This window comes from Ovis canadensis, chromosome 26, assembly GCF_042477335.2.
Source record: "Ovis canadensis isolate MfBH-ARS-UI-01 breed Bighorn chromosome 26, ARS-UI_OviCan_v2, whole genome shotgun sequence".
Taxonomy (NCBI): domain Eukaryota; kingdom Metazoa; phylum Chordata; class Mammalia; order Artiodactyla; family Bovidae; genus Ovis; species Ovis canadensis.
Genome location: NC_091270.1, coordinates 51,986,255 through 52,057,865, shown reverse-complemented (window position 1 = coordinate 52,057,865; position 71,611 = coordinate 51,986,255). Strand labels below are relative to the sequence as shown.

The 71,611-nt window shown below is 44.2% G+C and overlaps 2 protein-coding genes and 1 long non-coding RNA gene across 7 annotated transcripts in view; 1 reads left to right on the top strand and 2 right to left on the bottom strand.

The window, feature by feature from the left end:
* The window catches only part of GINS4 (GINS complex subunit 4), a 13,454-nt gene extending 11,680 nt beyond the window's left edge, over window positions 1–1,774 (bottom strand). The window contains exons 1-2 of the mRNA XM_069573366.1: window positions 1,490–1,774; window positions 393–507 (exon numbers count right to left, since the gene is read on the bottom strand). Coding sequence (XP_069429467.1) covers window positions 393–488 — 96 coding nt within the window. The 5' untranslated portion in view covers window positions 489–507; window positions 1,490–1,774. The remainder of the gene's footprint in view (window positions 1–392; window positions 508–1,489) is intronic.
* Window positions 1,775–17,787: 16,013 nt separating this feature from the next.
* GOLGA7 (golgin A7) lies at window positions 17,788–34,797 on the bottom strand. Of its 5 annotated transcripts, none has more exons than XM_069572918.1 (6): window positions 34,526–34,797; window positions 34,063–34,195; window positions 28,901–29,053; window positions 22,822–22,923; window positions 21,573–21,635; window positions 17,788–19,168 (listed from the first exon to the last, which is right to left on the bottom strand). In XM_069572918.1, the coding sequence occupies exons 2-5, from the start codon at window positions 34,171–34,173 to the stop codon at window positions 21,588–21,590; spliced, it is 414 nt and encodes a 137-aa protein (XP_069429019.1). In that variant the 5' UTR covers window positions 34,174–34,195; window positions 34,526–34,797; the 3' UTR covers window positions 17,788–19,168; window positions 21,573–21,587. The 5 variants fall into 5 exon arrangements, with proteins under 5 accessions (XP_069429019.1, XP_069429018.1, XP_069429020.1 ...); XM_069572917.1 differs by having other exon boundaries at window positions 34,412–34,559; XM_069572919.1 differs by having other exon boundaries at window positions 34,463–34,534.
* A 23,191-nt stretch (window positions 34,798–57,988) lies between these two features.
* Window positions 57,989–63,228, top strand: LOC138431142 (uncharacterized). Its single transcript, XR_011253552.1, has 2 exons — window positions 57,989–58,367; window positions 62,417–63,228. It is a non-coding gene; the product is annotated as an uncharacterized lncRNA (long non-coding RNA).
* Window positions 63,229–71,611: the final 8,383 nt, after the last annotated feature.

The following is a 71,611-nucleotide window of genomic DNA, read 5'->3' as shown; positions in this document are numbered from 1 at the left end:
TGGTTGGCAAAAGAAACTGGAGGAAAAGGAAGGATGAGACCAGTTTTCTCCTAAAGGTGTTTCAGCATTTTCTAGAACTTTTAAGTCTCTATCAAGCACTTCTGTAGTCTCCACAAATACCAAGTAGATCCTTGCTTTGTGAACCGTTCTTGTAACTGTCCCCAAAGCCAACCTTTACTGGACCCACCTGAGGAATCTGTGCTCGACATTATGAAGTTTCTATCTGGCTGTGCCTATACTTCCTGCTTCTGTGGAGATGGTAAGTCGCAGTCTCTTCTCTTCTAAGAAGCCTTGAATTCCATCCCCTCATTTCTTGAATCCTGACATTTGCAGCGTTGGACTAGCTTAAGAGGCTGTGCTTGCAGGAGGGGGATTCCGTGTGGGCTGCTTACCTGCTCCAGCCGGTCAATGAGCTCTGCAGGGGTCAGGACCACCTCCTCACTGTCCCCATCAGAGTCCTGTCCCAAGAGGTCTGCTTCCTCTGCCATCTTCTCTGAAACCAGGAACCTAGTAAATAAAAGAACCCATACTATGCTGTGTGTTTGTATTTATTTGCAAGAACACGCAACTATTGTACCTGGGAAAAAGAAAGGTTTACATGGGTTGTAGACCCTCTTTGGCAGTGGCCAGAGAGTTCACTGGCTTTGGTTTTGTAATGGGTTGCCTCTTCCTTCAAATCTTAGGTCAGGGATCAATTTCTCAAAGCGGTCAGTCCTTACAAGGGTTTCCACGTGCTGGCTGAATGGAGCACCAATCACATGTGTTTGCCTTCCAGAAGGAGGTCCTTTCTGCAGCGGCTGCGCTGGCTTCGGCTCTAATATTAACCGTGGCACCTCTCAAGGCTGGGGATACAATGACCTGGCCAGTCAGTGACCCAGAGGCTTAGGAAGATGGGTGATGGAGACGAGGTCGCATCCTTGGAGCCTCAGTCAATTCAGTCAGTTCAGTCGCTCAGTCGTGTCCGACTCTTTGAGACCCCATGGACTGCAGCATGCCAGGCCTCCCTGTCCATCACCAATTCCCGGAGTTTACCCAAACTCATGTCCATTGAGTTGGTGATGCCATCCAGCCATCTTATCCTCTGTCTCCCCTTCTTCTCCCGCCTTCAATCTTTCCCAGCATCTTCCAGTGAACACTCAGGACTGCTTTTCTTTAGGATGGACTGGTTGGATCTCTTTGCAGTTCAAGGGACTCTCAAGAGTCTTCTCCAACACACTTTAAAAGCATCAATTCTTCAGCGCTCAGCTTTCTTGGAGCCTCAGGGATTCCGAAAGCACATTCCTCCCCGCTCCCCTCCTGGCGTCGCGGGCATAGGGTCACCGCCTACCCCGAGACGCACGCACGCGCGCACACACACACACACACACACACACACAGACACGCGGCGAGAGCCCTTCCAGTGGGCCCACGCGCACGCGCGCGCACACACACACACACACACACAGACACGCGGCGAGAGCCCTTCCAGTGGGCCCACGCGGACGCTCACCCGGGTCGGGGCAGGCTGCGAGGCCCTCTGAATCGGCGGGCAGCGACGGCCGGACGCTCGCGGGAAGCAGCCGGAAGAGCAACCGGCCGCGGAACGCTCGGCGCGAGCCGCTTCCCAAACAGACCAGAGCGTTCACTTCGCAGCTCCCGCGCTCCTCTCGGACACTTCCTGTCTAGGCACAACGTCACCTCGCACTAGAGACGCTGTCCAATCACGGCCAGGAGGCCCCACCCACCGGGGGGCGGGGGCCTGCGTGCCCGCGGCCCGCTCTCCCCGCCCCTTCCCGAGTGGAGGCGGCGGGGGGCGGGTCCGGCTGAGCCCCGACCACCCCTGCCAGGGTCCGGCGTGTGGCCCCGGCTCGCACAGTCCATGGGCCGTCGGCAGGGGGCGCCCGGCCCCCGCGGCTGAGGACTCGGGCGGCGTGAGCCTTCGCGCCAGAGTGTCCGCGTGTCCTCTGGTTGGTGATTCAGTGGTTTTCAGTTGTAGAAGGTTGTGTTTTCCCCAGAGAGCTGCTCTGATATCCATCTCATCCTGAAGTCTTTTTACAGCAACATGACTGCTGACATGTCTCCATCCAGAGATGGAGTTTGGAATCTCTCCTCCTTTTAAAAAAAAGGTTATTATTTTGTTGAAGTATAGTTGACTTACAATGTTGTGTTACTTTCTGCTGTACAGCAAAGTGATTAGTTATGCCTATGCATACATTCTTTCCCATATTCTTTTCTATTACCGTTTATCACAGGATATTAAATAGGGTTCCCTGTGCTATACAGTAGGACCTTGCTGTTTATCCATCCTATGTATAACAGTTTGCATCTGCTAACTCCAAAGTCCCACTCCATAACTCCCACACCCCTCCTTTCCCTTGGCAAATCTGTTCTCTATGTGTGTGAGTCTCATTTTAGACTGCACATATAAGTGATATCACATGGTGTTTCTTTCTGTGTCTGACTTGCTTAGTGTGATCATCTCTAGGTTCATTCGTGTCGCTGCAAATGGCGTTATTTCATTCTTTTTCATGGCTGAGTCGTATTCCACTGTATCTATGTACCACATCTTCTTTATCCAATCATCTGTCAATGGACATTTAGGTTGCTCCATGTCTTGGCTCTTGCAAATAGTGCTTCTATGAATGTAAGGGTGTGTGGTATCTTTTTCAACATCATTTTGCCCAGATATATGCCCAGGAGTGGATGTGATCTCTCTTCTTCAGGCTGGGAAGAACTTTGTACCTGCTGGACCGAGAGAACAGGGCCGAAGTGATGCTGCCTGGCTTCTGGAGGTGAGTCATGACCGTTGGTGCAGCTTCTACCAGCTTTCTTGAGCTGTGTCCCCTGGGAAGGGACAGGGACAGGTAGGATGTCTGGCTTTCCCGTGGCTGCCGTGAAAGGTCCACATGCAAAGATCACATAGCTCCTGACGTGTGTGAGGAGCCCCAGCTGTTCTGTCCTCCGGAACTCCAAATTGGGTGAGCCTTCAGACGGTTGTTCTAGCTCTAGGCTTTGAGTGACCCCAGCTGACCCTGAGAGAGCAGGGACCAGACATCACTGCAGGACTCTGCTCAGCTTGCAGATTTGTGAGCAAAATAGGGATGTTTTAAGGCTCTAAGTTTTGGGGGGTTTTTTCTTTATTTTTTTATTTCTTTCTGGTTGCACTGGGTCTTCATTCCTGCACATGGGCTTTCTCTAGTTGCAATGTGCAGGCTTCTCACTGCAATGACTTCTCCTGTTGTGGAGAACGGGCTCTAGGTACGTGGACTCAGTGGTTATGGCTCCTGTGCTCTGGAGCACAGGCTCAGTAGTTGTAGCACACGGGCTTAGCATGTGGGATCTTCCCAGACCAGGGATTGAACCTGCCATCTCCCCTGCATTGGCAGGCAAACTCATTCATTGTGCCTGCAGCGAAGTCCCCTTGGGTGGTTTTTAATCAGCCTCAGGTGACTGGAACAATAGTCTCTGAGCATAATCCTACTCTTCCATAATTCTCATTCCTACATAGCTTTTCAACAGTAATTTTTTAAAAAATTGGCCAAGCAGTGCAGATTTCAGGATCTCAGCTCCCTTACCAGGGATCAAACTCTCAACCTCTCCAGTGAAATAGTGGAATTCCAGGGACCACCAGGGAATTCCCTTCAATGGTCTTTTAAAATATTCCTTAACTATTATGGGTTGGGGTACAAGCATGCCAATAACTTTTCCGTGCAAGTACCAATTGCTTACTCAGAGACTTCTCATCTCTGGTGCCAGCCGCCTCCCCAGTCCCACGGCACCTCCTCTGGGGAGCTGGTATCCAGCTCCTGCTTCCTTACTTCTTAGAGCCATGACCTGGGACACATCACTTCTTTGGGCTTCGATCAGTTGCATTGCCTAAGGGAGAACAAGAAGGCAGAGGGAAAGATACAAAATCGGGGCCCCCTTTTGCATCTATGATCTTTGATTCCAACTGATATTCATCAGATAAAAGAACTTTAGAGTAAAATGAGTTCCCAGAGAAAGATTTCTTCTATTGATGGGTAAAGAAGGAGCATTTAAGGAGCCATCCAAAGAGAATCTGAAGGAGCAGCACAGACTTATGGTGGGACAGTTGGCCTGTGACGTTCAGGAAGATGGGAGAAAAAGACACGTCTTAAGTTACACTATGTAGAAGGAAAAGTCAGGAACATCTGGTGCATGCATCCCCAGTGTCAAGGAGCTTTAAAAAATAATTATTTAAAAAATAATTACATAACTGTGCAGATGGAACGTCTTTCATGAAAATGATCACGTGAAAAAGGGAGTCACATAAGTCACCGTAGCAGGAGGGTGGAGTTCGGTGGTGAAACATGGAACTGGAGGACAGAATTTATAGGCAAGTTCTGATGATTCCAAAAGCAAGATGAGGGACTTCCCTGGTGGTCTAGTGGTTAAGAATCCGCCTTCCAGCGCAAGGGATGCTAGTTGGATCCCTGGTCAGGGAACTAAGATCCCACATGTGGGGTTTGGGGTTGCAGCTAAGCCTGTGTGTGGCATCTGCTGAGCCTATGCTCTAGAACCCCTTCACTACAACTGAAGGGAAGCTCTTGATCCTCAACAAAAGATCTTGTGTGTTACAGCTGGTCCCGATGCAGCCAAAAAGGAAGAAAGAGAGGAAGGAAGGAAGAAAAAGATGAAGATGCCAACGTGAATTCAGACTGGTAAAACATGAAGCTACCAACATAGCAAAAGCAGAAAGAAGGTACTGCCCAAAGGTGAAGAGTATATAGAAAATAGGACCCTAGACAGATGAAGAAAGTCAGTGCAATTTCTAGATACTGCTCAGTGAAGGAATTCATTGCAGTTAAAGCATGGCAAATGGAAACAGCCAAAATAAATATAAGAAATAGCCATACATTAACACACATTAATAAGAATGGACCTAATTTTTTCAATCACTAGGGATAAAAGACAAAATATACATGTTTATACAGTACTGTGATCTTTTCTGGAGAAAGACACTTTCTAAATACAAGGCGATACCACCAGTATTGTTCAGATATCATCACTGCCCTTGCTCATTTGGTCAACAGCTGTTTCTCAATGTTTCCTTCCTCTGAATTTTTGTTTTCAGTACTGTAAGAAGCAAAGCATGAAGGCTTGGGGAGTGTATTCCTTAAGTAGAGTATAACCCCTGATCGTATGAATGAATGAAAACTTGGACCAAGATTAGGAAATGAAGATTAGGAAAAGATTAGGAAACTTGCATTTTCAAGTGCAGCATCATTTTAGCCTCACAAAGAAAGCTGTTGGCTGGTGAATTCCTAACTATTTTTCTGGCCAATGGTAAAACCCCACACCCACTTGTGTGACTGAGATGCTGGAAAACTCAGGAGGCCAGAGCCCTGAAAAATGTAAAATCTGGGCAGTGCTTGATATTTCTATTTCTTTTTTTACTCTCAGACTTTAGCTCCTTGTCCCTTATCCAAACCCCGCCTTTAAGCACATTAAGTTAACCCATACAGGGACTTCCCCGGTGGTCCGGGGGCTAAGATTCTGTGGTCCCAATGCAGGAGGCCCTGGGATTTGATTCCTTGGTCGGGGAACTAGAACCCACACGCCACAAGGAAGACCTGGCACAGCCAAATAAATAAATAGAAATAAATATTAAAAAATTAACCCCTATATGTTTCCAATAAAAATATAAATTTTTCTAATCTCTTCTAAGTTTTGAGATCATGGTTTCAAGAATGATGTGGCTTGGTAATATTGTTTAACTAAACCAAAAAAAAAAAAGGTGAGCACAAATGTTTAAAGCTCTGTTCTCCTACCTGCTCCCTTGGAGGAGCCTGGTGAGGTCTTTCTTTCTTTAGTTTGGTCTTAAAGTGTCTCTAGTTTCCGGCACAGACACACCCTCCAGCTCTGTGTCTTGTTGCCTCATATTTGATGCGAGGATGAGCTTCCCTGGAGGCTCAGAAAGTAAAGAATCCTCCTGCTAAGACGTGGGTTTGATCCCTGGGTCAGGAAGATCCCCTGGAGAAGGAAATGGCAACCGTCTCCGTTATTCTTGCTTGGAGAATCCCACCGAGAGAGGGGCCAGGTAGGCTACCGTCCATGGTATCGCAAAGAGAGTCAAATATGACTGCGCGACTTTCACTTCTTTGATGCAGGATGCCTTTTCCCTCCTAAGTCCAGGACAAACCTCCGGAATACCAGAAAGAGTCAGTTTGCTGTGGAGGGGTAGCCATCCCAGGAAGAGAAAGCTGACTCAGGAAATACAGCGTCTGGCTTTGACTTCAGCTCTAAGGAAGGCTTCCCCACCCAGGCAGAGCTGTGGGTGCCGTCGCCCCATTTTGCCTCAACCTGGTCAGGGAAGAAGCAGAGGCAGAGGCCCACCAAGGCTGGCGGAGAGGAAGACGATGCTCTTGTGTCCCACTGCTGCTGGTTCACGTCCTTGGAGCTTTCCTTGGAGGGGAGTGGACAGGACGCCTCCTGGCCAGCTCCTCATGGCCCTCGGGCTGACCACTGCTCTCAGAAGCACGAGGCCACTGTTGGAGCTAGAGGGAATTCCCTGGGAGGGGATCAGGTGCTCTGTGATTTGAGTCTCACTCTGAAATCAGCTCTGTTGATTTTCCTGTCATTCAGGTCTCTCCCCTTACACGCCCTTCACTCCATTCACGTGCAACTACTCAGGGACCTGTGGGATTTTTGTCTCTTCCTTGCCCCTGCTGTGCTCTCTTTCTAGGCTTCTCTCTTTCCCTTTAACCACCTGAAAAGAGAGCTTCAGAACTCAGCTGAAGGACCTCTACATCTGAAAAATCATCCTTGCCATTTAGGTCACTGGTACACCTGACAGGGCTTCCCTGGTGGCGCAGATGGTAAAGAACCTGCCTGCAATGCAGGAGACCTGGGATTGATCCCTGGGTTGGGAAGATCCTCTGGAGAAGGGCATGGCAACCCACTCCAGTATTCTTGCCTGGTGTCTCCCATGGACAGAGGCTCCTGGTGGGCTGCATTTCACGGGGTCTCGAGAGTTGGACACGACCGAGTGACCAACCGGCACACACATGTCTGACACTATTCTGATAAAGCATTTATCACACTATATGGCAGTGCAGGGGCTTCCCTGGTAGCTCACTCGGCAAAGAATCCATGTGCAGTGTGGGAGACCTGGGTTCGACCCCTGGGTTGGGAAGATCCCCTGGAGGAGGGCATGGCAACCCACTCTAGTATTCTTGCCTGGAGAATCCCCATGGACAGAGGAGCCTGGCAGGCTATAGTCCATGGGGTCCCAAAGTGTTGGACACAGCCAAGTGACTAAACACAGCACATTCGGCAATGCAGGCATGTCCATTTCTCCTGTTAAGTTGTGAATTCCCTGAGGGTATCTCCAAATCTGGTACAGCACCCATCATTTCTGCACGCCTTCATTTCTTCATTCCACAAACATTTCCAAGCATCCAGTGATACTTGAGGTCCTACTGCCAGGCCCTGTGTAGGTGCTGAAGACAGATCAGTGAAGAGGAAACACAGACGCTGTGATGGGAGACAGAAGATAAACCAGTATCCACTGATGTCAGCTGGTGATAAAATAAAGCTGGTACCACACAGGGAACATTAAGAGTAAGGACAGTGTATCTGGTTGGGGTAGACACCTTCCTCCATTCAGGCCGCTGTAACCATGCGTTGTGCTAAGTCGCTTCAGTCGTGTCCGCCTCTTTGCGACCCAATGGACTGTAGCCCTCCAGGCTCCTCTTTCCATGGGTTTCTCCAGGTAAGAATACTGGAGTGGGTTGCCCTGCCCTCTTCCATTAAATACCATAAATTAAGTGTTTTATAAAGCACTGACATTTATTTCTCATGGTCTGGAGGCTGGGGTGTCCACGGTCATGGTGCTGAGAGAGTCAGTGTCTGATGAGGGCTTGCTTCCAAATGGCTGTCTTTTCCACTGTGACCTTATAATGTGGGAGGAAGGGGGAGCTTTCTGGGTTGCTTTTGTAAGGGTACTAATCTCATTCACGAGTGCTCCACCCTCATGACTTAATTGCTTCCCAGAGGTCCCACCTCCCAACACCATCCCCTTGGGTGGGGGTTAGAGTCTCAACATGCGACTTTTGAAAAGACACAAACATTCAGCCTACAGCACACTCCCTGAGGAGCTGACATGTGAGCAGTGCTTGCAGGAAGCATGAGTCAGCTTCAAGGAGATGGGTGTGCGGCACTGTGAGCAGAGCCAAAGGCTGTGCAGTTACTTGCTCACTGCAGAATACACAATGACCATGACTTTTCCTTTTAAAAAAGCATTAAACGTATCTTCTGAAAAACTATGTCCGAATAGCATTTATCAGACCAAGTAAGATGATTTTCTTAATGATTTTCTGGATAAGACTCAAGCAAAGAGAAATGTGACCTTCCCATCAAGAAATAGGTGTGCCTTTGTGTCATGAACCTCCGATGAAAAGCTTCTGTGTCTAAGTGCTGGGCAGGCCCTCTTGTTGATTAGGTCCACATAATTTACTCTAGGGAAATGTGTCTAGGTCTAAATGAAAACCAGGCCAAGCTCAGTATTTCTACATGCTTATGTCTTAGGGCAATGCTCTTTAAAAAAATATATATATATAGCTATAGGAAAAGTTTTGACCACAGTCATAGGAAAAAGCTAAAGGGCAGCCTTGCTCAAGAATGTACCCTGGACTGGTACATGAAAATATGCTTAACATCACTAATTATTAGAGAAATGCTAATCAACAGTACAATGAAGTACCAACGCACACAGGTCAGAATGATCATCATTAAAACATCTACAAATAACAAATGCTGGAGAGAGTGTGGAGAAAAGGGAACCCTCCTCCACTGTTGGTGGGAATGTAAATTGGTGCAGCCACTGTGGAAAACAGTAGGGAAGGTCCTCAACATCTAACAATAGAGTTGCCATACGATCCAGCAATTCTACTCCTAGGCATATATGTAGAACAAACTATTTCAAAAAGATGCATGCACCCCTATGTTCATAGCAGCACTGCTCGCAAGAGTACTCACAAATGTCCATTGACAGATGACTGCATAAGATGTGGTGTGTGTGTGTATATATATATACTCACACATACACAATAGAATACTACTCAGCCATAAAAAATTATGAACTAATGCCATTTGCAACAACATGGATACAACTAGAGATTATTGTACTAAGCGAAGTCAGACAGAGAAAGTCAAATATGCAATATCACTTACATGTGGAATCTGAAATATGATATAATGAGCTTATTTACAAAACAGAAACAGACTCAGAGACATAGAGGAGATTTATGGTGGGACGGATTGGGAGTTTGGGCCTAGCAGATGTAAACTATTATATAGAAAATGGATAAACAACAAGGTCCTCCTGTACAGCACAGGGAACTATGTTCAATATCCTGTGATAAACCATAATGGGAAAGAATTTGAAAAAGAGTGTGTGTTTATATGAATATACACAGATGTATATGTATAACTGAATCACTTTGCCATACAGCAGAAATTAACATCTTATATATCAACTATATTTCAATGAAATAAATTTAGAAAAGAATGTACCCTGTATCAAAATTTCATTCATTGTTCATTTTAATGCCATCTTCCAGGGAATTCCCTGGTGGTCCAGTGGTTAGGACTCTGTGTTTTCACTGCCTAGAGGGTGGGTTCAATCCCTGGCTGGGGAACTAAGGTATTACAAGCCCACAGTGTGACCAAGAAAAGTAAAAAGTCACCTTCCTTTGATTAGTGGATTGTAGGCATAAAACCATTTTGAAAACTTCACCTTATGAATGAAATGGGTCATTCCACTTCAGACTAAAATTTATTTAAAATATATATATATATATATTTGCATAGAGACAACTCTTAGAATACAGTCAAGTTCATCTATATATAGGTATGGTTTCCTTGAACTGACAATATACAATAAGATTTATTTTAAAATTTTCTCCAGTTCCAAACTTTCTAACTAGAGTTATAGAGATGGAATTGTATTGTAATTGTTACCATTTTGTTTTCATTCCTACATGGAGCATCTATAAATTATACATCTCTTGAGGTGTCAGTACTTGAAATAATAAGGAATAAGAGGCTCGAGTTAGTAGAAAACTGTGAAATTTAAAAATTTGTGACATATTAAACACTTTTGGCATTTTGTCTAAATTTCTTCATGTAACACTTCTTACAAGTTTCTCACTGGTGAAACTAAATATTTTTATTGAGTTCAATACTCACCCTCTATCAGACAGCTAAAGAATAGCATGATTAATTATGTCCCATGTCACTGGGTATATTAATATTAAATTAGTTAGAAAAGATAATGTAATAATTCCACCTTTGGAATATCCAAAAGGGATGCAAAAAATTAGATTTTCCAGTTTAAGCTGTGTTCAGTCAGATATAAAAATTTTTTCAGCTGAAAATACTGAAATTTTGGTCATGAAGTTCTAATTGCTGGTATCTTGGGAAACGAACCAGAAACCTTGGGTTGGTTGGTCTGTCAGAGGTGATCTTGCCGTAAGGAGCTGTCAACCTGTGTGCTGCTAACTCAGCGAGAATCAATAAAACCTGGATGTGACCCAAGGAGCTCTGTGAAGGCTGAAATTACTTTGTACTTTTCCCTGTTGGTGGTGAAGTGAGATCATACGTTTCCCAGTCACCCTCTTTGTTTCGTCTTAGACGTGTTTACTTTAAGAGAGAAATTCAGGTTGACCCTGAACTTTACCCTTAGCTAGAGTCTGCTTCTAGGTTGGAAGTTCAGTTCATTTTTTTTTTTTTTTCAGATGCTCACTCACATATCTGTAAGTGGGAAAAAGCTATTTGTATTTTTCCACTTTTTTTGGGGGTGGTGGTGGTGGTGGTGGATTATAATTAGAACTAGCAGGACTTAGAGGCTAGTGTCTCTTGATAATGAAACTGAAGAGACCAACTGGCCGGAATGCATGGAGGAAATCGCAAATAGAAACCTGTGATTGTGAAATCCGGAGGGGGGGGGGGAAGTGGGAGAGGTAGTGTGTAAAATTATCAAAGCCCATTCTGATCCTGAAGATGTTAGCTGGTGTGCAGAATATTTAGGTTACAGTAGTTTATGTTGGAAAATATGTGTAGCTTTTTATTTTACTTTTTTATTATTTAATTTTCATTTTATATTGGAATATCATTGATTTACAATGTTGTGTTAGTTTCAAGTGTACAACAAAGTGATTAAGTACTTCATATATAAATATATATATATATATGCATTCTTTTTTAGATTCTTTTCCCACATTGGTTATTACAGAGTATTGAGTATTACCCTTTCTTTTTAAAGCATAGTTGATTTACGACATATAATTGTTTTTGTCACAAACACTTTTTAGGCATTTGATGAAGTATGGAAAACAAGGCATTTAATATCAGGAGTTCAGTCTCAGGCCCTGTGTTCCTCTTTCTGACTCCACCCTTCTCCCCTCCAAAGGTAACAGCCTGGCATTCCACACTCCAGGTATGTTTACATATTTTACCAAATATGTTTGTACCAAAGAAAATATGATAACAACAAAAACTCTGTGTGTTTGTGTACCAAGATAACTCACAGAATGCAGTCATAAAGCAACTTTATTTTTGTCCCTTGACATTTCATTTGTTGGATACAGATCTTCCCTGTCACTGGATGAAAACTGAGGAAGGTCCATGATTGCTCGTCACTCTTCGATTGAAAAAAAAAGAAAATCCCATGATCTCTTTAAGTCACAAAGCATAGTCCCAATTCATTCATTAAGATGTCTTGTTAACATCAGAAGCCCCCTGGAGAGGGGTCCCATACTGGGGCTTTGAATCGGCCTCCGCAGCCGAGCAAGCACTCAGCCCTGGCGGTGGACAGATTGGGTGTGAAGTCCACGTGGTTGAGCCACATGCTGCCCACCCCACTCCCCTCTGTCCCAGAACCATTTCACGTGGTCCCACAGAGCAAGCACCAAGGGGCTGGGATGAACTGGCCGACAGTAAAGTGCTCTCCCCTTTCTCGGTAAGAAGCTCTGCAGGGGATACTCTCCGAAAGGCACTCACAAGGCGTGGGTGACCAGCTGGCCATGCCCCGAATCAGTGCGCATGCTCAGATCAGGCTCTGAGCATCCCTCCCTCAGGCTGAACCTCCCGGAAGCCCGGGGACCAGGGAACCAAAGTGATGCTGTGCACAGGTCCAGGTTTCCAGAATGTAGAGAGGACACCGAAGGAGAAAGGATCCGAGGGGCGAAGACACTGTCCCGCCCACTGCACATGAGCCGACGGCCAGCTCTCCATTCTGCGCCGTCTTCCACGAGCCCCCCTTTGCTCCAAATCCACACACCTCGACTCTACAGCTCTGCATGTCACGCTAGCTATAAGGCACGACTTCACTTCTCCTAGAATCAGCATGTCAGGTTCCATTAAACACAAACAGAAAACCAAACAACTCTCACAGGGACTTTACCAGGCTAGTGGGTTCTTCAGTTTCTAATAAGCTGGTCTGTTAAGTGAACTGACTAGGTTAGTTTTACCCTGTGAGCTTTAATGCTGCCCTCCCTGCCCCGCCCCGCCCCCACCCCGGTTTCAGAGGCATTTTCACCTTCTGCCTCTGTCACACGTGGGTAATATGTAGCTGCATTTTATCCAGACACTACAGTTTCCTTAATAAACAGAAATATTGTGTTCACTTCAAAATCTATGTAGAATTTGGGGACAGAAAATGTACACAAGCAACTTTTCCTTTTCTTCAGAATTTTGTTTCTATCAGGGATCTGATTATTTTTAATGCATATCCCTTGCTGGCAGGAGTTGGTAAAGTGGCTATTGTCAATATGATTGCTGTTGGGAATTCTGGTTACTTATAGATGATTGTTCCTATCCTCAAGCAGTGCTTCCAAATCATTAGATATTAAGCAAAGATTTTTCTCTGCAATATTAAAAATGCCCAAACATGCTATCAGGCTTTTCCTTTCCTGACTGTCTAACTGAAGCACTCCTTGTTTTTAAATTAAACAAGAACATCTACAATAATGTTCCTTTTCCATAATCTTTCGAATATCTGAGAAAATATGAATTAGACTAAATAAAATATTTGTACATTATATGAGGTGCACAAAGATGTGCAAAAATTGTGCACACTAATCCTTTAATTGGAAAGAAAAGGTCATAAATCATCTAAGTTTCTGACTCCTTGCATATCACAGAATCTGAGCTCCTATAGTTATGTTGCTTGGCATTTATTTGATTGTTCCCAGAAGACTAATTGCCAAAACATTTTGAATAAAAATTATGATGTTCATTTCCTGGCAATAACTTGGTCTGTGAAAATATGAAGTAACATAATATATACATGAACAGAAACATTAAGAACAACAGGTCTGGCAACCAAGGGACTGATTTTTTGCTGCCATCCCCCCACCATATGCCCCCACTTGCCTTAAAAAAAAAAAAAACAAAAAAACTCTTTGTATGAAAAACAAAAGGAAATTCTTCAAAGACAAAGTGACTTAATTAATTTGAAGATTAAAGATTTCATTGCCAAGGTAAAAAGTGACAGTACAAAGTTAAATTCTTGACAAGGTCCATAAATACTTATTACTTAGATTCCATGAAAAAAAAATCTGAAAATTCTACTGGCGTAAATTTGTTTTAACTTGACAGTGACCCCTAGCCAAAGATCTTTGGCTTTGTTCACTTTATTATTTCCTTTTTGCAAAATGGAGGTTTAAGGATTTTTTTTTTTTAAGTAGGCATTAAGTTCCTATAGGGTTTCTTAGTTTTAGGCAGAATTTCTCAGAACTTCACATCTGCACCACTGAAGGTTTATGGGAAGAGCTTAGGATACGGCACAGAAGAGCCCTATCCTTTATTTGATCACAGAATTCTGTTCACTCATTTTGGAACAGCATATATGTACCACTGTACTCCTAACTATCCTTGAACTTGGGAGGTCTTAAGCTATATTTTGGAGAAGGCAATGGCACCCCACTCCAGTACTCTTGCCTGGAAAATCCCATGGACGGAAGAGCCTGGTGGGCTGCAGTCCATGGGTTTGCTAAGAGTCGGACACGGCTGAGTGACTTCACTCTCACTTTTCACTTTCATGCATTGGAGAAGGAAATGGCAACCCACTCCAGTGTTCTTGCCTGGGGAATCCCAGGGACGGGGGAGCCTGGTGGGTTGCCGTCTATGGGGTCACACAGAGTCGGACACGACTGAAGTCACTTAGCAAGCTATATTTTGGCATTCATGATTCATGGCAGATAAGATGGTGCTGAGACATTTGCTGTTCTCTATAGGTTTCCAAGTTTTGTGGTGTGCAGAAAACTCCTATAAAACCAAAACTCGGTGGGAGGAAGAAAAAAAGTCTTCACATTTTACACATCTGCAGATTAAAGTTGGTCATTGTGTAATGGTTCATTTATTGATGCTTATCCTCCAGCCAAGGACAAATGATGCGGATCACTTTGACCTATATCAATTAGCATTTATCCCTTTAAGAAGTGATTTGCAAGCCTGTTGGGTTCATTTTAACTGCTAAATGAAAGACAAGCACATTCTTCATCCAGTTTCTTGGAACTTTGTACAGAGAAGTCTAGTCAGTAAAACTGTAAATGAATACAAACTATCATTTACGCTTTACAAGGTTCCAGAAAACTTTGAAAAGTGGAAACTTTCTAAAAGTGAATGTTTATCAGATTAAAGAAGTTTAAAGAATTCAGGAGAAAAATGTTACAATACTTGAAAGTGTTTCCTAGTTTTAATCATTCTCAGGCGGCTCAGATGGTAAAGAATCTGCTTGCAATGCAGGAGACTTGGGTTCAATCCCTGTGTCAGACAGATCCCCTGGGGAAGGGAATGGAAACTCACTCCAGTATTCTTGCCTGGGAAATCCCAAGGAGAGGAGCCTGGAAGGCTACAGTCCATGACGTCACAGAGTTGGACACAACTGAGCGATTAACACACACACACATAGATTTAACATAACACACTGGCAATGCCAATGACATACAGAATAACAAAAGAACGAAGTATGAGGCCCATTCTTTTCATTAAGTTTCTCAGAAGTTTTGAAAGCAATTCCTTTCATTTCCCTGGGAATTCCTGATCCAGAGAGAAAAGCTCACTGGAATAGTTGTCTCTAGGCAAAGTCCTAGAACCAAACGTCCTGGAAGGTGAAGTCAAGTGGGCCTTGGAACCATCAGTATGAACAAAGCTAGTGGAGGTGATGGAGTTCAGTTGAGCTGTTTCAAATTCTAAAAGATGATCCTGTGAAAGTGCTGCACTTCATACGCCAGTAAATTTGGAAAACTCAGCAGTGGCCACAGGACTGGAAAAGGTCCGTTTTCATTTCAATCTCAAAGAAAGGCAATGCCAAAGAATGTTCAAACTACCACGCAACTGCACTCATCTCACACGCTAGCAAAGTAATGCTCAAAATCTCCAAGCCAGGCTGCAACAGTACGTGAACCGTGAATTCCCAGATGTTCAAGCTGGATTTAGAAAAGGCAGAGGAACCAGAGGTCAAATTGCCAACATCCATTGGATCATCGAAAAACCAAGAGAGTTCCAGAAAAATGTCTACTGCTTTACTGACTATGCCAAAGCCTTTGATTGTGTGGATCACAACAAATTGTGGAAAATTCTTAAAGAGATGGGAATATCAGACCACCTGACCTGCCTCCTGAGAAATCTGTACGCAGGTCAAGAAGTAACAGAACTGGACATGAAACAACAGTCTGGCTCCAAATTGGGAAAGGAGTATGTCAAGGCTTTATATTGTCACCCTGCTTATTTAACTTACATGCAGAGTACCTCATGAGAAATGCTGGGTTGGATGAAGCACAAGCTGGAATCAAGATTGCTGGGAGAAATATCAATAACCTTAGATACACAGATGACACCACCCTTATGGCAGAAAGTGAAGAAGAACTAAAAAGCCTCTTGATGAAAGTGAAAGAGGAGAGAGAAAAAGGTGGCTTAAAGCCCAACGTTCAGAAAACTAAGATCATGGCATCTGGTCCCATCACTTCATGGCAAATAAATGGGGAAACAATGGAAACAGTGAGACTTTATCTTTTGAGGCTCCAAAATCACTGCAGATGGTGACTGTAGCCATGAAATTAAAAGATGCTTGCTCCTTGAAAGAAAAGCTATGACCAACATAGACAGCATATTAAAAAGAAGAGACATTACTTTGCTAATGAAGGTCCATCTATAGTCAAAGCTATGGTTTTTCCAGTGGTCATGTATGGATGTGAGTGTTGGACTATAAAGAAAGCTAAGCACCAAAAAATTGATGCTTTTGAACTGTGGTGTTGGAGAAGACTCTTGAGAGTCCCTTGGACTGCAGGATCAAACCAGTCAATCCTAAAGAATATCAGTCCTGAATATTCATTGGAAGGACTGATGCTAAAGCTGAAATTCCAATACTCTGGCCACCTGATGCGAAGAACCAACTCTTTGGAAAAGACCCTGATGCTGGGAAAGATTGAAGGCAGGAGGAGAAGGGGACAGCAGAGGACAAGATGGTTGGATGGCATCACCGACTTGAGGGCCATGAGTTTGAGCAAGCTCCTGGAGTTGGTGATGGACAGGCAAGCTTGGCGTGCTGTAGTCCATGGGGTTGCAGAGTCGGACATGACTGAGTGACTGAACTGAGGCAAAAGTCCACCTCTAGTGGAATCTGAGCACAGATACTGTCTCTCAGAACAAGACTTCTATAAAGGGGAGTTTGCTGTGCTGTGTGCTGTGCTTAGTCGCTCAGTCATGTCTTAGCCTTTGCGACCCCACGGGCTGCAGCCCACCAGGCTCCTCTGTCCATGGGATTCTCCAGGCAAGAAGACTCGAGTGGGTTGCCATGCCCTCCTCCAGGGGATGTTCCCAACCCAGGGATCGAACCCAGGTCTCCCTCATTGCAGGCGGATCCCTTACTGTCTGAGCCACTAGGGAAGCCTAAGAAATCTGGAGCGGGTAGCCTATCCCTTCTTCAGGGGTCTTCCCGAGCCAGGAAGTCTCCCACCCATCAGGTGGATTCTACACCAGCTGATCTACCAGGGAAGCCCCAGGGAGTTTACGAGTCACTATTAAGCCAAACGCCTTACTAATCAAGATGTAGTAAAGCAACCGTTAATGACCTCTCCTCTTACATGGCGTGCATTTATGTACAAGGATACGAGTGCCAAGTACAGTATATGTAGCAGTGTTGTGGAATGCTGGGTCAGGGATGGATGCGAGGGGAAAGAGAAACCAGCCCTGCTCTCAGGGACCTGAGGGGCTGGGTGGGGTGGCAAGGGGAAGGGGAGGTAAGTATGAAGACCAAACATGGCACAAAGACTCCAGCTTCCTTTATGAGATTGAAACGAGCAACAAGGCCTGTGCTACTTGACAAGTGTTGACTTATCTAGGAACCAAGGCCAAATGGAATATGGAAGGAATTTAAGTTGGAATATAGACTCTATTTTATAAGCTGTTACTCTCTGCAAATGCACTTCATAAAAAAAAAAAAACACACACACACACACAACAGAGACATCAGATGATCTAAGATTGTCATGATACTGTGATACTTTTCCCCTAATGAAACATTCCAATCTCTTATTTAATTGAATACATTTTGACTATTGGGGACTATTTCTCGGTTTGGAGCCCTGTCACTAATGTATCTTCATTTAAGAGATACAGCATGTAAAAAGCTGCTGAGTGTGACAAACTGTATGAACGTCAGATGTTTAAAAATACTAAGCTGCACTGAACCAGGGGTTCTCGCAGTATTGTCTATCTGCCAAATGTAATATCGTATCATTTACACTTCATCAAATCACACCAAATATGACACAGAGACAATTTGTTTAAGAAAAGATTTACTAATGTGTTAATATTTCAGCAAAGTTATTGCAACGGGTTGAAAAGGCAGACAGACACACTATTATAGGCTGTTATAAAGTAACAAGTTATACAATTAAAATATTACATAGAACTATGGGATTTACTGAATAACTAACAGACTCATAAAAGAAATTAAATCTGAAAGGTTAAATCCAGTATTAGCACCTACAACATCTCTGAAAGTAAAACTTTTAACTGTTTCATTCTCTCCTAATACATGTCTTATCCTTCTCCCAAAAACAGTGCTCTCAAACCCCAAAGGTGAAGGGTATGGGAAGTCCCAATGCTAAGAACATACAGCCAAAAAAAGAACTCCAAACAGTGACTCAGGACTTGACAGTTTTAGCTGGAAATCACTTATCTTACTGAACTTGAACCAATCATACATGTTTCTGTGCACGGAATACTGTATATGATAAAGTCTATGAACCATAAGGACTGCCAGCAGGGAGAGTTAAAAATTAGCAATATACAGTATTATTCCTATCAAATTTTTCCTCTTAAGTTACATTTATAACAAAACTATAATTAAAATATTTATTACACTTGCTCGTTACACATTCAGGGACACAGCAGGGACATCTGAGTTTGATGGTTTAGCATCCACTTTATTGTGCTTACTCATTCTTATAAGAACAAGCGACACAGACCACGTCTGCCCAATGCTCGAGGTGATGTGGTACCAACAGAATTCTGAAAAAACCCAAACCTGGAAAATGCATTAAACACTGCTTTAATTAGGAAACTGATATAATAAAACAAGAAAAATAATACACTATTTTTCCAATGAGCTTCGGTTTGGGGAATTAAACAGCAGAACTAGACCTTTAAGCTCTGAGTCACAGCAAAACTGGTAGTTCTCTGAAATCTGGGAGATGCGTTAGCAAAACCAGACACAGCCCACCCTTCACCAAAATCCTGGAGAAAAGCATTTCATGAATTTGGGGGGAGTAAGACTGAACACTGGCTAGGATACAACATGCTGAAGCCCAAGGAATGATGAGAACCACTGGTACTGGCAGCAGGTGAGAAATAAACTGCTGGGCTGACCAACTGCATATTTGTTTAATGGCTTTGAATGAACAAAGTGAAACGCTTCATGGCATTTTCTCTGAAACTGATCAAAATATTGCAGAGTCCTACACGATTTGGAGACACAAAGTGGATGCTGAGCGACTAGAGGTCACTCCAGGTGCGGAATTTTAGAAAGTCAGTCCTTGGAGTGAATGGCACCGTGGCTCTGGCAGCAGATACGAAGGAATGATGCTCTGGAGAGGAGGTAGGGGGACGCTCTGCGGTCGGCCGGTGGACAGGTGAGGGTCCCAGCTGGACTTGGGATCTGTAGTTAGAGGGAGAAGCAAAGGCTTAGAAAGCGACACTGACTGACCTCCCAAGAGCAGCTGCTGTGACCTCCCCACGTGTGGGCTACACTCCATTAACCCAGGCTCCGGCTACTGAGATGCCCAGATCTGTCTCATCTGCCGAAGGGGGTCCATGGTTTGAGGGTCCAGAGATCCAAGCCTGTATGTTTGCATCTCTGACCAACCATGTCTCGAGAGGCAGCACAGAACAGGGGTGCGCGGCCAATCCAGGCCTGGCTGCCTCCTGCCGACCTGCCGGTTTGGGGCCCTGGACAAATAACTGAAATTCTCCGGGCCTTGGTCCCCTCTTCTGAAAAACAGGGACACTGCCACAGACCCCAGAGGGTGCTGTGAATGATGCGGGCACGCAGGAGGTGCCCACAAGCGCTGGGTGTTTTTATTATCACTTATTTATCGTGATAGGTTAGTGCTACATTCTGTTTTTTAAGTAAAGAAGACGATCTTAATCTTAAGAGAGAAAACAACCATCAGTTTGTTGAATAATAAAGGTATCAAAAAAATTATAACTTTTTAAAAAGGAGTAAAATATAACACTCTTTTAAAAAAATAAAGGCCACCTCCATGATTTGTGTGCTCTTAAGTCATTAATTTTAATTCCCATATAATGCGTCAAGCTGCAGACACCACGTACGCTTAAGAAAAATGACAGAACTGAATTCATTATTCTTCAAGAGTTTTCCCCTTTCCTCTAAGACCTCAGCCCACACAGGATCCCAGGTCTGAGGAACACACAGCTCTGAAAACTAAATTACACTGAACGAAAATATTTGCATTCATGAAATTACCACAAGTTCCTAACGTAAATCTCATTTCAAAACTTCGCTGTTGTTGAATATTGATAGATTCCTCTCTGGTGTGCGATTGCTCCAAGTCCCGCGCCACCTCAGGAAAACAGTGCGTTAGAGCAACAGGAGCTGCAAAGTGTGTCATGACAAACGGCTTGTGCCAAGGCAGCGCAGCTGCAACTGATCAAACCAACGCGTCCCAGCGGCCCGCCACAAAAACCACACTTAGGGCTCCTGGCTGCTCCTCTGAGAAGTACCAGTTTGCAAAGCGCACGTGAGAAAGTGTGTGAACAGGTAACACTATGTGCTCCAAAACAAAGTCTCAGTAAAGAATAAAACACACGGCAGAGGGTGTCATTATTTAGGTCTGTCTTGTAAGAACTCAGGGGACACATTCCCTAGCGCTCAGAGAAGACAGCTATGTATTAATAGCATTCAACAAATGGAACAGACAAGATGTTATTTTTAAAAGGTACTAGAAAAGAAATGAAGGGGAAAAGCATTTAGAATAATGCGATGGACTCTTTTTTCTCCACATCTCTGCTGCTGCATGTACTTATAGGAAGTACGGTGAAAAGACAAGGCTTTATGGTCAATCAGACTCGGGTTCGTAACCCTGGACTATTAGCTGTGTGACCTGGAGATCATCACTTAATCTCTTCCTATCTTGGTTTGCTTATCTGTAAAGTGGGGGGAATACTGGGCAGGATTCTTGTGAGAACTGGAAACAGTCTGTGTAACACCTAGCACACAGCCATGCCCTCAGAACAGCAGCGAATATCATTGCTGTTGCCCTGGGGAGGAGGCTGTCTGCTCTGGCTGAATCTGTTTCTGAGCGGCCTCCTGCGAGTCAGGGACAGCTGCCTGCGGACGCGGTCAGGAAAGCTCAGCGGTAGAATTACTACTGGGAGGTGGAGCGCAGGACGGAAACGGGCAGAAATTGGCCCTTTTTTCTGGTCACTTAGAAGGTGCGCTGGCTTCCAGGTGATTCTTCCTCCACATTCCCACCAGCATTCAGCAATTTGCTGCTCAGTTGTTCATCGTCATTATGTGGATACGTGAGAACATGAACATTCTAAAGCGCGTGAACATTTATGTATGGTTCTACCCACTAGAGGTAAGGTTTCTTTTAAAGGGCTATGAAGCCACTTAAATACATCAAATATTTAGACTCTCCCTATTCTGAAACGTTTCTTTGGTTATTAAAGCCATCTGTCATGGCTTTAATGACAGGGAAATCTGTCAGGGGAAAAAATGTCAGGGAAATCTTCTGACCTGATTTTTATGTGTAAGACCCATCTATTAAAATGTCCAGGATAGTTTTGAAATATTAAAATAAGACCCCCCCCAACCCCCCAAAACAAAGTAATAACAAAACGAGGCTGAAAACAACAAAGGGGGAAGAAAAAATATCAGGGTTAAACTATCACTTGGGTTAACAGAATTTGGGTTAATGACACATTTTAAATATCAAGTCAGTACAGACAGTATGCCAGTATTTATGATGCAGACGAGAAAATTCATGCACCCTACAAAATTACAAAAATGGCACATAATCATACAATTTCACATTTACCTTTAATTCTATGGTTTATCTTCCACTGCTCATACCTCTGTCTTCATAAATGGTAATTTCAATCTAAACAGCATGACTGTTAAGAAAACACACTGGAAAACACAACACAGGAAAAGGGACTACGGAGAGAAGATGGGTATGATCTGTGCGGACTTCTCTTTACTTACTTTAAAAAAAAATTCTTTTGGCTGCACCTTGTGGGATAGCTCAGTTCCCTACACAAGATTGAACCTGGACCCACCAGCTGGAAGCTCGGAGTCTTAACTGTCGGACTGCTAGCAAAGTCCCCCTTGCCTTTACTTATCTTAAATTATTATTTAAGCAATTAAAATTATTATTATTTGCTTTACTTGTTTCAAAACATTAAAAATTTCTCCTGCTTAACACAGTGTTTGCCACACCCTGCTGAAAAATTCAAGAAATGTCATTGCTTGTGGTATACCACAGAGTTCCTCTCCAAATATTATTTATTTTTTAAAAGAAGAAAAGAATGTGAAAAAGGATACTTTATTGCAGAACTAAGGGGCGCTCTTCACTGAGCATCCATAGTGAGGTAATGACGTCAGGGGTGCAAAACACCCTGAAATTGTATGCAAACTTTTTCTTGTGAGAGAGCTCACGACGTCTAAAAGTTTAAGAAACACTGATACAAGTATAATAAAGCCGTTGAGATTATTATCAGCCGGAAGGCCTGGGATTATCTGCCCTAGGTTTTAAAAAAAATTTATTTATCCAGTTATTTATTTTACTTGTTATCAAGCTAAATTATTATTTTTTTGTAATTTTATTTACCAAATTACCAAAATAAACTTCGTGATTTTGTCAACTGCCTCTAAAATATACACGGTTATGTCAAAGGTAATGAAATGATACATCTGGCAGCTGTAACTGATTTCAACAAGTCAGATGAACCCACGGAGCTGCGATTTATTTGGACGACGAGCTCTCCGCGCACTGAGTTCATGCATTTCAAAGGGGCCTTTGGTGTAGCCTCCGCAGCTGAGATGCATGACTCACCCCACTCCATTATTACTACAAGATGCTGCACAGCCACCAAGACAGCGGCAGCCCCAACACTACACGCTCCAGAGACCAGCACGCCACCCGGGAAGGAGTTGTGCTGGAAGGAGGGAGTGCCTTCCAGCAGCAGAGCCCAGGGCAGGTTCGGGAACGGAGGGAAATCCTCTCTGGCCAGGGCTGACGGCCATAATCAAATATTTAGACCTTATGATCTGGACTGAAAAGATACAACTCGCAGTCCTCTCTCGATGGGATCTGTCAGGAGGAGGCCTTGTGGGGCGTAGATCTTCTCATTCTGCTCTTGAATGTATTTGGAGACTTTCTTCAGGACCTGACCAAAGAGAAACAACACAGCTCTCTTACCAACTTCATCAGATTTTCTTTTTGAGTATTCAGCTGAACTTCAAAATATTCAGGCGGTGGAATTAGTTTTCAAAGCAAGAAATAGGTGTTCACGTGGAGGGACAGCTCTGACTCTGTGGCTCATGCCCTGGGTCCCCAACACCCGCCCCCTAACCCCAGTTCTGAGCACGTCCATACAGCCTAAGTCCAAACAGAGATGCAGCCAGGTGGCGGCATGAGAGCCACGCCCCTTCCTCCCGTCCCTTCCCTCCATCCTGGATACGGAGAAATTTAGAGGTGACCACATACACGTTACGTGCCTTCCCCTTCCCTACTCAGGAAATGTGCAACATGTGACCTCCTCTGATATCAGGAACAGCTTCTGGCTTTCCCCTGGACACTCAGGAGATGCTTCTCAGGACTTCTCTGCAATCCAGTGGCCAGGACCTCAGGTCACTGCTGAGGGCCCATTTGCATGCCTGATAGGGAAACTAAGATCCTACAAACTGTGAGGCATGCCCCCCACCCTCCACCCCAATAAAGAAAGAAAGAACTGCTTTCTCCACTGTACATTTTCATCAATTTAAAGTCATAATACAAAGCGGGCCTATAACGAAGGGAGTCCAGTACATTTAAAACTGAGAAATCTGTTTCCTTCACCAGGCACGTTTGTGCTGGCTGCCATGGAGGTCTGGTGACCAGTGTTCTCCATCATCTCCTGCCTGCATGGGAGGCTGCTCTGCAGCCTGCTCCTGAGTCCTAGATGGGAACCTCGATTTATAAGTTTAGTATTAAGGTTGTAAAAGTCAAAGCAAACATAGACAAAAACCAGATAGGATAAAAAGGAACTTCTGGAAATTGCCAAGTCTTAAGCTTTAATAAGGGCAATTCTGAGACAGATAACCTAGAAGAAAATAAATCTTAATAGTGATACACAAAATCAAAGAGTCACATGTTTTATTTCAGATTCAAGGTCATTATAATCCTTTGCTGGCTCTAATCTTCAAAGACGCTTTGATCCAATTCTTTAATTACTGTATGTTTCCTTAAATTCACACTAGCAGAATATGATAAAGTCACAGATAAATGTGATCACAACATAAAGGGAAAAAAAGAACTGTATGAAAATAAAGCTGGAAAGGAAGAAATCTGATTTAAGTATGGGTCTATAATGTACCAGAACAAACCAACATATTAGAATGATAAAACGTAGCTGCGTTGGCATAAACTGATTTAGAATTTAAAACTCTATGCTGCTTGTATAATGGATTTTCTCACTGAAGGACAATAAACAGTCTATTCAGGTTACATCTCTGGGGAATAATAAAATCTCATGTTTTACGTTTTTTAAAAAAGAGCATGATATTATTAAAAGAGTCATCTGCAGGGTTATGAAGTAATGTAAGAATACTATTTCTAAAGAAAAGACTTTTTCACCTTATTACCTAAAGTACATATGTCATTCTCCTATTTTCAACTCTCAAAGAATTTGAGCAGTGCCTGGTCTTTATGAGCAAAAAAAAAAATCTCAGTCACTCTCTTTCCACCAGCATTTGTCAATCATGCTGCTGCTGCTGCTAAGTCACTGTGCGACCCCACAGACAGCAGCCCACCAGGCTCCCCATCCCTGGATTCTCCAGGCAAGAACACTGTCAATCATGCTAAAAAGAGGGGAAGCAAGTCACTCATGATGGTGCCCAATTCAGGATTCTCCCTCTTCGCTCCAATTTCCTTCTGTGCTCACCTGCCAGAGCTCGAAACAGGACAGCCAGGCTCCCCTCACCCCGTCCATTTACACTGGGCAGACATTGAGAAACCAGCCTGCATGGCTGGTTTCAAAGAAAGGATTCCTTCACATAGCTCTCCTCCCCTCCTTGAGTGCAGGTTATTAGCAAAGACACAGCCATGCTTTATTTGATTCAAGCAGAACTCTGTCGTGCAAGGCTTTTGTTTAAACTTTGGTAACACTCATGGACACTTGGGTTTCAGTTCAGAAAGAAGACAGTTTTCCTTGGGCGCCAGCTGCAAATCCTCCCACAGCACTGCAGTGAAGGCGGCACCATGCTAACCCAGATGTGTTGTTAGCAACAGACAGCTCACGGACGTGAGTCAACGCGTACCTCACTCCTGCCAGGACAGAGCACCGTTCTCACCCTCAAGGAACTTTGTGTTGACATTTTATTCATACTTCACTATTTTTAGTGAATCGTTGTTAAAACAAACTATAATACCAACAAAATTATCTGTTATCCTCAAACCCGCAATAAAAACCTCAGTTTGTATAGTATTTACAAAGTTAAACACTCAGACCTCAGGAAAGGCTATTGTCCTCTTTGAGAATAAGCCTCTCAAAGCCCTTGAGGAAAGATAACCGAAGTGGGGTTGAGTGAGAGGCCCAGGGGCTTAGTGTTTCCAGAAAGATCTGAGTTCTCTGACTGCGCTCTTTTCACATCACAGCCCATGGGCAGCAGGGACGTCTCTGGTGGACGAACACAGCAACTGCTCCTGAAAGAAGAACGTTCCACAGGCCCATTTGTTCCCTGATTATAATGGGCAGCAATGGAGGGGAATAACACTGAAGCCTTTATCTTCATTGTAAATCAATAAATAGCACATTATAGAAAAAAAAAAAAGCACGATTGTTCTAGTGGGTTTTAAAAGGCCTATTTACAATCTCAAAAAATTTAACCCACAGGACAAAGTGTAAGTGTCACTATGCGTGGCTTACTGTTTGTAGACTGGAAGTTTTAGTGTTTAACACAATAAAGACTAAATGACTCAATTTTGTCCCTTCATAAAGGAGAAAATAATAGCACAGGAATTCCTAAGGGGCAAACTGGAGAGAGGGAGTGGCTGAGCACTCTAACATTTTTATCATCTTATCAAAAATACAAATACACATTTACAATGTTTCCTTTTAAAAGTACATGGAGATTATATCTTTATTATGACCATTCCAGTTATGTACTTTGCATGATCTAGTTAATTCATGTCCAAATTTCTTATATAAAATCACATTTATAAAATGTGCCATAAATTTGGGTTTCTTGACTAATTTTATTGGGTCTTTATTTGCTTTATAATACTTACTCTGTAAAAGAGACTTTAATTAGACTTGTAAAGTAATACCTTATATGTTATTTATGAACTCAAGTCCATTATTTTCTGATATAATTTGAGACGTGCCTTCTGAAATTAATAATCAAAATAATCAAATACTAATCAAAAAAGACTTTAATTAAGAGTTGCTAAATGTTTTAGTAGGTGAAGAAACCAGCAGCTGCTAAAAAAAGATGACTTATACACTTATACACTCAAGGTAAAAAAAAACCTGTACATGTAAGTGCACACATATCTGATTAAAACATATATATACACACACACACTAACTCGATTTTTAAGTCTATCTTAAGAAAACTTTATTTAGCACCTGCCATATGTAAGGCAATTTATTAATTCAAAGATCCATTATATTTCTTTTTTGGATTTACCTTTTTTGTTTTTTTAAACAAACGTGTCCTAATCACTGATATACAGCAAAGTGATTCAGTTGCACATGTACCTACGTTCTCTTTCATATTCTGTTCCAGGATGGTTTCTTTCCTATGTCTCCTCATCTGCATCTGCTAACACCCATCCCCACTCCTTGGTAACTACCAATCTAAGACCCGCTTACAACTGAGAACTCAGATTTGGAGAGATGAACTTGTCCATGACTCATAACTAGGAAATGACCTGGCTGGCACCCAGTGATCAGTCTCTCTATAACTGATGCCAGAGGCAGGTATCTGTATCTATTTTAGCAAAGACACATGAAAAAATAAGTTGATTAAAATTTCATCAACAAATTTAAAAACTACAGTGAAATAACAATTCAAGCATGCAATATTCCATGAGGCGTGAATAAAACACTCTGGAGGACATATTTCTGCCTTAAATTGGCTATATTACACGTCTTCTACGGCCACGTGGCATGAGTATCTTACCTGCACAGGCCCAGCCCTCCCCACCCACCCCCTCCTGTGGTCAGTGGCTCCCTAGCGTGCCTCCTCCTCCACCACCTCGCCCCTTGAATCCGCTCACCTCCTGCCGTCCCTGCCGCTCCCTCCCCGCCCAGGCTCTCCTCCTCTCCTGCCCGGACTTCTACGAAGCGTCTTACTTGCGCTTTTATACCTTTCTTCCCCAGAGCCAAGAAATCTGTTTAAAATGAAAATCGGATCCTGCCACTCTCCTGCTTGAAAAGCTTCAGTGTTCCTCCCCTGCATGGAAATAAAATCTAAGCCTCTCTCCACGGAGCACACACTCCATGGGGCAGAACGCAGGTCCCCTCACCTCTCCTGTCACCTCTGCCCTCTCCTCCTCTGCACAGGGGGCCCACGCTCTGCACATCCTCCTCCAGCCTTCTGAAAGGCCCCAGGCTCCCCATCTTTCACGTGGCAGCTGAACGCTAGCACCCCAGAGACCCTTTCTGACCATCCCATCTAAATTAGTCTCTCTGGTTCTGGTCTATCCTCGGGAAGTTTGGTTTTTTCTAAGGCATTTATCACAACTTACAATTCTGTGGGTTTTGTTCCTTAGTATCAGTTTTTACCAGACTTATAAACTCCACAACGTCAGTAACCACGTCTGCCCATTCAGTTATATCCTCTGCACAGTGCTTAGCACATAGTAGGTGTTCAATAAAATTAATCGAATGGATCCCGTGTCCCTTCACTCACGAAATGTATCACTAAAGAGGAGCTGCTAAGACAGAACAGACTGAAAGTGGATACGGATCCTCTGTGACTTCTGATGCCGAACATTAAGCAGGAAAGAAAGTGTGTGACGAGGAGAAGGGCATAAACTGCCTGTGTCGCTCTTTAAATGCTTACCAGGGGACTCACACCAGGATGGTAAGGAAGAACACGGTGGCACGTTCAGCCAATGGCTCAAAACGCTGGAGCCACACCTGTGTCCGCTCTCCACCACATGGAGTACAAGACAGCCTCCAGGAGACTTTGGCCAGTGGGGTGCCTCCTATGCCCAAGGCCTCGTGCTAGGCATCAAGAGGGACACACTGTCCTTGATCACAAGAAAAACACATACTTGATGGGCAAGTAAGACAGGAATATAAATGCTACATTCCTCAGCAAAGAGCGCTTAAGTACCAGAAAACAGATTCCAGTAAAGCGCTGTGGGGACAGAGGGGAGAGAAGGAATCCAATCAGAAGAGAGGGTGAAAAGTCAGCTGAGAGCAGGACTGAAGGACTGAGGCCATTCGGACATGGAAAGGGCATCTCAGGGGGAGGAAGGCTTCTCAAAGGGTGCACCTGGCTAAAAGATAAAGTGAGGACGGGGGAGACAGGGCTGGGGGAGGCGAGCTGGGGGAGGGCTTGCGACAGCCCCTCACGCTGCAGGAGAGGCATGGCTGTGTTTCACGACACAGCAGCTGTTTGGAAATGGAAGAGAAAGGCAGGAAAGAGGCTCTGTGGCTGCGGTATTGGTCTAGGAGAGACGTCACAAGGGCATAAATCAGGGGGAGGCAGAGGGTGTCATAAAGTTAATGAATGGGCAATTGGAAGACAGCTCGGTCTGACTACTGATACAATTTCGCTCTTCTCGACCCCCACCTGAAGATGCTGGGCGAAAAAGACAGGGTGCCGCTGAGCCAACTGGGGAATGGGAGGCTTGACTTTCGGACCCCTGAGTTGAGGAGCCAGCATCTTTGTCTCCAGTGGACAGTTCAGAGGGGAGACAAGGACTCAGGTGGGAGGAGGAGATGGAGGGTACAAATTTGGGGAAATAAAAACTCAGCACTCTTCTGCGTGTCTGGTCATAGAGACAACAATAAAATCTGAATTATTATTATTATAAAAGGCCCTTTAAATTTTATAGCAAGCGTCACCATGTAAACATAACCTGTAACAAACCCAACTTTTTTTTTTTTTAATGCTTGTAAAAGATTCGGAAAACACGGGCAGGCTAACCTTCTCATAATGAGTTTCCATGCACAAGAAGATGGTGTACGCTGTTAGACAAGCCAGGCAGCCTTCCAGATATGACTGGCCCCCAAGCTTCTCGGCCTCGGCATAAAGGTTATTTAGGGTCCGTACTGTTTCTTCAAATTGCTGCCGATCAATCTGTACAGAGAAAAGAATTTTAAAATCAGTTTTGAAAAAAAAAAAAAAAGATGACCACGTCACTCCTGCTTGCGATCCCTAATTAGGTCACCGTCTTGTCAACATTTTATCTGTTGGCAAACAAATTTTTAGGTGATTCAAACTGGATCTAAGTTGCTGAAACTGGTCAGTGCTTGTTTTGTTTCATCTTTCTTTTGGACACTGTGTTATGTCCAGGCTGAAAAGGGTGTCGCCCGATCCTCTGTGCTGAATCACAAGTAACTTAATTAAAGAACACAGTCCTTCCGGCCCCGCATTCTCCCACACTCACATTTACAGAGCTCGTACCTTCGGGTATCACCACAGGCAGGCCTTGGAGAGAGATGAGTAAGACACTGACTTGTCCTCACGGCATTCACAGTCATGAGTGTAACAGACACGTAACAGTGAAAACACAAGAAGCCGACTGAACAGTGCAACTGAGGCGTGCGTGAAGAGCGTGGGGCGCCCGAGGAGGGGCGGCACGCTGCCTTACCTGGAAAGGGCAGGCGACCTTAAATCGAGGTCGCTAAATGCTGGCAGCGACTGAGGCCCAAAAAGGGAGTAAGGACTCTGCCTGCAGATCAACAGGGGCAAACTCTGTATGCTTTCCCATCTCTTTTACAGTGACTACTTGGTTACTAAGAGCTCACACTGGACAAGGCAAAACCTCCCACTACCGCGGGGCTCTTCTTACCAGGGGCGCCTATGACCTTTTTCTAGTCAGTGACGCCATCACCTAACACGTGTGCTAACACGACCAACGTATCTGCTTTTCTCTAATCACCCGCTTTCACTTTCTTCTTCCAGTATCCCTTTCCTTCCTTCCTTCCTTAACAGTACTTTGTCAATTTCAAATCTCCATGGGAATTTCAAGGCCCAAGCTAGAGCATCTCACCCAATTCTATCATTCTCAGGAGGTAACAGAGCCCAACCTATCAGTCCTTATCCTCAGCCTGCTCTCACACTGTACCCCCCTTATTCCTAAAACCAATACCCACTTACATATTAATTCTTTCCTTTATGAAGGCTTTACACAGCAACAGACTCAGAAAGAAACTCCAAGAACCTTAATATACACTTTGAGACAGAACATTTCCAAATTTCCAAAATTATGCTCCAAGAACATAATTCTTTCTTAACAGATTATCAACCTTAAGCTATTAAAAAAACCTTTAGGTAAGAGGCAGCTGCCTTGTCCTTCACGTGGAAAATGGTGAAGATTCAATGAGCCAAAGGCATGAAAACCTTAGTGGCAGTGACTCAACCTGCCTTTTAAGAGGAGCTACTTTAAATTTCCCAGAACAGCAGTGTTTCTAAAGGGGGCTGGGAAAGTGGGGACAGAGCTGGGAGCCAGGGCCCCCACTTGAAGATGTGCTGTGTCACTAACGGTCACCTGGGCAACCTGTCACCATTCCCAGAACACACTTAGAGGAGACCTGCTCAGTGAACAAGTGTTGATGGTAAATTGTTATCTCTACCTGGTTCTGTCAAAGTTAAGGTCTTCTGTTTATTCATCAGTAAAACCATGAAAGTCCAAATAATTACAAACACTCGCACTTGGATTTATCTACAGTGTTATGATCTGAAAAAGAAACTTCTCTGAATTATTTATGTTTCTTTGGATAGAATGATTAAAAACTAGGTGTTCCAACCCAGAAACTTTTTTTTTTTAGCCACACCAGGTGGTCTATGTGATCTCAGTTTCCGGACCAGGGACTGAACCTGCGTCCCCTGCCTTGGAAGTGCTGAGTCTTAACCACCAGACTGCCAGGAAGTCCCCAACCCAGAAATATTTGATTTCTTTCTGATTTGGAATTACAGATCCAACCAGAAACACTAATTCTTAAAAGTTATTCCACGACTGCAATGCTTTACAGGATGGAAGCAAGTCATAAACCATTAAAAAAATTTTTTTTAAATCCAAAGTGAAGATTAAAAAAAAAATAGTTTAATTAAAAAAAAAAAGATGGGAGTTCCTTGGCAGTCCAGTGGTTAGGTTTTGGCACTTTCACTGCCGAGGGCCCCAGTTCAATCCCTGGTCAGGGAACTAAGATCCTGCATGCCGTGCAGCACAGCCAAAAAAAAAAGAGTATCTTAGAAAGGTTTAAAAAAAGCATGACAGGCAGCAGTAAAGGCAAGGACACACAAAACTAAGGGCTCTGCAGGGCAACCGCCGGCCTTGCTTCCATGCCCTGCAGGCTTTATGAAGCACGGCTGTCAGCGAGCCCCTTTGGGTGCCTGGACACCGACACAGCAGCTATCCTGACATCTGGAGGTTTGTCAAGTTAGAGCTATTTGGACCAATAAACAGTGGCGGTCTAAATGGAAATAGGAGTCAGGCTCATCTCCCAGAATTTTTGTTTCATGTTGAACTACCTGCCGAAAGCATCAGGCTGAAGCTTATCAAAGGTAATGAGTCAAAGGTAATTTCTACTGACCGGCTGTAGAGACACAGTTTTAAAGGGATGCAGGGAACAAATGCCTCAATTATAGCTCACTCAATTCTCTTTCTGCCCACACCAAGGGTTCCTAAGATGTCCGTATGCTGGCTAAAGTTAAGAATCAAGCTTTAAAGAAAAGTCCCGGCGACAAAGAGCTTACACATCAAAGTATTATGTTCTCAGAGGCAGTGAGAAAGTAAACTTGTTAACACACAGAACTTGTTCTTACTCCCAAATTAAAGGGTACAAATGTGTGTGTGTTTAATGCTTTAAAGTCATACAAAACAGCTGGATGTTTATTTCTCCCTCTATTACATTGCCAAGTACAACGTTCTCACAAAGGGAAACTCAGCCTCAGTGGCAGCGCAATCAGTACAATTTCTAGGTTAAGCAGTAGAGAAACAAAGTAAGAAACCTTTCAATTTTCCATCAAACAAAGCAAGGAAAATTTAAACCTGTAATTTAAATTTAATCTCAACACACTTAAAAAAAACTCAAAGCTTTCCCAAACAGTTTCAAGTATAAGCTAGTGTTTTAACACAAACATTTAAAAAGAAAAAAAAAAAACTTCAAGGGTAGCTCAGCTGATAAAGAATCTGCCTGTAATGCAGGAGATCTCGGTTCAATTCCTGGATCGGAAAGATCCCCTGGAGAAGGGATAGGCTACCCACTCCAGTATTCTTGGGATTCCCTAGTGGCTCAGATGAATCTGCCACTATGAATGTGGGAGACCTGGGTTCAATCCCTGGGTTGGGAAGAGTCTCTGGAGAAGGAAATGGTAACCCACACCAGTATTCTTGCCTGGAGAATCCCCATGGACAGAGAAGCCTGGCGGGTTATAGTCCATGGGGTCGCAAAGAGTCTGACTGAGCGACTAAGCACACACACACATAGTACTAAGAATCACAAGTGGTGCTGGGCTACACGAAGTCAGAGAAACGAAAGGACTCCAGAATTTGCCAAGAGCAACTTCCTATAGCCATCCATGGAGTACTGTAACTGCACTGTTTCTGTATTCAGACTATAAAATAAAGGTTCCACCACACACAGAGTTGAAGGCTCATGTCTGATTCTGCATAAATAGACTTGGCTCAATTATGAGCTGGAAGTTTGACTTTTAAATCCTTTAAACAAAGCATCAAGTGACATCCAAATGAGTGTGGGGCAAAAGAGCTGTTTACATTCTGATCCGAAAGCACATAAACAGTATTAAGTCAGTTTCCCTAAGAGACTTAAAAGTGAAACATTTGATCTATTTCATATAAGTACTAAAAAAGCCTGTCAACTGTAATGCTAAATTATTTTAAAAACCACATTCAGTAGCTCTAGCCAACAGGCAACTTGCTCAATTTCTATCTTCTCAAACCACCATGGAGGTGTCCATCTAGTGCCAGGCTGAGTTATCTCATAACTTGGCGACAACAAACTGCAACAATTACAGGATATTGCACAAACAAACTAATCTAGGAATCATCTTTATAAGGTGTGCTGGGGCCTTAATTTGCATTTAAAGAAACACACTTGGGCCACTAACCTGCTGAGGGTTCGAAATCAAGCCAAAGCGCACTGTCATTGATCTTGTTGATTCTCCCGCCTTGGCAATCAGGTAGAACGACCTACCACCCCATGAGCTAATTTTAAATGACTGCTGCATATCGCTCCAGCACATACTCATCGACACCTACCCACTCCATGGCCAGCACTTCACAGCTCCACACCCAAGCCCAATCACCCCTGACTCCCTCACCCTCTTGTCAAAGAGAAAAGAACCGCAAAACCTGCTCCCATCTAACCAGAAGCTGACCTCTGAGCAGGAAACAGGTTCACCTTACAAACCTCAAGACCAGTCTGTCTTTGGATGTGTGAACACACTTAGGCACAAGAAAACACATACATAGTCTCACTTCGCTGCACCTTTACAGTAAGATCCAATGACCATTATTATTCTTTTTATTAAGTCTGAAGAAAGGAGAAACACCCCTTCCTGCGCGCAAGACCTCCCAAAGGACCCACATTCTGATGACAGTTCTGGCCCACAGGCCAACAAAAGTCGGCTCCCAGCGATAACAGCAAAAGAAACCAGTTGAGGGCCTCCTTCTGAGATTATTTCCGTGTCCAGACCCATGCACTACTCTGTGTTTCTCAAGGTTCGGAGAAGGCCTGTCTGCGGTGCCCAGCACAAGCGGCCGGACGCCCGTCACTCGAATGATGGTGATCTCCTTTGCGTGGTGAGGTTGGAGAATGCAGCTTACACAACACGCCGAGGTGGGTGGCCTGGAGGGTCAGGAATCAAGCGCCTCATCACTGTGGTCACTAACCCGGGGTGGGGTGGGGAGGACGGCAGCGTACCGATTCCGGCCCTGGCCATCGTCAGGTCACCCGGTCCGGCGCTTGGCCTCATTCCTCCTGCTCCCGACGCCGGGTCTTGCTTACCAGACCCGTCCTGGCACAGCCCTGGCCCAGGCCCCTGCTGTGCCCGGCCCCTCCCAGACGCGCACCCTGCCGCCGCCCCGGCCGAGCGCAGGTGCGGGGAGCCCGGCTGCGTACCCGGTTCTCCAGCTCCGCGGGGAACTTGGTCTGGAACTGGCAGCGGGTGCCACTGCTGTAGTCTCGCTGAATGAAGACCTTCCCGGACACCGGCGCCTGCTGCGGCCTCATGGCGAGGACAGGACGGGCCGCGCTGCGGGTTCGGGGGACACCAATCACGGTCATACCCCCGGCCTGGACCCAGGACTCCGGCCCGCCAGCCCCACAGATCCGCCCAGCGCCCAGAGCGGCCCAAGGCCTCCCGGCCCCACTCCCCTTCACCCATGCTGGCACCACGGCCCTTCAGCTCCCTCCCCGGCCCAGACCCCGCGCCCCCCCCACAGCCCGGTTCGGCCCGGGAAACACGAACCCGCCTCCTCTGCCCTCCAGCTGCTGTCGCAACGCCTACGCCTCCACTTACGTCCTGCCGCAAAAGGCCTCTTCCCCGCGCTCCACCTCCCCGCCCCTCTGCTCGAACACTTACCTCAAGTCTAGGGCCCACCCTCTCCTCCGGCCGTAAAGCGATCCTGTCGAGACTGCGCGCTACTTTGCGGGGACGCGCTGTGGGCGGGGCCCGGGCGGACTCCGCCCCCCGCCCTGCCCGTAGGAGTCCGGCTGGAAGGAAGAGGCAGGGCGGGGCTGCGGGGCGGGTCCGGGGGCGGGTCCTCAGGCCCGGGGGGCGGGGCTGTGGGCCCTAGCAGACTGAGCTCACCAGGGGGTACTTGGCCTAAAGGCTGGGGATTTCAGCCCTGTGTCATTTCCCTGCTGTGTCATTTCCTCTTTTGTCGTGCGGACAGAGTTTCTAATCACTGACTGAAAGGTTTTATTTTCGCTTTTGATTGAACTCTCAGTTTACACGTGAGAAACCACTCAACCGTACAAAACAAACTGCTCACCCGCATCCCCTCCTCCAGCTTTCCTGGAGGTGTTGTCTTTTCCTTTCACCCCAAAGATTTTTACCTAGTACCCCAGCCTCTGCCCCTCAGGTGACCTGAGAGGCTTGTGTGGGCCCTTGGCGCCCTCCCCCAGCTCAGCATACCTTTGCAAGGCAACCACAGAAGGCCCTGGTGTGCCTGGCTGATACACTATTCCGCCTTATCCTCTGTTTTGCTTTCTCAGGTTTCAGTTACCGCCTCTCCCCTCAGTCAACCTCAGTCTGAAAAGATGAAATGGAAGTTTCCAGAAATAAACAATTCATGTTTTAAACTGTGTGCCTATTCAGTTCTGTCGTTCAGTCCTGTCCAACTCTTTGCAACCCCATGGAATGCAATATGCCAGGCTTCCCTGTCCATCACCAACTCTCAGAGCTCGTTCACATGCATGTCTATCAAGTCGGAGATATCATCCAACCATCTCATCCTCTGTCATCCCCTTCTCCTCCCGCCCTCAATCTTTCCCAGCATCAGGATCTTTTCCAATGAGTCAGTTCCTCACATCAGGTGGCCAGAGTACTGGAGTTTCAGCTTCAGCATCTGTCCTTCCAATGAATATTCAGGACTGATTTCCTTTAGGGTGGACTGGTTGGATCTCCTTGCAGTCCAAGAGACTCTCAAGAGTCTTCTCCAGCACCACAGTTCAAAAGCATCAATTCTTCAGTACTCAGCTTTCTTTATAGTCCAACTCTCACATTCATACATGACTACTGTAAAAACCATAACTTTGATTCAGTTCAGTTCAGTTCAGTCGCTCAGTCGTGTCCAACTCTGTGACCTCATGAACCGCAGCATGCCAGGCCTCCCTGTCCAACTCTGAGTCCACCCAAACCCATATCTATTGTGTCGGTGATGCCATCCAACCATCTCATCCTCTGTTGTCCACTTCTCCTGCCCTCAATCTTTCCCAGCATCAGGGTCTTTTCAAATGGGTCAGCTCTCCGCATCAGATGGTCAAAGTATTGGAGTTTCAGCTTCAACATCAGTCCTTCCAATGAACACCCAAAACTAATCTCCTTTAGGATGGACTGGGTGGATCTCCTTGCAGTCCAAGGGATTCTCAAGAGTCTTCTCCAACACCACAGTTCAAAAGCATCAATTCTTCGGTGCTCAGCTTTCTTTATAGTCCAACGCTCACATCCATACATGACTACTGGAAAAACCATAGCCTTGACTAGACGGATCTTTATTGGCGAAGTAGTGTCTCTGCTTTTTAATATGCTGTCTAGGTTGGTCATAACTTTCCTTCCAAGGAGTAAGCGTCTTTTAATTTCATGGCTGAAGTCACCATCAGCAGTAATTTTGGAGCCCCCAAAATAAAGTCAGCCACTGTTTCTACTGTTTCCCCATCTATTTCCCATGAAGTGACGGGACTGGATGCCATGATCTTAGTTTTCTGAATGTTGAGTTTTAAGCCGACTTTTTCCACTCTCCTCTTTCACTTTCATCAAGAGGCTCTTTAGTTCTTCGCTTTCTGCCACAAAGGTGGTGTCATCTGCATATCTGAGGTTATTGACATTTCTCCTGGCAATCTCGATTCCAGCTTGCGCTTTGTTCAGCCTGGCATTTCTCATGATGTACTCTGCATAGAAGTTAAATAAGCAGGGTGACAATATACAGCCTTGATGTCCTCCTTTCCTGAGTTAGCGTGATGAAATCTCTTGCTGTTGGCTCCATCTCTTTGGGATTTCCCAATCACCCACCTCTACCGCTGACATCCAGTCACTGACACAATCATGATCCAGGGTTACTTGAAACAGACGATCCTCTGACCTAGTGTCAGAAGTTAATACAGCCTAAGGCTATATCACAATGCCTCCGTCATTCACCTCACTTCCTCTCCTCACATAGGCACTTTATCGTCTTGCATGATCACAGGAGAAGGGTGAATACAGTTCAATAAGATATTCTGAGAGACCACATTCACATAGTTTTCATTACAATATACTATCTTTGTTCTATTATTATTAGTCGGGGCTTCTTTGGTGGCTCAGATGGTAAAGAATCTGCCTGCAGTGCGGGAGACCCAGGTTCGATTCCTAGGTGAAGAAGATCCCCTAGAGAAGGGAATGGCAACCCACTCCAGTATTTTTGCCTGGAGAGTTCCACAGATAGAGGAGTCTAACAGGCTTTGGGGTCACAAAGAGTTGGACCCGTGGACACGACTGAGAGTTGAACACTGTCACTTTCGTTATTATTAGTCATTGTTAATCTCTTACTGAGCCTAATTTATAAACTAAACTTTATCATAGATATGTGTGTGTAGGTAAAAACAGTATATGTGGGGTCTGGTACTATCTTCAGTTTCGAATATCCACAGAGGGTCTTGGAATGGATCCCCTTGGGTAAGGGGGACCACTGTATAACTTGTTAGCACCACTGTCTGATACTGTCTAATATATATTTAAATATTTCTCCTATTGTATTTTAAAAACAGCTTTCAGTGCAGTTCAGTAGCTCAGTTGTGTCTGACTCTTTAAGATCTCATGGACTGCAGCATGCCAGGCTTCCCTGTCCATCACCAACTCCCGAAGTTTGCTCAAATTCATGTCCATCCAGTCGGAGATGCCAGTCAACCATCTCATCCTCTGTCGTCCCTTTCTCCTTCCACCTTCAATCTTTCCCAGCGTCAGGATCTTTTCCAGTGAGTCAGTTCTTCGCATCATGTGGCCAAAGTATTGGAGTTTCAGCTTCAGCATCAGTCCTTCCAATGAATATTCAGGACTGATTTCCTTTAGAATGGACTGATTGGATCTCCTTGCAGTCCAAGGGACTCTCAAGAGTCTTCTCCAACACCACAGTTCAAAAGCATCAATTCTTCAGCACTCAGCTTTCTTTATGGTCCATTTCTCACATCCATACATGATTAATGGAAAAACCATAGGTTTGACTAGACAGACCTTTGTTGGCAAATTAATGTCTCTGCTTTTTACTATGCTCTCTAGGTTGGTCATAACTTTTCTTCCAAGTTAGGGAAGAATAAATAGCATACAATAAACTGGAGGTATTTAAACCAGACGAATTGAAAAGTTCTAACTTACCTACTGTGTATACAGCTGTGAAACCATTGCCTTAATCAAGATAGAGAACATTCATCGCTTTCAAAAGGTTCCCAGAGTTCCTTTGTAATCCCCCCTTCTGGCCCCTCCCCAGTCTCTGTCCCCAGGCAGTGATCTGGTCCCTTAGTTCAGCAGTCCCCAACCCCTTGTTAAGAACCAGGCTGCACAGTAGGAGGTGAGCTTCATCTGCCCCATCACTGGCATTACTGCCTGAAACATCTGCCCCTACTCTCAGTTCAGTTTAGTTCAGTCGCTCAGTCGTGTCCGACTCTTGGCAACCCCATGGGGGTTGAATCGCAGCACGCCAGGCCTCCCCATCCATCACCAACTCCTGGAGTTCACCCAGACTCATGTCCATCGAGTCAGTGATGCCATCCAACCATCTCATCCTCTGTTGTCCCCTTCTCCTCCTGCCCCCAATCCCTCGCAGCATCAGACTCTTTTCCAATGAGTCAACTCTTTGCATGAGGTGGCCAAAGTACTGGAGTTTCAGCTTTAGCATCATCCCTTCCGAAGAAATCCCAGGGCTGATCTCCTTCAGAATGGACTGGTTGGATCTCCTTGCAGTCCAAGGGACTCTCAAGAGTCTTCTCCAACACCACAGTTTAAAAGCATCAGTTCTTCGGCGCTCAGCCTTCATCACAGTCCAACTCTCACATCCAAAATTGTCTTCCATGAAACCGGTCCCTGGTGCCCAAAAGGTTGGGGACTGCAGCCTCAGTTTGCATTTTCTTGAATTTCATGTGAAATGAATCCTACAGTGTGTACTTTTTATCTGGTTTCTTTCACATATGCTAATTATTCTGAAATTCACCTGTTGTGTTGTCAAGAATTCATTCCTCTTTGTTGCTGGATCACATTGCATCGTAGGAATACATTGTATGGATAGCTTGTTATTCATTCTGCTGTTGAGAGACATTTGAGTTGCTTCCTGTTTTTGTCTATTACATGTGAAGCTGTTGTTGGCCATTCGCCTGCAAGTCTTTGTATAGATGCATGTTTTCATTTCTCTTGAGTAAATACCCAGGAATAGAATATCTGGATCGTGGATAAGTACATGTTTAACTTTTCAGGAAACTGCCAAACTGTTATCCAAAGTTGGTTGTATCGTTTTACATCCCCACCGGCAGTGGATGAGAGTTCCAGTTTCTCTACATCCTCGCCAGCATTTGGGTTGTGGTATCTCCTTGTGGTTATAACTTTAGTTTTTCTCTGACTAATGATTCTGAACATCTTTTCATGTATTTATTTGCCATCCATACATCTTTTTTGATGATGTATCTGTTCAGATCTTTTGCCATTCTTTATTTGTGGCTGTTTCCCTGTTATTGAGTTTGGAGAGTTATTTATATATTTTAGAGAAAAGTCTTGCATCAAACATACGGTTTGCAGTCATTTTCCCCGTATTCTGTGGCTTGCCTTTCTGGTTTCTTAACACATCCATGGGTTTAGAGGGAGTAGGCTGTGGACATCCTGAGGAGGGCACTATTCTGCCTACCACTGGTATGGAGTGAAGTTCATTTTTTCCTTCCATATGGTTATCTAATCGTTCTAGTACCACTCCTTGGAAAGACTCTTCTTTCTCCTTTCTCCACTGCATTGCCTTTGTGGTAAAAATCAGTTATTTCCAAATATTGTATATTAACACATATATGTGGAATCTGGGGAAATGGTACTGATGAGCCTATATGCAGGGCAGGAATAGACACAGATGTAGAGAACAGACTTGTAGACACAGCGTGGGAAGGAGAGAGTGGGACAAATCGAGAGAGTAGCAGTGAAACATATATACTACCGTATGTGAAGCAGATAGCCAGTGGGAAGTTTCTATATACACAGGGAGTCCAACCCAGTACTCTTTGACAACCTAGAGGGGTGGGATGGGGCGGAGGGTGGAGGAGAGTTTCAAGAGGGAGGGGACATGTGTATATTTATGGCTGATTTGCATGGTTTTATGGCAGAAGCCAACGGAACTTTGTAAAGCAATTATCCTTCAATTAAAAACAAATCAGTGTGTGTGTGCCTGTGTGGTGCTGGATTTTGTATTCTGTTCCATCATCTGATCTTGTTGTACATTAAATGGCTATTAGTGTTTGTCTATGATGTTAATGCATCCTTACTGACTCAATAAGATCTCTAGGGAGTTGCTTTCCTACATACTCAATATTTATAGTTGGGAACACCCTAAAACAGGCACAACAGTCTCCACCTTCAAACCACAGTTTAGTGGAGTAAGCAAAGAAAACAGTTTTCGTACATCATGTAAAAAGGTAATATTTTTGGAACTATTTCTCAGTGAGACTGCCTGAGGGAAAGCACAACTCAACTCTTGACGCTTGGAAAGAAGAATCTGGTTGAGAAAGGGATTAAAGGACAGTATGTCAAACTGAATGTCTACCCACCACACACACTCATGCGTCTGTATTCTTTCAAAAAGAGCCTGCTGGGGGTCGGTAGGAGGTATGTGGGAGATATCCAGGATGGCAGAGCAGGGCAGCTTGCTCACTGCTTCTCAAGATTTAACCGGAAGTCTTCTCTCAGCATTAAACTGGCCACCAGAGCAAAGCAGGTGCTACAAGTGCTGGATAAGAGATGGCTAAGTTTGGTGGGCCAGAGTTGGTATTCCAAGTCTCCTGTTTTGGGTCTGCGCCTGTGACTGAGGGAAAGTCCTCTGTGGAAATGCCCAGAGATCCAGGCGCACGGAAGAAGCCTGGGATGGGGATGAAGAGGCTGCAAAGTATGAGGGCCTTTGGCTGGGCAGGCAGTCTTCTACATTCCTGCCAGCGTGATGCTCCAAAGAACTGTGTGTGACCAGCCATATCTCGGCAATTGGCAGTGCAAGATGCCCAGACTAGGCAGGGCAAGCTAGAGGATGCCAGAGCAAGAACCCAGCTCTCCTTCTCCCAAGACAGTGTTAGGCAAACTCCTCTAGATCTTGGATTTCCTCCAGGAGAAGGAGGAACTCATAGCTGACTGCACTTCAAACCCAACCTAGGTGGGAAAACATACTTTGAAGGGAAGTTTTCATGAATAGACAACTTTAAGTTTTCCCCCTGCTCTTGCTTCAAAGTAGGAATAAAGAGAATAAAGAGAAAATAAACTTTTATTTCTTTAAGCCCCCTATCACAGCCTCTAAATTTCACCTCTTACAGCCAGCACTGTAAAGTTATTCCCAAAGATGTAAAATCTGATTGTCCGTATGAATAAGAGTTAGCTGGGAGAGGTGGGCTTTTTCCTACTCTTGTTTTTGGTACCAATAAAGAAGGCTGAGCACTGAAGAACTGATGCTTTCCAATTGTGGTGCTGGAGAAGACCCTTGAGAGTCCCTTGGACTGCAAGGAGATCCAACCAGTGCATCCTAAAGGAAATCAGCTCTGAATATTCATTGGAAGGACTGATGGTGGAGCAGAAACTCCAATACTTAGGCCACTTGATGAGAAGAACTGACTCATTGGAAAAGACCCTGATGCTGGGAAAGATTGAAGGCAGGAGGAGTAGGGGATGACAGAGGATGAGATGGTTGGATGGCATCACCAACTCAATGGATATGAGTGTGAGCAAACTCTGGGAGATGGTGAAGAACAGAGAAGCCTGGTGTGCTGCAGTCCACGGGGTCACAAAGAGTTGGACACAACTTAGCGACTGAACAACAACATTGGGGTTGAAGTTCTATCTAACTAAATTAAGTTGTTCCTAGTATCCACGGGGAATTGGCTCAAAACCCATGGATACTCAAGTCCCTTACATAAAATGGTATGGTACAGCTGGCCCTCTGTGTCTGCGGGTACTGCAGGTTGGTGGAATCCGAGGATGCAGAATCCAGGAATATGGAGGGCCCACTGCATTTACTCAGATAAAAGTATGACCATGGAATTGCTCTTCTCCCATTGAGACTGATTAAGACTCAATTGATATGCTTTTACCGAGGGGCTCCCAAGCTGTTTTTCTGCCTTGATGCACCTGCTGGGTGACAATCGCATTGATGAAACACTTCCATAGACATGCCTAGACAAAGACTGCGGTACAGAGAAAAATTTCCATTTCTATCAATCTTCACTCTCTTCCTCCTTCCTTTACTTTTCTTCCTCCTTCTCCTCCTCCTCCTTTTTTTCTCCCCTTTAAATCCTTCCTTGGTTGTTTTTCTACTGGTGGTAATGTTGTTTAGTTGCTAAACTGTGTCTGACTTTTGCGACCCCATAGACTATAGCCCGCCAGGCTCCTCTGTCCATGGGATTCTCCAGGCAAGAATACTGGAGTGGGTTGCCATTTCCTTCCCCAGGGGATCTTCCTGACCCAGGGATCAAAACTATATCTCCTGCACTGCAGGCAGATTCTTTACTGCTGAGCCATATAGGAAAGCCCTGTTGGTAATAAGTGGTTTAGAATGATCCCACTTAGTCTCTGTGTTCAGTGTATTTTGGAATTCTGTAGCCTGGGTCGGGAAGATCCCTGGAGTGGGGAATGGCAACTTGCTCCAGAATTTTTGCCTGGAGAATTTCACCCACAGAGGAGCCTCCGGGGCTACAGTTCAAGGGGTTGCAGAGTTGGACATGATTGAGCGGCTGAGCACAGCAGCAGCACGATTAATACATATTCAGTTTGAGCTATCAAAGAAACCTATAGCCATGGCGTGGAAATGCCCTTGAAAAATTATCTGGAGACTTTCCTGGCAGTCTAGTGATTAGTATTCGGCTGTTTCATGGCTGTGGGCCTGGGTTCAATTCCTGGTTGAGAAACCAAGATCCACAGGCTGCATGCTATGGCAAAAAAAAAAAAAAAAAAGAAGGAAAATGATCTAAACAATTCCCTTGCCTAGCGGCAGACACATCAACGGTAGACTTCCAAGGACTTCAGGAAAAAGTTCACAAACTTTCACACAGTGACCTTTTCACATCTAATCCTTCTGATTCAAGCTGGCTTTCTGTGCATTCTCAGTGGTCATAGTCAAAGGCTTGCACTCTCTGCCCTAGGAGGTGCGCACAAAGGGCCTGCCATGGGTGGAGTGTGAGTCGGTGACTTGTGTGGAGGACTAAGGGTGCCCAGGTCCCAACTGCGGAAACCCACTGCTGATGTTCCCCGTGGCTCACCAACAGGCTTCCTAATGGGTCCGCATCCCTCTGACGGTCTCAGAGGGCCCTGGCTGCTTCTGTCTCCTGGGTGGGGTTTCACACAGCTGGGGAAACCTGGTGCTTACCTTCACGCTTTCCCTGTGGGAGAAATCAGAGGCCCAAAAGCTTTCTCCTGGCACTTTTCTGTGCCACCTTGGGGGCGGAGGGTAACGTGAATGAAGGAAGATATTCTCATATCCTCTTCAATATGTTCAATACAGGATTTTTTTCTTAATATATATATTTTATTGAAGTATAGTTGACTTGCAGTGTTTCAGGGGCACAGCAAAGTGATTCAGTTATACATATATACATATATTATTTTTGAAATTATTTTCCATTATAGATTATTGTAAGATATTGACTATAGTTCCCTGGGCTATACAGTAAACTTTGGTGCTTGTTGCATATCTGTTCTGTTTTTTAATTAGAAATCTAGCCTTCTATACTAACTCAAACGAGCAGAATCAGAATGCCATAAATTTTTAGTTAGGCAGAAATTAATAAATTTTTTTAAAAATATGTATATATACATATTGTTTATATATGTATACAAAAGCTTTATTATGATTGATAAAATTAGAGAAAGAACAAACAAAAGAGATGGAGAAATTGGAAACCATAAACTAAATGAAATGGGGGCACTGAATATGAAACAGATAAAGTCCACTTGGTCTTGAACATAGCTGCTCATTAGAAACATATCTGGAGCTCTGGAGATTAAGAAAAACAATTCTAGGCATTTGTGTTTTTCAAAAAATTCCAAAATAGTTCTGATATGCATTTGGATTTTACAAAAGATTACAGATTTTTCTATTAAATTGTAGTTTTGGTGGTAAAGAGTTCTATTATTTTTCTGTTGGCCAATCATGATACAATGGGATTAAGTGAGTAACAGTTACATAATCACAATAGTAAAAGATGTTTATCAGTTTTCACAATCAATAGCCTGACAAAAATATATATAAATGCAATTACAATATTGGATTTTCAAAATTTTATTTATTTATTTATTTTTGGCTGTGCTGGGTTTTTGTTGCCTGTGTGGGTTTTCTCTAGTCGTAGCGAGCAAGGGTGCGGGTGCAGCACAGGGTTTTCATTGTGGTGGCTTCCCTTACTGTGGAGCACAGGCTCTAGGGCGCTTGGCTGAGTAATTGTGATGCCTAGGCCTAGTTGCTCAGAGCCATGTGGGAACTCCCCAGAGCAGGGATCCATCCTGTGTCCCCTGCATTGGCAAGTAGACTCCTATCCACTGTACTCCCAGCAAAGTTTCCAGTACTGGATTTTTTTTTACTCCAACAGTGTGCTGGAACTTCTCTGCTGAACTCCTGAACTTTCACCCAAATGCTCTTCTCCAGGAGAAATGATCAAAATTAGTGTTCTTTGTAAGAAAGAAGGTAGAAAACTCCTATTCCTCTATTTTTCTGACATCAGTTCTCTGCCACAGGTAATTTACAGCGACTCAAAATTCATTCTGTAAAGCAATTTAAGATTCAGCTGTGGTTATTGCCTGGGCCCTGGAATCTCTAAATGTAGAGTTTTGCAGTAGATCTGTGTACTTCCTGAGGGCCTGGCTGGAGTAAGATAAACGTCTACAGCACCATCCTACCAGGAGCCACAGAGCATGGCTTGGAACCACCCAAAGGCTTCTGTAGAAGTGCAAGTTTGGTGATGCTGCAGATGACCGACAATCATTTTGTTGTTGTTGTTGACAATATTTTATTGATTTATTTTAAAATAAATCAACCTTTGTTTGGTGTATGCTGTCCATTAGTCCCTTAATAATCTTCTTCGTTATCAAGTCAGCTGTCCTGATCTCGAAGTGCTTGTGTTCAAGTGACCCTTATTGTACTTAACATTGGTTCCAGTATTAAGGAGCCAACAGCAGTGATGCTGGCAATTTGGATCTGCCGAAGAGAAGGTGTAAAGTGCTTCTTTTAAGAGAAAAGGTAAAAGTTCTCTACTTAATAAGGAAAGAAAAAAAATCATACGCTGAGGTTGCTGAGACCTATGGGGAAAACAAATCTCCTACCTGTGATATTGCGAAGAAGGAAAAAGAAAGTCATGCTGGTTTTGCTGTCGCTCTTCAAACTACAAGGGCCATGGCACGTGCTATTCAGTTAAGACGGGAAAGGTGTTAAATTTGTCCAGTAACATATTTTGAGACAAGAGAGACCACATTCATAGGACTTTCTTTACCAAAAATTGTGCAATTTTATTTTTAGTTATTGTAATTAATCTCTTATTGTACCTAACTTATATATTAAGCTTTATCATAGGTTTGTATATACAGGAAAAAATATAGGATGTATAGGGTTTGGTATTAGCTGAGGTTTTAGGCATCCACTGGGGGTCTTGGAAGGTATTCCCCAACAGATAAGAGGGGACCACTGTCATCTGAATTAGATACCATCTGTGATCCTATGCTAGCTCTAAATGATTACTTCATTCTTTTGTATCTTTTCAAAAGACCTTTAGTATTTTAAGGGGCCAAAGTCAAGCTACTGGTCTCTAGTCTTGAAGCTTCATTTGTTTCTCCTTTTTGAAATTTGAGTACATTGTCTATGTCTAGTTTCCTTGACCCCTACATGTTTATCTTATTACTCTGTCCATACTAAATTCTCAAGAAATGATTTGACAATGAATTCATCCAACAAATAAATACTGAGCACTTACTCACAAGAGCTGAAGATGAAGTGGTGAACAAAGCATGCAACAAGATCTATTAAAATTCAACACTTGGCGGGCACCGGAGAGTGGGAGAAGGGAGATCATAGCAGGTAGATGGGCTTGAAGGAGACGGGGTTCAACAGATGGAGCGCTAATAGGATATTCTAGCTCTGTGTCAGGGAATGATGAGTTTGCATGGTGTGATGGTTAATTTTATGCCAACTTGGCTAGGCCAAGGGATGCCCAGACAGCTGGGTGTGTGTGCAAAGGTGTTTCCAGAAAAGACTAGCGCATGAATTGGTGAGCAGAACACAGCAGGTGGTCCTTCTCACAGTGGGTGGGCATCACTCAGTCCACTGAGGGTCTGCATAGAACAAGGCAGAGGAAGGTTGAATAAACTCGCTGCCTGACTGATTGGGCTTCAACATTGACCTTGTTCTGCTCTCAACATGGCTATTCTCAGGACTTTAGACCCAGACTGGAATCTGTACCATCAACTCCCCAGCTCTTGGGTCTTCAAACTGCATCACCAGCTTTCCTGGGTCTCAAGCTTATGGAGAGCAGACTGCGGAACTCAGCCTCCAGAAGTGTGACTTCATGTGTAAGAGTCTCTTTATATATAAACCTGCCTGTCTGTCTTTCTGTTTGTCTGTCCATCTGTTTTCCTGTTTCTCTCTGTTTGTCTTTCTGCCTCTATATATGTACATGTTTTAGGTTGGCCAAAAAGTTTGTTTGAGTTTTTCTGCACCATCTTATGGAAAAACTGGAAAGAACGCTTTGGCCAACCCAATATATGTGTGTCTGTATATGTGTATATATCGTTTTTGGGGAGCGCTCTGATAACTGATATACCTGGAGTGACCAGAGCTTGCTGTCTCCCTGGTGAGGGCGAGGTGGGAGTGAGGAGAAAAGATCTTTAACAGCATGGAGAGATAGTGGTGAAAACTACATCCTTCTACATCCTCCTGTATTGCCTGCTCTTCTTCAAAATAAATGAACCAGTTCCCTTTATCTTGTATAGTAGGATCTCTTTTCCAAAGCTTCAGCCTTTTTGTATGACTTTTGGAACGTCCTGGCATTTGGAACTAGGGATAGGACTCCAGGAAGAGCATTTGGCTGTGCTGAAAATAATCACAAAATGGCCTTAAGTCCTTTTCTTATAAACTCTATTTTTTCTTTCTTTTTTTTTCCTGATCAGAACAAAGCAAGCTTTTCAATATGGGATCCTATTCTGTATCACTGATTCATGTTCAACTTTTGACCCAGGGATCATTTTCAGCCCTGCTTACAGACAGCTTTCTGTGCCGCAGTTTATTTCCCTCTTCAGCTACCATCCCTCCTGGGCTTTGTTCTGCTCATGCCTGACTGCTTTCTCCAAGGTCCTTCATCAAGATTTGAACTGCAAGGTGTGTTTATCCTAAAGACATTTGAAACTGTCCTCTGCAGCCAAGCTCATGCTGCTAACCAAGCCCCTGGTTTCTCTAACACTACTTTTGGTTGTTTCCTCCTGAAGCATCAAAGCAGGCTGGATGGGAAGGTTAGACCAATTTCCTTAGTTTTTGTTTCTTGTTTCCAGGGCTCACTCATACGATGGACAGAATTCCAAGGAGCATTGTCTCTTTGTGTTGACTCATTTGAACACAAACTAGCTCCTGTTTCAGAGGCTTGCCTGTCTTTACTGGATTTTGAGATAGCGTTATTAACCTCCCTGAGTTGACAGCATCTGTTCCTTCCCATTTAAATCCCACCATCCGAAGCCACATGTGCCCCAGTTTCAGAAAGCTGGCTGAACAGATGCCTAACAGTCACCATGAAAGAGCTGTTCTCGCCTGCACTTTTGTGTCTATCATTGTGAAGGAAAAGAGTGGATTCAACAAGAGTGCTTTGCTTTTATAGTTTGGGTTTATCATGCAGAGCTCTCATATCTGAGAGGTGGTGGCAGGTTCGGAGATTTCAGACGCTCTTCACCAGCACAGCACAGAATTGTAGAGCAGGAAGCAAGACTGGCTTCATGGACGAGCAGGCTATGTGGTTGCACATAGCTCAGCTGGTAAAGAATCTGCCTGCAATGCGGGAGACCCAGCTTCGATCCCTGGGTTGGGAAGATCCCCTGGAGAAGGGAAAGGCTACCCACTCCAGTATTCTGGCCTGAAGAATTCCATGGACTGTATGGTCCACGGGGTCACAAAGAGTCGGACACGACTGAACGACTTTCAAGGCAAGAAGAATAAGAGGGCATGAGGCACACACCATCGCTTTCTTGGGTAGATGTCTCAACTGAAGAAAAATCCATAACCTACAAGTTGTGAGTTATCTTTTATTCAAGGAACTTACAAGGACTATAGCCTGGAAGACAGCCTGTCAGCACTGAGCAATTATTCTCATGAGGAAAGGGAGAAGCCAGGATACAAAGGAGTTTTTATTAAAAAAAAACAAACAAACAACCCATGTAGTGGAACATCGAAGTGAAAGTCCCTCAGTTGTGTCCGACTCTTTGAGACTCCCTAGACTGTAGCCCTCCAGGTTCCTCTGTCTGTGGAATTCTCCAGGCAAGGATACTGGAGCAGAGGTTGCCCTTCCCTTTTCCAGGGGATCTTCCTGACCCAGGGGTTGAACCCAGGTCTCCTGCATTGTAGACATAGTCAAAATAATCAAAAGATCATTGCTAATCATGAAAACAGACATCTCAAGTTAATGATTTTAGTGCTTTTATATGTATGGGAAGATGCAAGAATCTGGCTCATGGAAACTGTCCTTAGATATGCATCATAACTGTCTGGGGCCAGCATCCTGCTTTTCCCCACACTGCATTCCCCTTAGGGCACACCATCAGGTGTGGCTACGGAGACTTGATGGCATTGTTTAATGGAAGGGCAGGAGACATCTGTGGACATCATCCACAGATGGTTAAGCTATCATCTCTCCATGGAACCTGATTCAGTGTGAATTTTGACAAAAGTTCAAAAAAAAAAAAAAAAAAAGAATCTCTCTTAAAATTGTATCTTCCAGGAGTTGGAAGGGCCCAGCAAGTTCTGCTCCAGGCATCAATCTCAGAGTGGGACACCATGAAACCATCTTTGTGACTTTGGGGGATGAAGACTTCACATGTCCCCAAGAGGTCTTTTCACATTCACTGCAGGCTGTGCCCAGTTTTCTTTTAAATTTTTAATTGATTTTTAAAATTTATTTGACTGTGTTGAGTCTTAGTTGTGGCATGCGGGATCTAGTCCTCCGACCAGGGGTCAAATCTGGGCTCCTTGCATTGGGAGCGTGGAATCTTAACCACTGGATCACCAGGAAAGTCCCCTGCTTGCTCTTTTTATAAAGGACAAATATTTGCCAGACATGAAGGATTAATACCTATGGTATCTTCATAGTAATACACATTCATAGTAATACACATAGTAATTACTTCATAGTAATACACATTCCAAGGCATTGGCAAAATGAGGATTGAGGCTGTCAGAAAATTTAAGATTTTTTTTTTTCTCCCGAGAACAAGCATTGCTGAAGAAGAATGCATACTTAGATCTTTGCTTTGGTGGGGGAATAAAATTACTCTGTTCTTGACATTTGGCCATTTGTTGTTCAATCGCTCAGTCATGTCTGACTGTTTGCAATGTCCCATTTGGCCATGGAGACTCCTTTATAGAGGGGAGGGGTGGGAGCATTCAGGGCTTGAAATGAATCAAGAGGGATGAATGAAGGAAGAATCCACCCCCACCCCCCAAAGAGAAAGAGAAAGAGAAGATGATGCCTTGGCCTTGGGGAGGACGCTGTTTGGGACAGCTATGTAACCGGCCATTGACTGAGCATGCTCTAGGATCCTCTCCACTTTCTAAACCACCTGCCCACATATGTTATTGAACCCTGTCCTGCATAAAGCACGACACATTCATGCACCCATGAACCCGTCACACCTGCCCTGCCGGGTGACGCTGAACCCTACGGTTTCCATACTGTTTGGCTATGTTTTCAGTTCTTTCACATAAGACTTGCATGATGTCCCTACTAAACTCCATCTTGCCCTTGAAAAATCAGTCTCACTCATGCCTTGCCTGGCGTAGTGAATCTCCTACATTTAACCAGCAAAGTTTCTACTTTGCCATTTTAGTCGCTGATAGGCAGGATCCTCTGAGTAACAGAGGTAGAAAGAAATCACTATGTAATCAGAGAAGTGGCCCAAGGCCCTTCTACCCAAAATTCATCTCTATTGCTAGATTTGCTGCTTTGATCTCATCCTCTTAGTCAGGAAACCACAACTGACAAAACAGCTATTTCTCTCTTTTTTTTTTTTTTGCCAAATTTTCAATATATTTTTAAATTGAAGTATATTTGATTTACAATGTTATGTTAATATCTGCTGCACAGCAAAGTGATTCAGTTATACCTGTACACATTCTGTTTTAAAATACTCTTTTTATTATGATTTATCACAGGATGTTGAATATAGTCCCCTGTGCTATACAGTAGGATCTTGTTGTTTCTCCATCCTGTGTATAATAGCTTATATCTGCTAACCCCAACCTCTCACTCCGTCTTTCCCCCAAACCCATCTCCCTTGGCAACCACCAGTCTGTTCCTATGTCTGTGATTCTGTTTCTGTTTTGCCGGCAGGTCTATTTGTGCCATATTTTAGATGCCACAGGTAAGTGATATCATGCGGTATTTCTCTTTCTCTTTCTGCCTTCCTTTACTTAGTATGCTAATCTCTAGTTGCATCCTTGATGCTGCAAATTACATTATTTTGTTCTTTTTTATGGCTGAGCAATATTCCATCATATATACATACCATCTTCTTTATCCAAAATGACAATTTCCTACTGGAGGCATGTTGATATTCATCAGTGTGTTAGCCTAGACTGATTTCTTTTTTTCCTAGGGCCTTGAAAAGCCTTGAAGGATGTGAAGAAGTTTTCTTTTGATGAAGAAGTGTGGAAGTAGTTTCAGTTCAGTTGCTCAGTCATGTCCAACTCTTTGCAACCCCATGAATCACAGCACACCAGGCCTCCCTGTCCATCACCAACTCCTGGAGTTCACGCAAACTCATGTCCATCGAGTCGGTGATGTCATCCAGCCATCTCAACCTCTGTCATCCCCTTCTCCTCCTGCCCCGAATCCCTCCCAGCATCAAACTCTTCCAATGAGTCAACTCTTCGCATGAGGTAGCCAAAGTACTGGAGTTTCAGCCTCAGCATCAGTTCTTCCAGTGAACACCTGGGACTGATCTCCTTTAGGATGGACTGGTTGGATCTCCTTGCAGTCCAAGGGACTCTCAAGAGTCTTCTCCAACACCACACTTCAAAAGCATCAATTCTCCTGTGCTCAGCTTTCTTTATAATCCAACTCTTACATCCATACATGACCACTGGAAAAATCATAGCCTTGACTAGACGGACCTTTGTTGGCAAAATAATGTCTCTGCTTTTGAATATGCTATCTAGGTTGGTCATAGCTTTCCTTCCAAGGAGTAAGTGTCTTTTAATTTCATGGCTGCAATCACCATCTGCAGTGATTTTGGAGTCCAAAAAAATAAAGTCTGACACTGTTTTCCCGGTTTCCTCATCTATTTCCCATGATGTGATGGGACCAGATGCCATGATCTTCGTTTTCTGAATGTTGAGCTTTAAGCCAACTTTTTCACTCTCCTCTTTCACTTTCCTCAAGAGGCTTTTTAGTTCCTCTTCACTTTCTGCCATAAGGGTGGTGTCATTTGCATATCTGAGGTTATTGATATTTTCTCCCGGCAATCTTGATTCCAGCTTGTGCTTCTTCCAGCCCACCGTTTCTCATGATGTAATCTGCATGGAAATTAAATAAGCAGGGTGACAATATACAGCCTTGGCTTACTCTTTTTCCAATTTGGAACCAGTCTGTTGTTCCATGTCCAGCTTTAACTGTTGCTTCCTGACCTGCATACAGATTTCTCAAGAGGCAGGTTAGGTGGTCTGGTATTTCCATCTCTTTCAGAATTTTCCACAGTTTCTTGTGATCCACACTGTCAAAGTCTTTGGCATAGTCAAGAAAGCAGAAATAGATGTTTTTCTGGAACTTTCTTGCTTTTTTGATGATCCAGCGGATGTTGGCAATTTGATCTCTAGTTCCTCTGCCTTTTCTAAAACCAGCTTGAACCTCTGGAAGTTCACGGTTCATGTATTGCTGAAGCCTGGCTTGGAGAATTTTGAGGATTACTTTTCTAGCGTGTGAGATGAGTGCAATTGTGCGGTAGTTTGAGCATTCTTTGGCATTGCCTTTCTTTGGGATTGGAATGAAAATGGACCTTTTCCAGTCCTGTGGCCACTGCTGAGTTTTCCAAATTTGCTGGCATATTGAGTGCAGCACTTTCACAGCATCATCTTTCAGGATTTGAAATAGCTCCCCTGGAATTCCATCACCTCCACTAGCTTTGTTCATAGTGATGCATTCTAAAGCCCACTTAACTTCACATTCCAGGATGTCTGGCTCTAGGTGAGTGATCACACCATCGTGATTATCTTGGTCATGAAGATCTTTTTAGTTTGGGCACAGGGAATAGCCCAAGGGAGCTCCTAGGGGGTTTCCTGAGGGTCCAAGTGCTGCCCAAGGACATAGGGTGCCTGGGAAAGGGGCTGGCTAGGTCGTAGCAGGTACTAACTTGTGATGTCATCAGAGAGTCACAATTTTGCTAAGAGTTGGTCCAGGACAAGACACTAGCCCTCTACTGTGTCCATTCTGCAGAGAAGCTTCCTTCCGCACTGCCCCTTAGTAGCTGTCAGATAAGTCAGTCATCAGATGGGGCCACAGAGAACAAGGCTAAGGCCGAGTGGACCTGGACCAGGGAGGCGAAGAGAGAGAGGTCTGAAGCGGGGTGGGCTCTTGTGTGATGACCTTTAAGGGGCAAGTGGGAGATGGACTTGGGATGGGAAACTAGAGGAAGATGAACTTCTCCCACTTTGCAGCAGTATGGGCACGGGTCTGCTCTGAGGTCCCCTTAAAAGATGAGCAGACGGAGCAAAATAACACGGTGAGAGTCAGACTCATCTCCCAGGATTTACTTCATTTTTTCATGTGACGAATAGTTTCTGAGAGCTGATCGTTTCCAGGTCCTGTGCTAGATCTTGGCATAGAGCTGGAAATAAAGCAGGTGGTCCTGCCTCATGGAACTAATGCTCTAGAGAGGGCATACCGTGCCCTTCTTCCCTACTGGCCACCTTTCCATTACGCTCCCTTCAGGGCTATGCGTGCTGGTTTCGTTTTCCCTTCAAACTTGACCTTGGTCATTTTAACCAGATAAAGGCTATTTTTAAAAACACGGTAAAGAGAATGAGAAGGCCAGCTACAGACTGGGAGAAAATATCTGAAAAGGCATATCTGATAAACAAATGACATACAAAATATAGTAAGAACCCTTAAAAATGAATAATAAGAAAAAGAACAACTTGATTTAGAAATGAGCAAAAGATGTGAACAGACATTTTACCACAGGAGATATACAGGTGGCAAGTGAGCATATTAAAAGTAAGCATGTCATATGTCATCAGTTCAGTCAGTTCAGTCGCTCAGTCATGTCTGACTCTTTGCGACCCCATGAATCACAGCACACCAGGCCTCACTGTCCATCACCAACTCCCAGAGTCCACTCAGACTCACAGCCATCGAGTCAGTGATGCCATCCAGCCATCTCATCCTCTGTCGAACCCTTCTCCTGCCCCCAATCCCTCCCAGCATCAGAATCTTTTCCAATGAGTCAACTCTTCGCATGAGGTGGCCAAAGTACTGGAGTTTCAGCCTCAGCATCAGTTCTTCCAATGAACACCCAGGACTGGTCTCCTTTAGGATGGACTGGTTGGATCTCCTTGCAGTCCAAGGGACTCTCAAGAGTCTTCTCCAACACCACAGTTCAAAAGCATCAATTCTTCGGCGCTCAGCCTTCATCACAGTCCAACTCTCACATCCATACATGACCACAGGAAGAACCATAGCCTTGACTAGGCGGACCTTAGTCAGCAAAGTAATGTCTCTGCTTTTGAATATGCTATCTAGGTTGGTCTTAACTTTCCTTCCAAGGAGTAAGTGTCTTTTAATTTCATGGCTGCAGTCACCATCTGCAGTGATTTTGGAGCCCCCCAAAATAAAGTCTGACACTGTTTCCCCTGTTTCCCCATCTATTTCCCATGAAGTGATGGGACCGGATGCCATGATCTTCGTTTTCTAAATGTTGAGCTTTAAGCCAACTTTTTCACTCTCCTCTTTCACTTTCCTCAAGAGGCTTTTTAGTTCCTCTTCACTTTCTGCCATAAGGGTGGTGTCATCTACATATCTGAGGTTATTGATATTTTCTCCTGGCAATCTTGATTCCAGCTTGTGCTTCTTCCAGTCCAGCGTTTCTCATGATGTCCTCTGCATATAAGTTAAATAAGCAGGGTGACAATATACAGCCTTGACATACTCCTTTTCATGTGTCATCAGAGTCATGCAAATTAAAACAACAAGATTTAGAATGAACAAAACCCAGAACACTGACAACACCAAATGTTGATATGAGGTTGTGGAGCAACAAACCCTCATTTGTTGCTGGTGGGGATGCAAAATGGATCAGCCCCTTTGGAACACAGTTTCGGAAGTTTTTTTACAAAACTGAATAACTCTTCTCATAAGATCCAGCAACTTCCTGATATTTCCTCAAGTGAATTCAGAACTTGTGTCCACACAAAAGCCTGCCGACAGGTATTTGTAGCAGCTTCATTCAGATTTGTGAAAATTTGGAAGCAATGACGATGTCCTTCAGTAGGTGAATGGATGATAAACTGGTGCAACCAGAGAATGGAATATTAGCGCTAAAAAGAAATGAGCTATGGAGCCACGAGAAGACTTGGCAGGACTGCGTGCTGCTAAGTGAAAGAAACCAATCTGCAAATGGTATATACTGTATGATCCAGACTATACGGCATTCTGGAAAAGGCAAAAATAAGGTGACGATAGAAAGACCAGTGGTGGCCGGGGGGCGGGAGCACAGAGAATTTTTAGGGCAGTGAGACTATTCTGTGTGACACAGCAATGGCGGATCCAGGTCGCTATGCATTTGTGAAAAGCGCATAGGACGTACAGCACCGAGCGAGCTGTAACGTGAACTATGGACTCAGTGATGTGTCGGCATAGGTCCAGCCACTGCAACAAATGCGCGACGGTGGGGCAGGATGCTGGTAGTGGGGAGGGGACGTGTGTGGGGACAGAAGCAGATGGAGCTCTATTTTCCACTCAGTGCTGCTGTGACCCTAAACTGCTCTAAAAATGGTTTATTGCATTTAAAAACCAAACCTCAGAACCCACGGGTAAATTTGATTTGCGGGTGGGAATCGTCATCACTCCAGCTTTTGTACCTCTTTCTCCCACTCCACCTCCTCATGGATGACATTCCCAACCATTTCTCCTATGTCACCTCCGGCTCTGGTTTTCTTATTTTCCTTCCTTCCTTTTACTTTGTCAGAGTTCATGGAATGTCAATGTCCTATGCTAATGTTTCCGCTAACATCCAATTTCCATTGAAAAAACTCTCTTTGCTGATGCCCAATAAACTTTACTTTGCTCCCCAAATCTCTCAAAGCCCAGGCTTCCCCATTCTCACCAGTCACTGGTTTAATTCTATTTAATTGAGTCTGTCCTTTATATATCGCCATGTGGCTTCAATATGTATGCTTTCTGGATCTCCTAACACGTTGTCTCTTAGACCCAGAGCATTTATAAAGATGTTGCAAGAGGAATTTAATTAAAAACAGATGGATCCTCTTTGAACCACTTCCTGATCAATTAACATTACCAGCTGTCTCACTAGTGCAACCCTGGAGAAGAGAGAAACCATGTAACTCCTGCCTTTGGTAGATGAAGAAAGTGAAGGCCAGAGATATGATTTTGCAAAGGTCACACAGCCAGGGAGTGACAACACTGTGCTTGGAGCGTTGGAAGACCCAAATTCTAGTTCAGTTAGGTTTCCATCAGCTTAGATCCTGCCAATAATGTGTGTTTTGGGGGTCCGGGTGGTCAAGTATTCCCCTTGCAGAGTGCTCCAGCCACTGTGTGGAGGAAAGTTCATTCACTTCCGCTGACTTTCTCCTCTTGCCCTCCTCCTCCTTCACCTTTTCCTTCTTCTGTCAGACAGATAGAACAAAAATAATTTTTTTTTCATGATCTCACACCTTTCCTGGGGCTTCCCAGTTGCCACTAGTGGTAAAGAGCCCACCTGCCAAAGCAGGAGACATAGGAGATGAAGGTTCGATCCCCGGGTTGGGAAGATCCCCTGGAAGAGGGTACAGCAACCCACTCCAGTATTCTTGCCTGGAGAATTCCATGGACAGAGGAGCATGGCGGGCTGCATAGGGTTGCACAGAGTTGGACATGACTCAAGTGACTTAGCATACGTGCAAGTACGCCTTTTCCTTAAAAAAAAACAAAACAAAACAGAAAAGATCATTCATGGTACAAATGAACTTTCTTACAAAACAGAAACAGACTCACAGACATAGAATACAAAATTATCATCACCAAAGGGGAAAAGATGGGGAGAGAGAGAAATTAGGAATTTGGGATTAGTAGATATATACTATTATATACAAAACAGATGAATAAGGACCTACTGTATAGCACAGGGAACTGTATCCAATATCTTGTAATAACCTAAAATATAAAAGAATAGGTAACTAAATCACTTTGCTGTATACCTGAAGCTAACACAACATTGCAAATCAACTGTACTTAAAAAAAAAAAAAAGATCACTGCACAAACTTCAGAGGTCATTGAACCTAGCCCTGTCATTTTACAGATGAGAAAACTGAAGCCCAGAGAGGTGAATTAATTTGAAATCGTTTGCTCCAACACAGAGAAAACATACATCTGAGATCAGAAGTCCACTCTGCAGACTTCTAGTGGAAAGTGCCTTCCTCATCCTCTTAGTACACCCTGATCTGCAGCTGGTGGTACTGTATCACCCAGGGGGTCCATTAGGAAGCATTTGAAAATGCACCACTAATAATTTCATATGAAGAGAATCCAATACTTCTAAAAAATGTCCCTGGGTCAGAGATACCACTGTTGCTCTGAACTGCTCAGAAGATGAAAAGCAGAAGTTTGTGTTGGCACAGTCTCTATCAGTCCACAAAAAAGGAAGAATGTCCTTTTTTTCCTTGGTGCAAAGAACCACAAGGATTATCAATTTCATTGTGTTTTCCTAGGAATTTGAGAGAGTGAGAACAGATTGACCTTTACTCACACATTTTTCCTCAGTTTATTTTGCTGATAAACATATTACCATTTCCAGACCAATTAACCTTTGACCTCCAGAATCCTGCCTTCCCAAGACACAAGCAAGATCAAAGATTATTTTGTGCAGTGAAACATTAGGATGGCTGTTATTCCACCAACTCAGCTGCTCCAAAATGTGATGTTTTATTCCTCTTCTTATATCTATTTTCAGAGGTTTCCTTTTTAAAATCAAAACCGTCAGACTTTTATAGAGGCAATATTGTTTGTGAATTTTAGCATTCCTTGATAATAAATTTGAACACAGATTTTAAGCCCGTAGGCTTAAAGTAGCATTTGTTAGAAACTTGTCTACATTAAAAACCCAAAAGATATTTTGGATTTTAAAAAGCATTAAAAATGTTTAATTAGTGCTAAACTTCAAAGCTTAATTTTTATTTCCCAATAATCTTGATTTTGGTCTCAATCAAGTAGCAATTTCAGTAGTTTGAAGCAGAGAGGGTGTTACTATTACCAAGTCCAAGCTTGTTCTGTTCGCTTTGCAACAGGCCTATAAATTGGGAGGTGAGGTGTCAAGGCAAAGAATAGCCAGCTTATTCAGAGAAAAATCAGCAGACAGAGGAGATGGTGGACTACTATCTCAAAGAACCATCTTACCAAGCCAGAGTTTAGGCTTCTAAAAGGGAAGGGGGTGTAGCTGGTTGTTGCAAACTTCATGGTGTTGGAATCTTTGGTTCTTGCAGCTGTCCTGACAGGCCTGGTCACCATGCTCCTGTAAACCTCCAACAAGACAAATATTATTCCTTGTTCTACAACTTTTTATCTTGGTATGAATGGAAAAGTGTTATACCTTTAAAAGTCAGAGCCCTGAGAATGGGCTTCCTGTAGGCTTCAGGCCACAGGCAACAAGCTTTTACAAAAGGTGCGGAGCCAGCATGACTCAGCACAGGCCACAGGGCCCAAAGGTCAAAATAAAAGAAACAGGTTGAATACAGAGTCAAACTTGTTCTTCTCGATTACAATATGGGTAGAACTGTGTCCCATCCCAAATTCCAATGTTGGAAGTCCCAAACCTCAGTATCTTAGATGTGACTGTTTGGCGAGAGCATCTTTAAAAGCAATCGAGTTAAAAGTGGTCATATGAGTGGGCCCTAGCCAACGTGACCGGTGCTCTTACAAGAAGTGAATAGGACACGGTCACACATAGAGGAAGGACCGTGTAAGGATACAGGGAGAAGATGACCATGTACAAGGCCAGGAGAGAGGCCTCTGGAGAAAACAGCTGGGCCGACACCTCAGTCTCAGACTTCGAGCCTCCAGGATGGTGAGATGACAGACCTCTTTGCTTAAGCCTCCCAGTCTGTGGTACGGCAGCCCTAGCAAACTAGCAGGGAGAGGGCTCTTGGAGGGCACAAAAGGCCCTTGTTTCTCTTCCAGAAACAGCAGGAAGGTGGTGCCTCTCTTGCCCTCGGGGTGACGATGGTGGGACTCCCTGTGGTTGTGCAACCTGGGCTAAGTCTCCTTCGATTATGCTCCTCAGCCTCCTGCCCTGGGGGTCCTGTGACACCCTGATGGTAGCTTCACATTGCTGCTCAGTGCCCGGCCCCCTCCTGCTAGGCCCCCAGGGAGCTCGGTAAAAATACAGATTCCCAGGCTCATCTGCAGTTTTACTGATCCACTCCCTCCCCCCACGCCCCCACAAGGGGTGCATAGGAATCTCTATTTTTAGCAAACTTCCCAGCAGATTCCAGTGGGAATGCAGGGTTGGGAGCAGCTGGATTGGGTCATCTGTAAGCTTTCTGCCTGAGCCAGCGTTCTGTGCTTCTGTGCAAAAGGCTTTGATTCCTGACCTCCAACAAAGGGGCTGGAAGCTGGAAGCAAATTGGCAGTGGGATCTTGTCTCCATCACACGCTGATTAGGGCCCTATTTTATTGCCTGCACATTTCCCTGCCTCTCTCAGGATGTTCTGAGGCATCACAAGACACCCTGGGTCAGCTGATGGGACGTGGGCTGCTTCCTGGTGGCAGGCTGTTGATGGCGCACAGCCTGGAGCTGGTTTGGGGTTTAGCTAAAGGGATTGGAGACTAAGCATGAGGCTGGAAGGAAGACCCCGGGTGGCCCAGGGCCGTGGTGGTGCATAGGTTGATGCACCGAATTCCTCTCCCAGGTTTGTAATGTTCTAGTTACATGGTGTTGGACAGCTTAGTTGGAATTTCAGTTACTTACTTGCAAAATTCATTTATTTTTCTGCTCTCCCTGTCTCATGGGATGATTCACTAAGATGATGGTTATCAAACTACCTTGAAAAATAGGAATCCCTTTCACTAGTCTCTGCTCCTATCATTAGGATATGCTGATAGGGGTGGCAGGGTTCAAGCAGAGGTCTTTGGAAAGCTGGAAAGATGAGCTGAGTAGCTGGAACGTTTTCTGATATATGTCTAGTTGAGCCGTGCAGCTTTGGTTAATGCTGAGCCAAGACTAGGGGTTACAATGCCAGATACTAACTGGTTCCAAGGTTCCAGGCCAAACACATGGCAGAGTCAGAATACATGTACATCCAGGTCTGCTGATGCTCTGATGGGATGCTCCTAATGTCATCCCCCTGGCAAGGGTCTCACTCCCCAGTCCTACCCTTGGAAGGGCAAGTTCCAAAGAGAATCTCACAAGAGTCACTGTGGCCATCTTTTATCAAGTCTCTTTACTACCCACACCCTGATTTGTGGAAGACCCATCTGGTTTCTCTACATATGTGTTGATATTTGCACATCTGATTTTCAGCCTCAGAGTGTTTACAGATGTTAACTAGTAAACCCCCAGAGAGTCCCTATGTGAGACTGGCAATTCTAATTTCAATTTTATGAAAAGAGCAACTAAGAAATAATGGGACTTCCTCCAAATCCCTGTTAGTAGGGAGGCCAGATTTGAGAAAACTGATTATTTCAGCTCAGACTACACAAACTCTTCACTCCCTGGTATATCAGAAAGTCCCTTAGTCACCCCTTAGTCACCTCTTTAATGGCTTGAAATTAGTTGGAGAGATGGATTGAAGTTGACGGTTTTTCTGCTTTATTTTATTCTTTTTTCGTGTCTGTGTATGTGTGTATAGATATGCACTGCTGCTGCTGCTAAGTCGCTTCAGTCGTGTCCGACTCTGTGCGACCCCGTAGATGGCAGCCCACCAGGCTCCTCCATCCCTGGGATTCTCCAGGCAAGAACACTGGGGTGGGTTGCCATCTCCTTCTCCAATGCATGAAAGTGAAAAGTGAAAGTGAAGTCACTCAGTTGCGACCCCATGGACTGCAGCCCACCAGGCTCCTCTGTCCATGGGACTTTCCAGGCAAGAGTACTAGAGTGGGGTGCCATTGCCTTCTCCAATAGATATGCACACACATACATAAATACAAATTTTAAACGAACACCTATTTTCCCCAACAAAGTCATTTGTTGATTGATCATAAACCAGGAGTTGAGACTGACACATTGCTTTTGGTTTTTAATGTCTCTCTAATCTCTATTCTGGAGAAGGTGATGGCACCCAACTCCAGTACTCTTGCCTGGAAAATTCCATGGACAGAGGAGCCTGGTAGGCTGCAGTCCATGGGGTCGCGAAGAGTCAGGCACGACTGAACGACTTCACTTTGACTTTTCACTTTCATGCTTTGGAAAAGGAAATGGCAACCCACTCCAGTGTTCTTGCCTGGAGAATCCCAGGGACAGAGGAGCCTAGTGGGCTGCCGTCTGTGGGGTCACACAGAGTCGGACACAACTAAGCGACTTAGCAGCAGCAGCAGCAGCAGCAATCTCTGTTCATCTAGAACAGTCCCATCATTTGCTCTTTTTTCCACAACACTGACATTTTCAGAGTCCACGTCAGGCGTTTTACAGAATATCCTACATTCTGGATTTGTTAGTCTTTTCATGGTGTTTTGGACCTATTCCTCTCTCCCCCGCTTTCCTGGAAAATAAAAATCAGGACCAAGGCTTGATTAGATTTAGGTCAAGCATTTTGGCAAGAGTAAATCACAGGTGATGCTGTGCCTTGTCTTGCACCTCATCAGGAGACACTGATGCTGTGCGTGATCACTTTGTTATAGCGGTGACCAATGGATCTGTCAGTTGTAAGGCACACTTACACCCTGGCTGTCAGAGAGGCGACACTTGGACACCCATGGACTCTCCCGCTCCCAATAACATCTCACCGAATGGTTTTATCATCTTTGGATGATCCTTACCTGACTCGCTGACTACTCTGTGGGTTGCAAAGAGCTGTTTTTCTCAGTGTATCATTTTTTTTCTTATTACCAGAACTTCTTTAAAGAAGAATTTCCCTCTGTGCCTCCGCAATCCCTTCTCTTTCCTTCTTTGAGAATCACTGTGGACTCATGCATTTTATATATTTAATGTATTACAATAAGTTACAGTCGCTGTGTGTGTGTGTGTGTGTGTGTGTGTGTGTGTGTGTGTATGCTCAGTTGCGTCCTACTCTTTGTGACCCCATGGACTGTAGCCCTCCAGGCTCCTCTGTCCATGGGATTTCCCAAGGTAAGAATACTGGAGTGGGGTGCCATTTCCTTCTCCAGGGATGCAGTACTTGTGATGCTAAATTTCCCCAAATTAGACAGCCTTCGTGCCTTTGAGTGCCCCCCGTGTCCTTCTGGTTTGACCCAATGCTCCTCGTGTGCAGTCCTTGCTTTCTCGCCCTTGATGTATCCTTGCCCTTTGTTCTCTGTCCCCAGACTTGAAAACAGTCATTTCTCAGAAAGCCCTGATTTCCTTTCACAGGAGGGGCATGAAAAACTGAGACCTGACTTAACAGTACTGACCGTACACTCGAAAAGGTTAGGATGTTATGTGTCTTTTACAACAATTAAAAAAGCAACAGCCAAGATCCAGGTGCTGGGAAGACATGTTCATTGTTACTGTCAGTTTCTATGTCATTTCAGGGGACAGAGCAAGGAAGGAATACTTCATGAGTTTATGTTAATATTTCCAAATGTAATCTCATATTGTGGGCTTTTTTCCTCGCTTCTTTTATACAGGAATATCTGCTCTCATTTTGAAAATCTTCACTTACAGAATAACTTATTTAACTTATTTTCTTTATCTTGTCATATATATAATTTCATGTCTATCATCACAATATCGCTGCTAACAGTTTACCAAGTGAAGTTTAGTTTTTGTTTTTTTGCAAGACTTTTTTGTCCTTAGAATATAGTCATACAGAGAGAATAGGACCAATGGTGATGCAGAGAGTGTGATATTCAAAAGTTACTTGAAATAATACATTGTTATTTTGACATCCAGTTAGGCTGATTTGTTTCTGTTTCCTATCCATTTAAGTTTTTTTTTTTCTATTTTTGATTGAATTTCAGGTTTTAAATATTTATAAAGTTTATGGTGAGAGTTGGACCATAAAGAAGGGTGAGCCTCGAAGAATTGATGGTTTTGAACTGTGGTGCTGGAGAAGACTCTTGAGAGTCCCTTGGACTGCAAGGAGATCCAACCAGTCCATCCTAAAGGAGATCAGCCCTGAATGTTCATTGGAAGGACAGATGCTGAAGCTGAAGCTCCAGTACTTTGGCCGCCTGATGCGAAGAGCTGACTCGTTGGAAAAGACCCTGATGCTGGGAAAGATTGAAGGCAAGAGGAGAAGGGGATGACAGAGGATGAGTTGGTTGGGTAGTGAGAGAGTCAATTCCTAGAGTCCAGGGGTCCCCAAGGAGAGAGGGGTCTGGAATTCTCAAGGAGAAGAAAGGGACAAACATTTTTTTTTTCCCCTCTACATTCCTTAGTCTTAGTCAATTACACAAGGCAGTTTAAACTCTGTACTAGGAATTATACAACAACAATGTATCCTGCTTGAGGATAGTTTGTACTTCCTGAAAAAAACCTTCTTACTAATCCTGATATCTTAGAATGTATATTATGGGAGTGGGTCTGGAGGATCTTTCTATTGTTAAATTCTAATCTTGTTCTCCTAAAACATAAATTGTGGCAGTGGGTCTGGTAAAATTTTCACAAACTTGAGACATTCTTTTGATTCATTATAATAACTAATTAAAAGGTATATAACTCCATTGCTAACACTAGCATGGGGGTACTCTTTCTTCCCCCTTCTGATGTCTATGTCAGAAGCTTTCTCTATCTCTTTCACACTTTAATAATAAAACTTTATTACACAAAAGCTCTGAGCGATCAAGCCTCGTCTCTGGCCCCGGTTTGAATTCTCTTCCGGAGGCCAAGAATCCCGGCGTCTTTGTGGTTCAGCAACAAACTTTCAGTGGCATCACTAACTCAATAGATATGAGTTTGAGCAAGCTCTGGGAGATGGTGAAGGACGGGAAGCCTGGTGTGCTGCAGTCCTTGGGGTCACAAAGAGTCGGACATGGCTGAGCAACTGAACAACAACAACAAATATTTACAAAGTTTAAAGGTCAGAATCATATAAAAATTATATTACTTGGAAAATCCTTGGTCCATCTGCCTCCCATTCTACACCCACCTGTTGATCCCAGAGTCGGCCATTTTCATTTGTATATGGTTTATATTTCCTGTGTTTCTTTTTGAAGCAACAATAACAACAAAAATGCATATTTTTCCTCTTTCTTTCAAAAAAGAAATTATATTTTACTTCCAAAGTATACTTTAGGTACTAAGCATACCATTTGTGTTTTTCTTGACTTTTCCTTAATAAAGATCTTGGAAATAATTCCATATCCATTCACTAGAGACGTTCATTTCTTTAAGGTTGCATAGAACTGTATTGAGTAGATGCAGCATAGTTTATTAAAGCAGTCTCTGCTTGGTGGCAATTTGTATTTTTTGAGTCTTTGGCCATTGCAGATAGTTTAGTGACTGAGTGTGTGCACGTCACACGTGTTTGTTGAGCTAGATCTTCAGGGTAGATTTCTAAAAGCCCCAACTCCTTCAAGCCTTTTTGCCGCTCTTTGGCTAGTATCTGTTTGTTTCCTCTTCAAACACTTTGTCCAAATTAAAGCAAAATGTAGTATGAAATATGAGAGAGGATTTTGGATAATTATCAGTGAACATCAAAACTGAACAAAGAATTTTAATCTTTAACTCTGCATAAAAACTCACACTCCCCAGCACAATCACTTGTAGACCTTGTAGTGTGTACTTATGCTTACCCTTGTCTTTGGGGTTGGACTCCACATAGGAATTACACAGAAATTATCCTCTTTTTTTAGCCTGTGTTATTTCCCAGTGCTTGAGTCTTTGCTATTGCTATGTTTCAGAATTCAGATCACATCTTAGACAGGGAATTTAATAAAAAAAAAATTTTACTCATAGCGGTTAGACTTCATGTGAGCACAGTTCTGCTGAATGGAGTATGAGTTTTCACTAAGTCGGGTAACTCCGTATAGCCCAGGGTCACTGCTCAGACCTTCAGTCACATACTGTGCTTACTCCCTGACCTCTAGGTAATTAAAATCCCTCTGTTTACATATAGATAGATAGTATATAATCACTCACTCACGGATATCAAGAATATTCATTATCTTAACCAAGACCAAGCTTAGAACCTCTGAAGTCCTACTCTGAAATAAACTGTAACTCCATCTGTCAATTTCTAAGTTTACTGCTCCAGTCTCTAAATCATGAAATTCTTGTATCTCTGCCACTTCCCTTTCCTCTAGGAACGTTTGGTTTAGGAAAGGGTGTGATTGATTCATCCACAGAGAACAAGTGAGCTGCTGTCTCTTGTGCTTTGTGTTTTGTGCTCATGATGTACGTGTCTCATACAGCACTCAAATGTGTGGACACAAACTTGTGACAATAAGGTGCGAAATTTCCCCTCTGGACTGCCTTGAGAGAACAGTTGGCATCCTTCCACTGGCACAGTCTGGGGCACAAATGAGGGATGACCATCCCTTATACTCACTCCTCCTGGGGCCTTCACATGTACCCACCAGGGAGAGCTGAAACATTTCAAGAGATGATGAGAACAAACAAAAACCCTGTATGGATATCTGTGAAGGGTGGACATGGGGAGAAAGAGCAAGCTGCCATCTTGATAAATGCGGGCTAAAGAAGGCATTCTAATCCAAATCATTAATTGAAGAGCCACAAGAAACGCAAGATGTAAGCCAGTCACCTCCATTCTATCTTCTCTGCTTTTCTAGTCTAGCTCCCAAGTGACCACAAGTGAGTCTCTGCCTAGGTCATCCCTGGGTCATCTTTTCTTTACTATCCAAATAAAGTGATGAGGTCAATAAGAACTTCTTACCGTTCCTATAGAAAGAACATGCTGCTTAAGGAAGTGTCTTTTCGGAAGCTCTCCAGGCTAACTTTCCTTTTGAAGGTTTGCAGAGCTGGTGTGTCCAGACAGCCTCCAGCTGGACCTCCATCCTCCCATCCTTCACCCTCCATTTGGAGTCACAGAGCTGGCCCCAGTGGAGCCCCATGTCTAGCCTCATAGGCGGGGTACATGCAGACTCTGGATAAACTCCCATCGGCAGGCCCAGGCCCCGTGTTTGGAGGAGGTTCTAGGTAACCCTGAGATATGCAGGTGGATGGACAAGTGTCCCTGCCGTCCAGAAGGCAAAGTTCACCAACAGCAGTGATGGAAAGAAGAAAGTGACCATCCTGACTTCTGAGGGGCCCTGAGGATGGCGTTTGGCATGAGACTTTGGAATTGCACGGATCTGGGAGAGACAGAAAAGGGAAGGGAGGGAAATGCAGAGAGGGACATGCCTAGGAGGTCTGTTTCTCTGGCCCTTCCTTTTCCTAAATGCGTGGACATTTGGAGAAACAAATTGGCCAATTTGGGGCGAGATGAATACAGAAAAAGGTAAGGGAGATATGTAGCAGAGAGTTTTGCAGGACAAGGCCAATTTCTGTCATCTAGAGACCCAGGAAATGCTAGCCAAGTGTAACTGGGCTGCACTAGGTCTAGTGGAAAGAACACATTTAGGGAAGCAGACAAGGAGAGGGCTAGCCCAAGCTGCCGGCTGACAGAGGAAGGCCAGCGTCACAGAGGTCAGGCTGAGCTGAGCGGAGGGCGTGGTGGGTGATGTGGGAGATGAGTTTGGGAGAGGGGTTGAGGTTGGGGGGGTGGGGTGGGGTGGACAGAGTGTTTTGAGCACCCAGCTAAGAGCTTTCCATTTTACCCTAAAGTTGCAGGCAGAGTCAAGTTTTGTGTGTTTTGAAGTACATGAAATTTTTTTGGGGGGGGTCTCAATTGAAGAAAAAAAAATCTAAAATTATGAAAATGAACTTGCTGGGCTCCTTGCTGGGGCCTGTGCCAGTGACAGGCAGGGAAGATGAGCCCTCATTAGCCTTGCTGTGCACAGGGGTACCTTGGCTGTTTCAGAGATGGGGTGGGGGAGGTGGTTTCTTAGGCTGCCATGCTTGTCTAGAACTGTCTGGATTAGGACTGGATGCAGACACAATTTTTGGAGTGCCCAGACTGGAGTCAGATGAGTTGGGATGCTTAAGCAGGGCCCTTGGAATAAGTTCAGCACAAATGGAGTGGCTTTAAAATGATGGAACTTTATTCTCACGGTTCAGGAGGCTGGGCCTGAAACTGAGGTGTCTCGGGACTGGGGCTGCTAGAGGTGCTGAGGGAGAAACCCTCCAAGCCTCTCTCCCAGCTGCTGGTGGGGCCGGTGATCCTGGGCGCTCCTTGGCTTGTTACCTCAGTCTCTGACCCCATCCCCACGTGGACTCCATCCCCACGTGGCCTACTTCTCTGTCTCCTCTTCTGCTTTAAAAAAAATTGTTTTTTTCAAATTAATTTTTATCCGAGTATAGTCACTTTACAGGACTTCTCAGGTGGCTCAGTGGTAAAGAATCCTGCCAAGCAGGAGACCTGGGTTGCATCCCTGGGTCAGGAAGATCCTCCGGAGAAGGAAATGGCAACCCACTCCAGCATTCTTGCCTAGAAAATCCCATGGACAGAGGTGCCTGGCAAGCTACAGTTCCTAAGGTTGCAAAGAGTTGGGTAAAACTGAGCGACTAAACTCACCAGCAGCAGTTGCTTTACAACGCCGTGTCAGTTTCTGCTTTACAGCAAAGTGAATCAGCTACACATATACACATATCCCTTCTTTCTTGGATTTCCTTCCCATTTAGGCCACCATAGAGCACTGAGTAGAGTTCCCTGTGTTATACAGTCGGTTCTCATTGTGCTGTGCTGTGCTAAGTCGCTTCTGTTGTGTCAGACTCTGTGCAACCCTATGGACTGTAGCCCACCAGGCTCCTCTATCCATGGGATTCTCCAGGCAAGAATACTGGAGTATTTGCCTTGCCCTTCTCCAGGGGATCTTCCTGACCCTGGAATAGAACTTGGATATCCTTCATTGCACGCAGATTCTTTACTGCTAAGCCATCAGGGAAGCCCCATTAGTTATCTATATTATATATGAATGTGAAAGTTGCTGTCGTATCTGACTCTTTGCGACCCCATGGACTGTATAGTTCTCCAGGGGATCTTCCCAACCCAGGAATCAAACTGGGGTCTCCTGCATTGCTGGCAGATTCTTTACCAATTGAGCTATAGTGATGTATATATGTTAATCCCAGTTTCCCATTTCATCCCTCCCCCTTCTCCCTTAGCGTCCATAGGGAGACGCTATGCATCTGTGTTCTCGTCTTATAAGGACATTTGTCAATGGATTTAGGGCCCCCATTCAACCCAGGGTGATTTCATTTTGGGATCTGCAAGGACCTTATTTCCAAATAAGGTCACACTTGCACATACCAGTAGTTAGGACTTGGACATATCTTTTCTGGGGGTCACTATTTAACCACTCTGGGCACTAAAAATAAACTGTACAGTTTAACGCCGGTGTCTCCACCACGGACCTCTCTTGCCACCGTGAACTCGCACCCAATCTGAGTCTTGACTATGAGGCCTTGGGTGAGTTATTTAACCCTTCATTTCGTCCAGCAGAAATGGAGATCCTTGACATAGCTTCTCACATTTTCGTTCACGTTAGAACTTAAAAATCTCATTGCCCAGGCCACATCTCATATCAGTGAAACCATAATCTCTTGGGGTGGGGCTTATTCATATTAAAAAAACACAGGCACAGGGAATATAGTCAATATTTCATGATAATCTAACATGGAGCATAACCTATAAAAATTTGGTGCTGCTATGTTGTACACCTGAAACTAATATTGGAAATCATCTATACCTTCTTTAACAAACAGACACACAAAGCCTTCAGTGATTCCAATTCACAGTTGAGTCTGAGACTGGTGTGCCTCAGCTTTAAATTTGCATATGGATCACGGGGCGGGGGCAAGGAGGAGTTTCGGGATGTGAAGGGAAGAGTCTGTGAAAATGCAGATTCCATTCTGCGGGGTCAGGGGGCCTGAGACTCTGCATTTCTAAGGAGTTCCCAGGTGATGCTGACCCTGCCTGTCTTCCATAACCTCACAGCACCTCTGTGAGGATGCTACCTTATGGAGACCAACCCACTCTAAGAGGGCATCCTTGAAGGAGTGACATCTGAACAGAGTTCTGGAAATCGAAATTGCTCAGGGGAGACAACTGTTAAAGGAGAACGTTCCAGGTGGAGGGAGAAACCTGTGCCAAAGCCTGGAAAAGGGAGGGGCACGTGGCCTCGAGGAGCAGGGGGAGGTGGGGGGGGGGGATGCGATGCAGGCGGTGGAAGGCAGGCTGCTGGGGCCGGAAGGGGTGGGGCCACGTCAGGTACTCAGCCTCCCCTTCCGTAATCGCCTCCGTGTCTTTCAAAGTGTTTCAGTTCAGTTCAGTCCCTCAGTTGTGTCCGGCTCTTTGTGACCCCATGAACTGCAGAACGCCAGGCCTCCCTGTCCATCACCAACTCCCAGAGTCCGTCCAAACCCACGTCCATTGAGTGTAACATCCAACCATCCAACCGTCTCATGCTCTGTCATCCCGTCCTTCTCCTGCCCTCAATCTTTCCCAGCATCAGGGTCTTTTCCAATGAGTCAACTCTTCCCATGAGGTGGCCAAAGTATTCGAGTTTCAGCTTCAACATCAGTCCTTCCAATGGACACCCAGGACTGGTCTCCTTTAGAATGGACTGGTTGGATCTCCTTGCAGTCCAAGGGACTCTCAAGAGTCTTCTCCAATACCACAGTTCAAAAGCATCAGTTTTTCGTTGCTCAGCTTTCTTTATAGTCCAACTCTCACATCCATACATGACCACTGGAAAAACCATAGCCTTGACTAGACGGACCTTTGTTGGCAAAGTAATGTCTCTGCTTTTGAATATGCTATCTAGGTTGGTCATAATTTTCCTTCCAAGGAGTAAGTGTCTTTGAATTTCATGGCTACAGTCATCATCTGTGGTGATTTTGGAGCCCAGAAAAATAAAGTGTTCACGCTCACCCTTTCCCAAGAAAACTCCTCCAGGCAGATGGCTTGTGCCTCCTAATTGTTTCTAACCTTTTTCTTTCTTCACCGTCGTCCACCGCCTTGACCCCATCACTGAAGTTGACAAAGACCCTCACCTACATAGTCTTCATTTAATTTTTATAAGGTTTAAGATTAAATCATTGTTTACAGAAGAGGTAGTTTAGATTCAGAGAAGCGAATCCACTTGTCCAGAGTTATGGGATGAGTGGGGACTCTCTTTTTTCCCCCTCCCTCATTTCTTTCTTTTTTTACTTCCTTTTTCTTGTCTTTCTTTTTATAAAATGGAATACCAGTAGATGTGCTAATATTTTACATTCTGCCATATTCAAGTGACGCAATCTCTCATTATTTTATTTACATTCTTAAATATTCTTCAAGAAGCTTTTTTTTTTTTTTTTTAAAGCGACTGCCTAGTAGTCTGTTATTTGAATGTATCCTAATCTGGTCAGTCGATCCTATATTACTGGGTATTTGTTTTCACTGATTGTTCTCCGATAGTCGATAGTCGTTGTTCTCAGCAGTAAACAACCTTTGAAGATATTTTTGATCACTTCTTTAGGAAAAAATTTATAGATGGGATTAGTGGATCAAAGGCTGTGAACAGTTTAAAGATTTCCTACATATATCTCCTTCCAGACAGACTGAACAGATGTAACTTCCCATCAGCAGCGTGTGAGGTCGTCCTGGGGACGACTCTTCAGCTAAGCAAGACCGATTGATCTGTAGCACTTTGGTTGCTGAGAATATTTCGATTCAAGCAAAGCAACGAGAGAAACAGCATACTTCACAATATGCTGCTCTTCCCAGCGGGACCCACTCCTCCTTGGTTAGCGCTCATCTCTCCCCCATCTGGTTTAAGTCCTGAGGACCCAGGGTAGCTTTGCTCATGTTTCTCTGGGTCTGCTCTCCCCCTTGCCCTCCCCCTCCTCAAACCTTCTTGTCCATCCAGATGGAGCTTGGGTATCACTTGAAGTATTTGTAAGACGCATGAACTCAGGTTCAGTGTTGTCTGTGGTCATACCACCCTGAACACGCCTGATGTTGTCTGACCTTGGGAGCTAAGCAGGGTTGGGCTTGATTAGGACTTGGATGGGAGACCCTTAGATTTGTTACCTGAAATCTTTTTCCAGTATCAGGAATTCCAGTTTTATAGTCTTAGGATTTCAGGACTTTTAGTGTTGCAAGGGACCTTGGTGGTCATCAGGCCCATTATTCCATCTGCAGTAACCACCTGGTGATGGTTGAATGGTTGGGTGTCCATCACTTGAAGGTCCTTCAAGTGGTTACACTGAGAGCAACAGTCTATTTTGCCCAGAGATTCAAAAGTTGTGTACTATTTCAAACATACAAAAATCCAGAAAATAATGTGATACCCATATCCTACCATGTGTATTTACCAAATATTAATATTCAGTTATATTTGTTCTAGAAATCTCTTCAAAAAAGAGAAAGAGTTCTAAATACTGGTACTACAACTGTTCTTTTTTGAAATTGTCTTGACTACTCTAGGTGCTTTTGTTTTCATATAAAATATAGAATAATGTTGTCCCATGATTTGTAAAGCTAATCTCCATTTTTGGACATTTTTGCCCATATTTCACTACTGTGAATCATGCTTTGATAGTTTGTACATAAATATTTATGCACAGTCTTATTTTCTTTCTTAGTATAAATTGCTAGGAATTTACTTGCTAAGTCAGTGATGAAAGTGAAAGAGGAGAGTGAAAAAGTTGGCTTAAAAGCTCAACATTCAGCAAACGAAGATCATGGCAACTGGTCCCATCACTTTATGGCAAATAGATGGGAAAACAGTGGAAACAGTGGCAGACTTTATTTTTTGGGGCTCCAAAATTACTGAAGATGGTGACTGCAGCCATGAAATTAAAAGATGCTTACTTCTTGGAAGGAAAGTTATGACCAACCTAGATAGCATATTAAAAAGCAGAGATATTACTTTGTCAACAAAGGTCTGTCTAGTCAAGGCTATGATTTTTCCAGTGGTCATGTATGAATGTGAGAGTTGGACTGTGAAGAAAGCTGAGTGCCAAAGAATTGATGCTTTTGAACTGTGGTGTTGGAGAAGACTCTTGAGAGTCCCCTGGACTGTAAGGAGATGCAAATAGTCCATCCTAAAGGAGATCAGCCCTGGGTTTTCACTGGAAGGACTGATGTTGAAGCTGAAACTCGAATACTT

Excerpts from the sequence above, each read along its gene's own strand:
- GOLGA7 (XM_069572918.1), bottom strand. The coding sequence starts at position 34,173 with ATGAGGCCGCAGCAGGCGCCGGTGTCCGGGAAGGTCTTCATTCAGCGA. Across the intron at positions 29,054-34,062 it reads CCGCGGAGCTGGAGAACCGG|ATTGATCGGCAGCAATTTGA; the intron begins GTACGCAGCCGG and ends TTCTCTGTACAG. Across the intron at positions 22,924-28,900 it reads TGGAAACTCATTATGAGAAG|GTCCTGAAGAAAGTCTCCAA; the intron begins GTTAGCCTGCCC and ends CTCTTTGGTCAG.